General features: G+C 35.9%; 5 protein-coding genes and 1 pseudogene across 5 annotated transcripts; 4 read left to right on the top strand and 2 right to left on the bottom strand.

Moving 5' to 3' along the window:
- The first annotated feature begins 26,855 nt into the window (after positions 1 to 26,855).
- On the top strand, positions 26,856 to 28,495 carry LOC127084763 (cytochrome P450 71D11). The gene is made up of 2 exons (XM_051025266.1): positions 26,856 to 27,767; positions 27,872 to 28,495. The coding sequence occupies exons 1-2, from the start codon at positions 26,856 to 26,858 to the stop codon at positions 28,493 to 28,495; spliced, it is 1,536 nt and encodes a 511-aa protein (XP_050881223.1).
- Positions 28,496 to 42,669: 14,174 nt separating this feature from the next.
- Positions 42,670 to 43,903, top strand: LOC127080748 (uncharacterized). The gene is made up of 2 exons (XM_051021050.1): positions 42,670 to 42,840; positions 43,046 to 43,903. Exons 1-2 carry the CDS (start codon positions 42,670 to 42,672, stop codon positions 43,901 to 43,903), a joined length of 1,029 nt encoding a protein of 342 aa, XP_050877007.1.
- An 8,193-nt stretch (positions 43,904 to 52,096) lies between these two features.
- LOC127084762 (cytochrome P450 71D9-like) lies at positions 52,097 to 54,241 on the top strand (annotated as a pseudogene).
- A 199-nt stretch (positions 54,242 to 54,440) lies between these two features.
- LOC127080747 (uncharacterized) lies at positions 54,441 to 55,758 on the bottom strand. Its single transcript, XM_051021049.1, has one exon. The coding sequence runs from the start codon at positions 55,740 to 55,742 to the stop codon at positions 54,441 to 54,443; it is 1,302 nt and encodes a 433-aa protein (XP_050877006.1). The 5' UTR covers positions 55,743 to 55,758.
- Positions 55,759 to 55,760: 2 nt separating this feature from the next.
- Positions 55,761 to 57,319, bottom strand: LOC127084764 (glutathione S-transferase T3-like). The gene has a single exon (XM_051025267.1). The coding sequence runs from the start codon at positions 56,987 to 56,989 to the stop codon at positions 55,982 to 55,984; it is 1,008 nt and encodes a 335-aa protein (XP_050881224.1). The 5' UTR covers positions 56,990 to 57,319; the 3' UTR covers positions 55,761 to 55,981.
- A 6,319-nt stretch (positions 57,320 to 63,638) lies between these two features.
- Positions 63,639 to 64,977, top strand: LOC127084761 (ATP-dependent Clp protease proteolytic subunit-related protein 2, chloroplastic). The gene is made up of 6 exons (XM_051025265.1): positions 63,639 to 63,726; positions 63,816 to 63,859; positions 63,937 to 64,015; positions 64,148 to 64,268; positions 64,569 to 64,706; positions 64,819 to 64,977. The coding sequence occupies exons 1-6, from the start codon at positions 63,671 to 63,673 to the stop codon at positions 64,960 to 64,962; spliced, it is 582 nt and encodes a 193-aa protein (XP_050881222.1). The 5' UTR covers positions 63,639 to 63,670; the 3' UTR covers positions 64,963 to 64,977.
- The last annotated feature ends 7,112 nt before the right edge of the window (positions 64,978 to 72,089 follow it).

Genomic DNA, 72,089 nt, shown 5'->3' with positions numbered 1-72,089 from the left:
AAGATAACCATTTTAACATTATAGAACCTTTTATTTCTTGTTTTGTTGATCCAACCTCTATTATTCCTACTTGTTACGACATTGGATTAAAACGCCAGAATATTCATCTAATTCACTACATGGTGAATCATGTTCTTTTCTCAAGGAAAAACAACTCTAGCCACATAAATAAATCGGACATAACTCCAATATTTTTTTTTGGATAATAAAGTTGAGAAAAATTGGGCTGATGCAGTGATCTATCATATGGTGTGTAGCAAAAAAGAGAACATGCTTCTACCATATAGTGGACTAGTCACAAAAAACTTGGAGCAAACTATATTTGATTTAGAGAATGAGGAATCAAATATTAGACACTCAGGAATAACAAAAAACACTCCAAGCTTAATGAGTATAATAGTCGAAAAATGGGGTACTAATTCAACTACCTCCAAAAGAACCACAAAGAGCACATGCTCAACAACAAGCATAAAATTTGGAGGACTGTGACACCCATACGACTTCCTCTTACAAAACTATCCTCAACAACCTTCTCCAGAATACAAAAAAATGAGGATTTAAAGGATAACTAATTCAAGGATTCGTCGTCTCACCAACAAACTCGCTGCAACCCGACTCATATCTCCAATCATATCCAGCGATGATGTTGAGGAGCCAAATTAGTTTTTTCTTATTTTTCCTTTCCTATTTTATTCCTCCATATTATTTATTGTTCTCCTTTGTACTCTACATGCTCTTAATTAATGAAAGTTTTTCCGTTTGATTAAACTCATCATTATTACTATATTTATATACCTTTTTCTTCCTTAGCAAAATATGTTTGATATATGTGAACAATGTGCTTAGATATTTACAATATTGTCAAGCATCTTTACCTGCCTTTTTGATTATGACAAAGGAGGATAAGTACACTCTCAATGAAAGTAGAGTATGATATCTACTCATGTGAGAGGGAGTTTAACCACTCTAAATTTTATCTATTTGTTTTCTATTTTATGACCTCCATAAGAGAAGTGTTGTCATTATCAAAAGGGTGGGAGAATGTGGATCTATGTTCTTGAAGGTATAATCAATAATTGATCTAAGATGGCAAAACTTATGGATAGCAAGGATGCAAGTCAACCAGTAGCTACTTAGTTTTGATGAAGACAATACTTGAAGTCAATAATTGCTGAAGTTAGCTCAAGTGCTAAAAGATGAACAAGGTGGTTGATGAAGCTATCCTCCCGAACCAAGAAAGACATTTATTTAAAGTCAACATTATATTCAAACGAATCTCAAGTTAAAACTTAGGTTTATAGACGCTTTTAACCTTTCAAAATATCAGATGATGGTAATCAACAGAGAGATATCTAAAGCCTCATCAAGTAGAATCAAGATTATTGTATGATGTTAAAGTGAAAGATAATGATGCCGAAACTTGAGGCTTTAGAATCTGAAAGAAAGGAAATCTAAAAGCTCGCATGGTCGTTTCAGTTTGAGTGATTAGTGTCTTGTAAAGACACGTGGGGTTTCTATAAACATTATGCATAAATCACACACAAACAAGCGCGCGCTCCCACATGAACACACACGCATGCACACACACTCATACACACATGCACGCGCGTGCACACACACATATACACACAAACAAGTGCACGCACGCGCACATAAATCCACACAAGCATGTGCATGTGCACACGTGTGCCCACACGCACGCATGGACACACGCACACACAAGCGCCTACACACATGCACGCACACACACACACATACACACACACACACGAACACACACACACACACACACACACACACACACACACAAACACAAACACGCATACACAAAACACACACACACACACCATTTAAAAGCCTACCATTTTTTAAATTAAATCAGAAAAAGATATTTTTAAGGCCTAGTCAGTTGATTAGGGGTTTGTCTGTTTGATTATGATACTTTTTATATGTTGCCTAATCGATTAGATCATTTTCCTAATCAATTAGATAATGCTTAATTGATTCTATAATCAATTGTTACAGTCTCTTAAGAATTGGTCGAATTATATCAAAACCTTCCATTTTGGGTCACAGTAATCAATTATTTGAGGTGCATAATTGATTAGGTGAATTAAAAGGCCCTTGGATTGTTTCCAAATTTACACCACCTTTTCACATTAAGAGAGCTTCTATATCACTTTTTCACACCTAGAAAATGTGAAAAATCTGACTTTTCATTTCTCTCACCACCTCTCTAAATTTCTCATATTTTCTCACATAGTTTAACCATAGTGCTTCAAGAGTATTCTTAAGTATATTAGGGAATATTGTTCTAGGTGAGGGAAAAATTGTAAATTCATCAAGAGATAATTCTTCCATATGAAGTTGATATTTTGGTTTATAGTTAAACCAATTAAAATCTCTTATTTGTATTTAAGGACTTGTCTTAGTCTCTGTTCGGTTCGTGAGCTTCACCATTGAAGAAAAAGTTATCTTTTATTTTGTGAAGATCAACAAGGGAAAATATGCACAACGGTTCTTGAGCTCAATCCAATTAAAAACTCTATGTGTTTGAGATCAATCCAGTTAAAATCTCTCTTGGTTTCAGAGTTCAGCCTGGTGTAAAATCTCAGTAGATTCGAGATGAGTCTGGTGAAAATCTCAGTTGTGTTTGTGTTTAGTCTGTGTAAAACCCCAATTCTGTTAGGAGGATAGCTAAATCAAAACTTCATTTTGGTTCAAGATTAGCCTGGACGAAAATTTTGTTTGGTTTGGAGACTAACTGCTCTAAATCCTTGTTTGGTTAGAATTTAGCCTAAAACTTCATTTCCATGTATAAGGGGGTTTGTGGGTACACTACTACAAAAAATACATATTACGTCAGAAGCGAAGGGGATTTTACCTCGGTGATAAAAGCGAGGTAACGAAGGGTGTCATGAAAACTTGCCACTTTACCCCTCGATTTCTGAGTAACCTAGGGGATAATTAAAATTGTTATTGATTCGATCCCCATCAATTTTTTTTATATTTCAAAACTAGTGCACATACCTCTCGGTTTATAACCAAAACCTAAGAGAAAAATAAGTTTTTTTAATACAAATTATATTGTTTACACAGAATATTAAATTAAATTGTTTACACAGAATATTAAAGTAAAAATATATAACAAATTATGAATCTGATTCACCGTCATCACTGTAGGTGAGGAACAAATGTTGAATCTTCATTTTATTTAATCTTGGGGAAGATAAAATGTTGAATATTTTATGCATTTGTTTCTGATATAAAACAAAAAAAAAAGGTAAGATAAATAAAATAAATATTTAGTAATATGATTATTTAAGAACACAAACCTTAAACCCAAATATTTTATCCTTAAACCTAAATATTTTTCTGCTCTTGCAATCCTTCATAGAGAATAATGTTTCAATGTGTTCATGACAAATACTTTCATGATCAATTTTTGATATTCATAATTCTTTTATAATGTGGCATGAGTCTTCTTCTTCAATAGTTGATCAGCTTCCCTCAAATTCTGTTGGCAACCATCCTTTGGTGACACCTTTGGTTATTCTAGCATTTCAGTCCCAGATGACCGATGATGTTGTAATTCGGTATGCCTTAGTGTAGTGGCAGGGCCTGCTACTAGATGACACCTCTTGGTAGCGTTGGGACGATTTCTATCGTACCTACAACCTTCAGGACAAGGTTGATTTTGATGGATGGAGGTATTAATATGATCAAGCCCATGAAGAACCATAATCATAAAATCCCAATAGTAGAAGAATGGGTGCAAAATGTGGAAAGTGTTGAGAGAGTGATGAAAGCTCCGAAGATATTAGAACAATACATCCCACATTTGGAGGTGATCCCGTAAATGTAGGGATTGGGTTAGCATATTAGATAATGTTAGTTATGGATGGGTAAGATGAGAATAATTATTTTATCGTAGTAATGTATGGATTTGTTATAAGTTCAGTTGTATTGCATCCTTTGGGATTATAAATAAAATTATCCTTCTTCCACCTTTTATCCTAGGAGGTTTATGTCCTTCAAAAATAGAGGTAACAGAATCCACAAAAAGCATGCCACTGACAAGCATCATCAAATTTTTCTAATCCAAATCATATTCATTCCCTTCTTTAGATTAATCCAAATACGAATGATGTTTCCTAATTGTTAGTAGATAACACAAGTCCAACATCTATTTCTCAAGAGTCTTTATCCACTTAATACACCAATCCAAAGAAAATTTAGAGCAAAAAATACGAACAACAACTAGCTAATAACAATGACCCTTGTATTTCCTTGTTGTTAATTTTAGTATCAACAAACATTTTCATAGTGATGTAAACATTTAGCAGAACAAAAATTACAAACCACCAACGGGAAGCAACTTAAGGATTAATTCACGACCTTCCCTAGTTTACTAAATTGTTTCTTCTCTAGATTATAGAGAATTTGAACCTCAAGACGCCCCCCCAAAGGAACTAACTCAAGGAATGGATTTTTATTTTATGATTTAGTCGGTGCTTTTTCCTAATAGAACGTGAAACCATTGAGAATGAAACGTGAAACCATTGAGGAATTGTGAAGTTGTGTTGCATCAATGGATGTGGTGATTTATTGATTGAAGGGAAAAAGGTGTCTTTAATGATGCAATGAGAAGTTGAAGAGTGAGAAATGTAGGAGAATTGCCATCCAAGGCGCAGCGGAATTTAAAAATTTCTCCATTTAGTGATCCTTACGAATGGGCATGATCAGTGATAGAATCGTTACCTCTTGTTTCGATTAAAATCTTTGGTGCAGATCTCTGATAATGATCAAAACCTTTGATACAGATCCACGGGGCGATCACGAACGTTGAACGATGACAACGTCTCTACTCAGTCCACACGAACGGATTCCTTCAATCGCAGTGCTAGTTGTTATGAATGAAGGCTTTGAGTGAGAGAAAGAGGGAAACAAAATTCCAAGTCTCTACTTGAATTTCAGTCTGAGTGGAGTGGAGTGACAATGCTTCCACCCAAGGGGTTCTATTTATAGAACCACTTGTGTGGGCTTCAAGCTAAAAAGCCCACTTAAGTGTATTTTGCCCATATCTCATAATATGCCAAAATCACTTAAGTATTTGGTACCTTACCATATTTCGTTTCCACTTAAGTGCACCGTACCTTACGGTGTTCCTTAGTTACTCTATTTCTCATCAATCCGTCCTTTGTGTGTGACCCTATAGGTTTTCGCGGCGTTGGCAATTATATTAAATCACGCATTTAACATAATAAACAGTGAGCGGTATCTAGCAACACATCACTGCTACCCAAGTCACGAAAATGTCATGTGATCTGACAAAACCTCCTGTGATAATAATTATGTGTATAATTACCCCTTTGCCCTTATGTCTATATTGAACACAAGGTATAGATTGTGTCACCCTTGTCCAATTCAATATTGGGCCCATAGACATTTATCCTGTTACGCAGGATTGGCAAATTCCATCTAGGACACTCATGTCCCTCAGCATGCTTCGTGGAGTACCCATCAACTGTCTTTATGGTTATCCATTTACTGACAACGTTGGATCAGCAATAAAGCACTCGACTCTACATCTAGGATCCATAGTGGTTTCAGGTCGAAGAGTGGTATACACTATTATCACCATGAGAATAACTTATGACACTTTGCATAACTTTCTATATAGTATTCTCATAGCGGGTCAATCCGGTATAAATATTACTCCTAATATTCATACCTACGTTTAAGACTTGATAACTCTTTATCCATGATCCATGAGATGTGATCATCAGTCTACAAACATAATAGTCTTAATGCTTTAATGTTATCCCACTTCACACTAAAGCTCGACTACGGATACTTTAAGAATAATGTCCTTATGTTTAATGTGTTCTCATGATTAAGTCACACTTAATACATTAAACGGACTATCTATTCCAGGGACTTTATTAATCAACCATAATAAAGAAAATGCCTTTAAATAATTCGATACAAGTACCAAAAGTATTGGCCTCTAGGGCTTACACCAACAATCTCCCACTAGCACTAGAGCCAATCAGGCATACCCCGTATGCCCATTGATCTAGTATGGCCATCATGCTTCTGCTGCGCAAGAGGCTTTGTCAGTGGGTTAGTAACATTGTCAAGTGTAGGTACTTTACATATTTTCGCACAACGTCTAAGTATGTGTTTGGATCGTTGGTGAGATCTAGGCTCCTTAGCTTGTGCGATAACACCATTGTTATCATAATAGAGACCAATGGGATCCACAATGCTAGGGACTATGCCAAGTTTATTGATCCAAACAGCTTCCTTTACTGCACTTAAGGCAGCAATATACTCGGCCTCAATTGTAGAATCAACAACTGCATCTTGCGTTGAACTTTTCAAGCTCACAGTGCCACCATTTAAGCAAAACACATAACCAGATTGGAATCATTCATATTAAAGCGTCTCAACACTTTGTCTATGTACTCTGACTTAGGCCAAGCATTTCATGATCTATCTCTATAGATTCTGATAGGCTGCTTCACCCAGGTCCTTCATAGAAAAGCATTTCCCCAACCAAGACTTTACTTGTTGCAGGGTAGGGATATCGATTCCAATGAGTAATATGTCATCTACATATAATACCAGGAATACGATCATGCTCCCACTAACCTTCTTGTAGACACAAGTCTCATCTTCGTTCTTGATGAATCCATACAGTTTTACTGTTTCATCAAGGCGAATATTCCATGAGTAGGTCACAGGCTCATCTTGATCCATGAGTAATACATCACCTTAATCAGATATCCATATATCTCAGGTAGGTGACGTATCCTGCCTGACCTACGCTGGTCTTGTTCTACTTGAGCAGGTTGCTCTTACACAACTACTTGTGTTTCCTGCTCTAATTCCTCCATAGGTGTATCGATGCTTTGTGATTCTTGAATTTCTTCAAGCTCTACATTCCTCCCACTGGTTCTTTTGGAATTAAAATCCTTTTCTAGGAAAACTCCAGTTCGAGTGACAAACACTTTGCCCTCCAAAGGATTGTAGAAGTAATATCCTCTTGTTTCTTTAGGATACCCCCACAAATAAGCATTGGTCAGATTTGGGCTTAAGCTTAGTTGAAATTTGTCGTTTCACATAAACTTCGCAACCCCAAATCTTCATGTAAGACATATGTGGTCTCTTACCACTCCATATCTCATATGGTGTCTTTTCAACCTTTTGGATGGAACACGGTTAAGTGTATAAGCTGATGTCAATGGTGTATGTCCTCAAAAGGAGTTTGGAAGATTGGTGTGACTCATCATGGATCGGACCATGTCCAACAGGGTTCGATTTCTTCTCTCAGATACACCCTTCCATTGGGATGTTCCAGGAGGAGTAAGTTGGGATAGGATCCCACACTCTTTCAGATGGTCATCAAACTCTAGGATTAAATACTCATCACTTCGATCTGATCGAAGAGTTTTAATATTCTTACCTAGTTGATTTTAACTTGTTAGGTTTCACCCTTTTGAATTAATGTTATTAATAGGCATTTCAAGATCAAGGACATATAGTCCATTGTTCATTCGTGCAGTAGCATAGAATATATCATTCAAATAAATTGAGCAACAATTGTTCTTTATTATAAATGAAAAACCAAACTTGTCCAAACAAGCAATGGAAATAATATTCCTGCTAATTGCAGGTACATAATAACAGTTCTCTAACTGAATTATTAAACCACTAGGTAAAGTCAATACAGAAGTTCCTACGGCTAAAGCAGCAACCTTTGCTCCATAGCCAACTCGTAGGTCGACTTTACCTTTTGCCAAATCTCTACTCCTTTTTAGTTCCTGCACATTTGTACAAATGTGAGAACTGCATCCAGTATCTAATACCCATGATGCAGAAGTAGATAAATTAATAACAAAAATACCTGAAATTGAAGTCTCTACTCCATTCTTCTTATCTTCCAGGTACTTTGGGCAGTTCCTCTTCCAGTGTCCGGTCTTACCGCAATGGAAGCAGGTGCCTTCTTTTGCTATGCCTCCACTAGGCTTCAAAGCAGCAGTGGGTCTGGGATTGACAACTTCCTTGCCCTTCCCCTTATCACTCTGCTTAGTGGGCCTTTTGTTCTGTCTCTTTCCATTTCCGATCATCAGAATGGACTTCCCTTTTGACTTCAGATTCTGCTCGACAGTTCTTAACATGGCGAGCAGTTCAGGAAGAGATTTGTCCATATCAATCATATTGAAATTTAGGACAAATTGACTGAAACTATCTGGCAACGATTGCAAGATCAAATCAGTTGCAAGTTCCTTTTCGAGGGGAAACCCCAATCTCTCAAGGTTTTCCACATACCCAATCATCTTGAGTACATGGGGACCTACAGGGGCTCCCTCAGCTAACTTGCTTTGAAAAAGGGCTTTTGAAACTTCAAACCTCTCATGCCTTGCTTGCTCTTGATAGAGCAACTTCAGGTGTTCGATCATATCGAACGCTGACATGTTCTCATGTTGCTTTTGCAATTCTGAGTTCATGGTAGCTAGCATGAGACAAGCAGTTTCATTGGCATCATCGACATGCTTCTTATAAGCATCTCTTTCTGCCTTAGGTGCAGAACTAGGAGGTTCCTCTTCAGGAACAGGTGTCTCCAAGACATACAACTTTTTATCATGTTTGAGGACAATCCTCAGGTTTCGGTGCCAATCCAGAAAATTTGTCCCAGACAATTTTTCCTTATCAAGGATTGATCGCAGGATGTTGTTAGAGGTGTTTGCTGTCATGGTAATCTACATAAGGATTAATGAAAATATAAGTATCATTGACATATTCAATTAGGCCTTTAATTAAATATGCTCCCACTATTTTACTCAAAACAAATGACCCTCATCATCTGATTCGGAAAATCCCGTTGGAAGATTTTCTAGTGGATCGAGATCCATATTTCACTTCGTTCTAAGTCCGCGTAGGCGGATTACACAAAACTAGGTTATTTAGGTAGGAACTCCTTCCAATTGTATCTCATACAACTCTCAAAAATTTCAATTGGGTGAATAACTCCTTATTCCAATCCATCATATGGATTATTCCCAACTCTTGCTTCTAAACATATATAAGAAAATTATAATCAAGTTTGACTCATCATTTTAGCAGTTGGATATTACAATTATCCCATCGCACCTTAACTAATACAAAACATGCACCTCGCGTAGGCGAAACCTACATTATTCGATACCAGTCTTGATGAGTGCTAAAACTTGGAAAGCAAACATATATAATATTCTCATAATTTGTTTAGTTAAGTTTGACCCATTGTTTTAACAGTTGGATATTACAATTATCCCATCGCACCTTACTAATATATAGATCATGCACCTCGCGTAGGCGAAACCTACATTATCCATTACTAGTCTTGATGAGTGTTAAAACTTGGAAAACATAAACTTAATATTTAATTTGAGGGAATTGCAATTTTTCTGATCTCACCGGCTTGTTTATCATATAAACCGTCTCTCACATGCATCAACATATATTCACATGCATCAACATACATACATACATAATGAAACAGTTATGGCCCCTAGCGCAATTGTTCTCCCAAGCCAATGAGAGAACCTAAGCTAACCTACAACGATCTAAGCTTCTCCAAGCAAGATCTTCAAGGTTGTCCTCCTTTGGCACTGACTTCTTTGCTTTCTTCATATCATTACATTACATAAAAGAAACTCGTTTTACATACGAGGGAGTGAGATGAGAAAAGAAGTTACATTTGGGAGATTATGAGAGAGGCACGACACGCAGGTCGCATTTTAAAAACCCAAAACAAAACAAAGGAAAACTAATGCCATAACCGATCACCACAAGACAATAATAAACACTTTATTATTATTATTAATTCCTTTAATTAATTAAAATCAAATTAAATTTCGACGACCGATCATCACATTTTAATGAACAATTCATTTAAAATCGATGTCGCTTTTCGTATAAACACTTGACACTTTTAAAGCACTGAGTTAGCCGAACGGGTGAAAATTTCCTTGCGTTAATCGGTTAACCATATGCGTTAACCGGTTAACACTGTTTGAAATCTTTAAAAAAAAAATTCTGCCTTGCGTTAACCAGTTAACCAAATGCGTTAACCGGTTAACACTGTTTGAAAATGTCTTGGAAAACTGTTTTCCGCCTTGCGTTAACCGGTTAACCAAATGCGTTAACCGGTTAACACTGTTTGAAAACTTAAAAAATTTTAATTTCGCATTGCGTTAACCGGTTAACCATATGCGTTAACCGGTTAACATTGTTCCAAAAAGTGTTTAGAAAGCACAACTCTTGTGCAGTCAAACCCCAATCGCATAACTCTCTGACAACACTACCCTTGTGCCGTCACTAACCCTGATGCACCAATTTCAGACCGTCAAACACATCTCGATTGTTAATTCAGTATGATTGATCAACACATCATTGCTTCACCATACTAATGTCGGATCAAGAAGCAAAGGACCATTGATCGCTCAAAGGAAAACAATCATCGAGGGTTTGAATGAACGAAACGAGAACACTATATCATATATAATGTATTTTGCATCAGGATTACATATATCACATATATGTAACTTGATCGATCTCAATTTAACCTTTGATTCATTCTGTCTTTAATCATATTATTACAGAACAAAAAGAGTTATCAGATTCATGGTTTCGTAAGTGGCTCTGATACCACTGTAGGAGAATTGCCATCCAAGGCGCAGCGGAATTTAAAAATTTCTCCATTTAGTGATCCTTACGAATGGGCATGATCAGTCATAGAATCGTTACCTCTTGTTTCGATTCAAACCTTTGGTGCAGATCTCTGATAATGATCAAAACCTTTGATACAGATCCACGGGGAGATCACGAACGTTGAACGATGACAACGTCTCTACTCAGTCCACACGAACGGATTCCTTCAATCGCAGTGCTAACTGTTCTGAATGAAGGCTTTGAGTGAGAGAAAGAGGGAAACAAAATTCCAAGTCTCTACTTGAATTTCAGTCTGAGTGGAGTGGAGTGACAATGCTTCTACCCAAGGGGTTCTATTACAGAACCACTTGTGTGGGCTTCAAGCTAAAAGCCCACTTAAGTGTATTTTGCCCATATCTCATAATATGCCAAAATCACTTAAGTATTTGGTACCTTACCATATTTCGTTTCCACTTAAGTGCACCGTACCTTACGGTGTTCCTTAGTTACTCTATTTCTCATCAATCCGTCCTTTGTGTGTGACCCTATAGGTTTTCGCGGCATTGGCAATTATATTAAATCACGCATTTAACATAATAAACAATGAGCGGTATCTAGCAACACATCACTGCTACCCAAGTCACGAAAATGTCATGTGATCTGACAAAACCTCCTGTGATAATAATTATGTGTATAATTACCCCTTTGCCTTATGTTTATATTGAACACAAGGTATAGACTGTGTCACCCTTGTCCAGTTCAATATTGGGCCCATAGACATTTATCCTGTTACGCAGGATTGGCAAATTCCATCTAGGACACTCATGTCCCTCAGCATGCTTCGTGGAGTACCCATCAACTGTCTTTATGGTTATCCAGTTACGGACAACGTTGGATCAGCAATAAAGCACTCGACTCTACATCTAGGATCCATAGTGGTTTCAGGTTGAAGAGTGGTATACACTATTATCACCATGAGAATAACTTATGACACTTTGCATAACTTTCTATATAGTATTCTCATAGCGGGTCAATCCGGTATAAATATTACTCATAATATTCATACCTACGTTTAAGACTTGATAACTCTTTATCCATGATCCATGAAATGTGATCATCAGTCTACAAACATAATAGTCTTAATGCTTTAATGTTATCCCACTTCACACTAAAGCTCGACTACGGATACTTTAAGAATAGTGTCCTTATGTTTAATGTGTTCTCATGATTAAGTCACACTTAATACATTAAACGGACTATCTATTCCAGAGACTTTATTAATCATTCATAATAAAGAAAATGCCTTTAAATAATTCGATACAAGTACCAAAAGTATTGGCCTCTAGGGCTTACACCAACAAGAAAGTGAAAACCCTAATGCGATTTAAGGATTGGAGTTTGAGGATGAAGTTTGAACAAAGATGAACAAGAGGATTCACAAAGCAATGTTGATTCACAATTTTTTCTTCCACATTGTTCTTCTTCACCATCATCGCCATATATGGTAGCTTTTCGATGAATGATCTTGGGGTTAGGTTAGTTTTACTGAGGACTACAGCGAGTGCAATTATACTCGCAAAAAGTATAATAATGAGAGAGAGTGTCTGCTCACATAGGGATTTTGAGAGACTTTGTGTATTTCTCTCTAGAATTCGTGGATCCTCCCTCATAACTCTGAAATTGAGATATTTATAGGAGTTCCTATGGGTCGGATGAGGGGAAAGAAATGGTATTCCATCACCTCCCTTTGAAATAGTGGGAGTAGTGGAAGAAATGGTATTTCCTTCTTGAATGAAGGAGATGTTTTCATCTTTTCATGCACTACTTGGATTGTTTCCTTTCAAGACACCCCAAATACCATACTTTGGTGAGGTGGGAGAATAACTGGAACATAATCGAGTCGGGAGACCTGGAGAACGCCCAAGCTCAGCGATCGACTCAGTATGTGTCTACCCTGCATTCTAGCACTTCATTGGGATGCTTCATCATGGGTTGTCCACTTATGAGTCTAATAAAATTATTTCAGTACACATTCCAATAAATGGATTTCATTGAGGGGTTGTTGTGTTTACCCGACATTGCTTGGGTGTTAATTCCAATTATAGGATGAGTAAGCTTATGCCTTCATCTACATTTTTTCTAAACCAAAGTAAACTATTTCTGATGTGGCTTAGAAGGCCTGTCTTCATCATCCCAAAGGTTATTATTCTTATCCAAAAGCAAACCATTACAAGGATCTCTCACAAAATTCTTAACACTATTTTTTATAACCACGAGATAAAGATCAACTTGTTCCCTTTGATCATCAGTCATATCTTTCTTAATCACCAAATTCTCATTCAAATCATTAGTAGTCTTTACTACTATTTATTCTTCATTTAGAGAGCTTATTTATGATAAATGTTCCCCATTAGCATTAACTTCATTCTCTGGGCTAAATGGCCACAACAGAGTCATCATTCTCTATGTCATTCTCAAGATTATGATTTCCTCCCTTATTCAAATCTACTGAGTCATCATTCACTAGGGCATCCACTATGACATTTACAGATTCATCATAATCTATGGCCTCCACACTATCATTAACTAGTATAACTTGTTTGGACTTTTTAGGCGTGTAGCTTGTAGATTCTTTAAACAGAGGTTTCTCAATATTCTTGTCTTTTAACTTCCAACATTTATCAATACTATGACCAACACACACACACGCACACACACATGCACACATACACACACATACACACACACACACATATACACACACACCTACACGCGCACACACACGCACACGCGTGCGCACACTCACACACAACACACAAACTCGCACACACATACACACACACACACACACACAAGAACACACACACGAACACACACACATACCCGCACACGCACATACACACACACGCACGTGCGCGCACACGCGCACACACAGACACACATAATGATCACAAAAAAGAGATAAACTATTGTCTTTCAATTCAACAAAGAATGCATAACCCTCTCGTTCCGTCCAAATAAGATCATGAAGAGTATCTGACATGTTAAGGTCTATCTGCACATGCATAAAATGCCGTTAAGTTAATTTTTATAAGCTTACTGATTGATAAAAGATTGTTAATATCATAAGCAATTGCAAATAAAGTTATTGGTTCCCAATACTCAAACCATGCATCCTTAACCACACTTGAGCATGTGTAATCTTCAAATTTTTATGTCTAAAATACGCCTCAAAGAGACAAACGCAAGAGCGAGGGATTAACAATCCATGTTCCTACACTCCAAAATTTATTGAGATTCTCCTTTGATTTGAATGGAAATTCAAAGTAGCCATGTGTCAATGTAGTTCGACCATCAACTTTAATTTTTTTTTTTATTATTATTATGTATTATGTATATTAATTAGTTATAAATATGTATATTATGAATTCTTAATTTTTTTCTATTTTCTAATATATGATGAATGTTTATCTCATAAAACATGTCCATTATATTCTAGTGTTTCACAAAATAATTAAATCAACTGCTTTTTAAAAACACTCGAAATATTGGCAAGTTTAACATACTTTTATATAAAGTGCTGTTAAATTATGTGTAGAGTGATTAAAAAAACTAATAAATAAAATATAGTAATTTATTTAAAAAGTGCTAATATTTTGACCCATAAAAAAAATAACACGTTTGTTTAAAATTATTGTCATCTATATCCCTCCTACAACACTTTAAAGCATTCTTGAAGGCCAAATAAAACGTTATGGAATTCTGAGTATGGCATAGTGGTGAGAGGATTGATTTAACAATATTTTTTCTCATCCGCTACCTTCTCTTTGTTGTTGTTTGCTAGCAAAATCAAGTGAATTAAATCATATTAGAGATAACCAAAAGAATATCACTACTTTTGGAGAGTTTGTTAGGAATTGGTTAAAGTTGTTAGAAGTGTTAGTTAGAATAACTAACTTCAACTTGTATAGAAAATTTTCAACTTGTAAAGAAACTTTCAGAGGAACTGATTGTCATTCATTTAAAACAAAATATACAAAATGTTTTAAAACTAAACTCAAATTTGATATTCCCAATTTTTATCAAATTAACACAGATAATGTCCCACTAATTAAAATAACGATGATTGTAAGCTTCTGTTTTCCAAGAGCAGCATCTTTTGAGTAGTTTGTTTTTCCAAAGGGCAGCATCTTTTTGATGTGCCACTAATAAAACTAAAGATGATCGTAAGCTTTTGTTTTCAAAGGGCAGCATCTTTTGGGTACTATGTTTTTATTCCTTCTGCGGCTTACTATAAAGGGGTTAAAATATATATTGAAATAGATTATTTGTCTGTGATGCAGCCATTTTTGTTTGAAGCCATAACATATTCATTCACCCATAATCCACTAACGCTACTTGCTTTTGTTATTTCCATGCAATAATTCTAGTTTCTATTATCTTAGTTGATGCATTGATGCATATTTTACTACTATGCATATTTCAAACGAGAACGTGATTATGGATATGAACACCACCTTTCAATGTCATGACCGAATCAATGAGTGTGGTATTGAAAAAATTTCCAGCAATAATTGGATTGAACATAGTGTTTACTAATTAATACTTCCACATTTTAATATCAGGAAAAAGAAGGTCCGATACACAAATATGGTTATGAATTTGCAACAAAAGAAGTTATGGAATAAGAGAAGAATTATCTCTAAGCCATTTTTTATTTTGAACTTGAATAATTTTATTGCAACAAGAATTTGAATAGTTCAAAGGACACAAGCGAGTGGATTGTGCCAAGAGGGGCGAGCACCCAACAACTTTCCATAAGTCACCCGAACCAAATGGGTACTTGAGACGCCGGAATCGTCTGCCATGTTTAGCCTAGCCCCATCTTCCCTAACTAAACCATTTATTTTGTCGGTTCCACTAACGAGGTATGTGGCACGTAAAATAAGGGTATCTACCTTTCTCACGATTTTAGGAAGAGTCCAACTTTCTCATTCCCAAGTCTTCGGTCGAAATAGGAGGAAATCAGTCCTCTTGGAATCGGATCTAGGACCAGGGAAATATCCTATATATACCCATCCTTAAAACGGAATAAGGATCTCTGATCTCTCAAGAGAAATTCGAATACAAAGCTTTTCACATCCCTACGTGAGCTAGCCTAAACCAGTCTCTAAATAAATTCCCTTAGAAATACACAATGGAGCTCTCTACAGCCATACATAGGTTGGCTCTTGCCACACTAAAAAATCCCTAAAATCCTGAGAGAACCATACACAATGAGGGGTTATCTCTCATTGTACTTTTTAGCGAGTATAGTTGGCACTCATTGTGGAACCCTCGTAAAACTAAAATGAGCCACCTTTATAATTTGTGGTCAAATCACTATTTTCCTCCTCAATCCTCTCCAATATGGCAAATAGGCCAACAACAATTTCAACCGAAAACAGGCTACGGGGGAGACCATGAGGCTATAGTAGAAATGTACGTTGTTATGGACGACTTGTGTCACCACAACCGGACTTTGGAGGATAATGTTGTTAATCTCCAACAACGCTTGCAGGAGACATATCCTACTCAGGAGATAAAAATCTTGGATCTCCAAAATCTTTTTTTAGGGGGTGGGGGGCTCGTAAAAAAAGTCTCAATCCTTCTTCGCTCATAAAATTTGATGGAAGAAGTGACCCCAAGAGCATGTCACATCCATTAACACTCAGATGGTGATCATCGGAGCCTCATACTTTTTGTAGTGAAAACTCCTATCCAGTTCCTTCAAGGACGCCACACTGAGGTGTATATGAGCTTGTCGCGATTATAAGTCACTAGCTATCAAGACATGGTAAAGAATTATGTCCACCAGTTCTATGTGATAAGACATAGGAAGATGCCAACCACCAATATGTTTAATATTCGCCAGGGCCTTTCAGACCCTTTAAGGGAGTATCTCTCCTAGTTCAATGATGTGATTATCAAGGCCATCCATATGAACCACGAGGTCTTTGTAGGAGCCTTCCCGAACAGATTGAGGGCTAGACATTTTAATGAATTCCTCACCTAGAGACTTGTTGCTTCCATGATGGAGGTAGTAACCCACACTGAATGTTACATAAAGGATGGAGAGAGTAGCACAAAGAAAAAGGCTAGGGACACAAAGGAGAAAATTTCTATAAATCTTGATTTTTCATAGCAGTAACATATAAGCTATTATGTCTCACCTATTAGGGACAAGGAAACCTTCTATCAGAGTGGGAAGCCTACAGAGAACTTCACACCCCTAAACACTCATCATGAATAGAGATTGTGTGAAGTCCTCCATACACATGATATTTCTCCTCCACTTACCCCTAAGTCAGACACCATGAGAGTTGAGCCTAGCAGGTAGTGTAAATTTCATAAGGTCAAAGGAAACCACACCAAAGCTTGTTATCAGCTCAAGAAGGAGATTGAATGCATTATCCAAGAAGGTCACCTAAAAAGTATGTTTGAGGCGGCTTCCGCCAGTCACCGGGTTTCTCCAAATCTCAAGAGCGAGATATCGCTCGTAGCCCCAAATCCTTAAAGGGAAATGAGACAAGTATAGGAGATGAAGATAAACTCGTGCATTATAACCTTGACAATATAATAAGAGGTTTGTTAGACTCGAAGAGACTAGCTTCAGCTCGTAGGAGATATGGCACCAAGTCATGACTGTAGAAGGTTCACCCACCAACCCTGATCTAGGCGCGAAGGAATATCTGGACTCTGGAACAACCTTCTTAGGGAAGGATGATGTTTTAATCCATCTGCATGACAAAAACCCCATGGTCATAACCGTGAGGTATGATGACTGAGAAATTAAGTGTGTGCTAATTGACTATGGAAGTTTTGCAGACATCCTCTACTAGGATGCCTTCGAGGGACTCCACCTAAATTTGGACGACCTCAAATATTTCCAACGCCAACTAGTTAGATTCTCTGGAAAACATGTATAATTAAAGGGTTACGTCACCCTAAAATCTTTGTTTGAGACAAAGGAAAGCGCAAATATTATCAAGGTAAGATAACTCGTGATAGACACCCTTTCATTGTACAAAATTATCATATAACATACTGATTTCAACCTCTTAAGAGTTCCCTTGTCTATGTTATATATTTTTATGAATTACCCATTTCCTAGTGGCGTGTAGTTCGAATCCAAGGTGATTAGAAGATCTCATTAAGATGCTACCAAGACAGCCTGAGGTGGAAAAAGTAAATTATGATTTAGGCACACTCTCAACAGCCATATGTACAAGAAGCGGGCGTCATGAATATGAAGTCAACATCAGAGCCTAGGAGAAGAAGATGATGTCTCTGGGTGGATCCTCCCTAAATCAAGTTGGGCATGCTATGAGAACTAGAGAAAATGAGATGGCGACACTATTCTAGAAGAGTGTGGACTTATCAGGTAAATATGTTGAGTCGAACCCATGAGGCGTGTTATATTTAATGCCAAATTTTCATTAATTATGTTGTTAGTTTGGTTGATTAAAGTTGGATGTCATCTTTTCCAGTTGTATAATTTCTTTAAGAACACAATTTGTTTGTTATAATGGGGTGACACTCTTTCCCCTTGTGCGTGCAGGGGTTTTAAATGAGGTACTTCATCTACTTTAGAAGTTCGTGTATATCTTGGTTTAAATTTTACAGGTTATATGTGTATTTAATGTTGGAACTTCAATGAAGTGTCCTTTCCTCCATAAGGCTATTGAATGTTGGAATTTTAATAAAGCATCCTTACTGTCCATGAGGCTATTGAATACTGAAACTTCAACGAAGTGCCATTGTCACCCACGAGGTTAGTGAATGCAGAAACTTCAATGAAGTGCCCTTTCCATCCGTGAGGGTATTAAATGCTAAAAATGAAATGAAGTGTCCTTTCCACCCGTAAGTTTATCGAATTTTACACCTCTAATAAAGCGTCCTTTCCGCCCATGAATTTCTTAAATGCTGAAACTTCAATGAAGTGTCCTTGCAGCCCATGAGGATATTGAATTTTGGAACTTCAATAAAGTGTCCATGTTTCCCACAAGGATATTGAGTGTTATAACTTCAAAGAAGAAGAATTTATGGCTTGCCACCCACGAGGATATTAAATGTTGGCAATTCAATGAAGCCTCCTTGCCGCATATCAGGCTTTTGAATGTGGGAACTTTGGTGAAGTACCTTCGTGCACTTAGTGTCAGTCAAACGTCAAATTTTCCAAGGGGGGATTTGGGCCGTCCTTCAAGGCCATTGAACAATAGAAAATTTTACCTTGTACCCCTACAGTTAGCCCCATACCCCTACAAAATTTTAAAAATTCCCATTCTACCCTTAATTGGTTTTAACCAATTTACCATTTCATTTTTACCATTCAGTTGAAAATTTCAGAAATTACACTTTCACACCCTCGCACCGGAACAGTTTTTGAAAGAGTTCCGGTGAACAAATGTATACATACCGGAACTCTTTGGAGAAGTGTTCCGGTTTGTACTATATGTGTTCCGGAAGTCTTTCAAAAAGTCTTCCGGTTTGCTTTTTTTTTCTTTTTTTTTTTTTTTTTTTTTTTTGCAGGAATGGAAAATCTTCCCCAAATATGTGTAGATACTACTTATGCGTTTATGACGACGGAAAGATTTGGTACACGAGAAGAGGTTATCAGATGGATTAAAGAGGTTGGAATCGACAATAAAGTAACTGTTATTATCAGTCATTCAGATACTGAAACGGGGAAGAGAGGGAGAAGTAACAAAATAATATTTGGTTGTGATAAAGGTGGGAAACACAAGATTAGTGATAGTGGTACCCAAAGTGCGTCCAAGAAATGTGGATGTCCATTTAAAATCAGGTCGACTCCGGCGAAAGATGGATCTGGTTGGAAGATTGATGTAAAATGTGGGTTACATAATCAAGGTTTACCTGATAGATTAGAAGTTCATTCGTTTATTGGTAGGTTGACCACATATGAGAAGCAACATGTCGTTGATTTGGCAAAGAGACATGTAGCACCTAGACACATATTGCTTTCCTTGCAAGACAATTATCCTGAGAATGTCACTCAGATTACGCAAGTATACAAGCATAAGAGTGTGATACAAAAAGAGATAAGAGGTCCTAGGAGTGAGATACAACATTTGTTTAAGCTTATTGAGGATGCAGGATATGTGTATTGGAGTAGAAAAAGGATGACTCGGAAGTGGTGAGAGAGATATTTTGGGCACATCCTGATTCAGTTAAGTTGTTGAATATATTTCCGATTGTGTTAGTTATGGATAGCACCTACAAGACAAACAAATATAGACAACCTTTGTTTGAAATTGTTGGCATGACATCGACTGAGTTGACTTTTGCTGTTGGATTTGCGTATATGGAGTCTGAGCAAATAGAGAATTTTTGCTGGGTATTGGAGAAATTAAAAGAGTTGTTTGTGAAGAAAGACATGTGTCCACAAGTGATTTTGACAGATAGAGATCTTGCTTTGATGAAAGCAATTGAAGTTGTGTTTCCCAGCTCGATTAATTTGCTATGTTTCACATTAACAAAAACGTTGGTGCCAAATGCAAACAACATGTGGTGAATGACCTGCAAAAGACGATAGACACATTATGGATGGAAGTTGTCTGGGCTAGTGATGAGGTTGAGTATGGTCAGCGGTTGCATCAACTTGAGCAAGCATGTGTTGATTATAGTGGATTTATTAATTATGTGAAGGACACATGGTTGACTCCACATAGGCATAGATTTGTTGGAGCATGGATTAATCGAGTGCTACATTTGGGTAACACAACGACTAATCGGTACGTCTTATAATTTTGTATATGTTATTTTTATATCTGATATTATTTTTATGTATTTTTTATGTGTTATTTTCAATATTTTTAGGGTTGAATCTGCTCATTGGAAGTTAAAGCAGATGTTAGGAAACAGTATAGGTGACATGGTCAAATGTTGGGAAGCCATGAATAACAACTTGAGGTTACAACTGGGAAACATTAGAGCTTCTTTTCAAAAGAGTTTTTACGAAGTTGAGCACGCGCACGTAAGTCCCTTTTATGGTTATTTGCGTGGTTCCGTATCTCGAGCTGCTTTGAGACGTATTGCTGAAGAGTTATTGAGAGTTGATTATGTTGGAACTAACAGGCAAATATGTGGTTGTACTCTTAGAACATCTTATGGGCTACCTTGTGCTTGTGAGTTAGGAAGATACAGAGTAGGTGGTATACCGATACCCATTGATGTTGTTCATGTTCATTGGAGGAAACTAACTATGGAAGTTGAGTTAGAGGTAGGTGAAGATGATGGACCAGAGGTGGATATGACTTCTGCAATGGATGAGTTGCGGAGACGATTTAGGTCATTAGATGTTATTGGGAAAAGGGAATTAAAGAGTAGGGTATGTGAACTAGCATACCCAACAATGACAACATTGTGTCCACCACCTGAGAAAATAAAAACCAAAGGAGGAGTGAAGAAGAAAGGGAAAAAACCAGCAGATTATGATGTTTATAGGGACCCTTCGTATCATGAGTATGTTGATAAGGTATCTCAATCTTCACAAAGGCAATCTCAACCATCACAGACTTCGAAGAAGATCAAATTATCAAAGAAGCAACCACAATTCATTCTTCAATTTCCTAATCATATTAGGTCATACATTGAAGATGTAGTTAATGTTGAATCAGATGGTAATTGTGGATTTAGAGTCATTGCATCATTGCATGGATATGGTGAGGATGGTTGGCCAATGGTTCGCAGAGAGTTGGGGTTGGAAATAATAGACAAGGATAGGTCAACTTTGTATGATAAGTTATTTTCTAATCGGTTGTCAGCAGTGAGAGAATCTTTGATGATAGAATCCTTTGGTTCACAGCCACCTGAAAAATGGATGAGTCTACCAGATATTAGCATGATTATGTAATCAAAACATAAATATGTAATCAAAACATGAATTTTATATTATTATGTCTATTATATTCAAAGCTTAATACATAAAATCAATGTGAACGAGAAATGTGCAAAGCTTCAAATAAATCAGAAAATTGTGGATCTTCGTCTTCGGCATTAACCTGTCTCAAATAGCGATGAATCAATGTAGATACACGAGCCCAATCAGGACCAGATGGTCCGGCGTCATATACAGGAACGGGTACCTCTCTAGGAGCGTCACGATGGGGAGGGACCAACCGTGGATGGGAAACACGATAATACCACTCCAGATAACCGTCTTCTACATCATATGGAGTGGTGGCCACGGTAGATGAACCGATCACAGCGATAACACTCTGATGGTAACTGATCCAATCAACATCAATATCCGTCGCCATCATACAATCCAGAGGTGGGGATGGAACATACTGCCTATACCCGAACTGACGTAAACATCTATCAGGCAAGTATGGAACAACTGTTTCACCCCACTTCAAACAGCCCCTGTAAAGACATATCTCATCAAATACACGCCATGCTCTATGATCCTCAAATGGTCGCCATATGACGTCGGTAGGTGTCAGCTCGTCCAAAATAGGTCGTAAATCATCGACCTTCAGGACTCCCTGCCTATACGACCATCTCATCGCTCGGGGAAGACCACAGTTTTCAGCAGGTTTCCAATTCTCCCCTATTTTTCCAATAGTTGGAAAGTACTCATGAATCCAACACTGTTACAAAATACAAACATAATAAATAAAACAAATTAAGTTAACATATTTTATAAAATGAATCCAACACTTAATTAACAAAATTAAATTATATACCTGTAGGAGAGTAGGATATCCACCGAGCTGTTTGCAACTGTACACGGACGCATCTCCAAGATATCGGTAGAGGGTAACTAGTGCAGCTGCTCCCCAACTATATCCTGAACATCCATCCAAGTCCCTAAACAGGAGGAGGTATCGTGTCTCTACAAGTGTAAAGGTCTTATCAGCAAATATGGTGGAACCCACCAACATCAATAGATATGCTCTAGTCGCATATGCCCAGCTGGAAGCAGCTCTATGATGTACGAATAAATCGTATAACCACTCCAACTTGTAATACGACCCCCTGAAGCTACGAACATGTGACTGTGCCTGACCCTGTGACACTCCTAGGTAGTCAACAGCAAGTTCAACAGCTAGCTCTTTAGTCACATCCTGAGGACTCCAGAAGATACCCCTGATGGGCAAGTGAAGTAGACATGCGACATCATCTAAATAATGCTCATTTCACCAAACGGCATGTGAAATGAAGATGTCTCTAGATGCCATCTTTCCACAAATGCAGAGACAAGATTTGTGTCTATCTTGTTCAGACTGGTTCTCTACAGTGAAGATAAACCGGATCTAGATACCCAACTCTCCATCTGTGGTGGAAGAGCCAATGGAACCCTAGAAGTCAACTTCAGTCCATGTCCGGCAACCTTCAACTCTTTCTTTGGACCTCTTTCCTAAAAACAATTAAAACACATATTAGAAAACAAATTATAAAATATTCAACTATTATTCATTTTCAAATATAGCCTGTTTACTTACCTCACCGAACCATAAATGTCGAGCAACATGATGCTCGTACTTCATCAAAAGAGACGTATCGTACGGCCCTCCTGGATATCCAGTCGGCTCAGCTGCAGATGAACATGCACCCCGGTCTAACGTGCGGACTGGAATCCGGCCATCTGCACCTCGTCTTCGAACCACTGCAAAAAAAATGTTTAAAAAACTTATTAAAATTTATAAAAAAAAAAAAAAAATTACGTACCGGAACACTTCAAAGAAGAGTTCCGGTTAGTAAAAAACAAAAAAAGCCTTCCGGAACACTTTCTTAAAGAGTTCCGGTATACATCATCCAAACCGGAAGTCTTTAAGAAAGACTTCCGGTATACAACTATACAAACCGAAAGACTTTCTAAAAGACTTCCGGTTCAGTGCCCCTTAAAGGCAACAAACCGGAACTCTTTAGAGAAGTGTTCTGGTATACAATTAATAAACCGGAAGACTTACTCTGAGTGTTCCGGTTTACAATGCAAAAAAGCCAAATATTTGTCTTCTCCGGAAGTCTTCAATGAAAATGGTAAAAAAAAATTGAAATGGAAAATATACCCTATTTATATGAGGGTATTTTGGTCAAAAAAAATTAAATGTAGGGGTGTGGGTACAATTGTAGGGGTACAGGGTAAATTTTTTTGAACAATAATCCCTAAATGGATAACTTATACTAAACTTCTTTAAGAGAACATGGTCATCTTAAAGGATCCCTCCGGTAATGCACGTCAAGAAAATAAATAAGCAGACAAGAAATATAAGCAAATCGCTCAAGGGTGTAAAACATTCTATTAATAAAAACCTGAAGGAAGAGGACTACAAAAGCTCAAAGAAAAAGAGTGGTTGCAAAATACCCTAGAGTGTTATTATATAAGTCATTAAGGGCCCAAATACAATACCCTCGAAGGGAAACATTACAAAAACAAAAGGCCTACTTCTTCTCTTCCTTTAGAGCTTGCTCCTCAACATGAACCTGAGTGCATGCATTATCCTTTGGTCTTATGGTAATCTCTTCAAGGACCCCATCCTCCTCATTTACAAGCTGATCGTCTTTACAACTTTGGAAAGATCCAGTGCAGTGAGGTCCAGGTCAGGGTACAAACACACAACTTGAGACTTCACCTTTTCGAATGCCATGTCTTCTAAGGAAACAATCTCGTTTTGAGTATCCTCCAAACTCTCAGTGACCTGTTTCTTGTTGCGGTATTTCGCTTGGATAACTCATTCGAAGTGGCCAGATCAGCGTCACTTGGATCAACCTCTCTTCCATCTTTTTAACTTCACCACCCTTAGCCTTCTTAGACTCCTTTAGCTTTCCATATTCCTTAGTAACGAACATGAAACAATTCTTGGCCCCAGTTTCCTACTATTTTTTAGTACCCAACTAGACTTTCAGCTTGGCAACTTGTTGGTTGTATTGAGAGTAGGCATTGAACATCGCCTGTTCTAGCAGAACTCCCCTCATGATATGGGTCTCCAAGACACTCTCCATTTAAGCAACCCCTATATGCTCCGGCATAAAGTGGTTTTTTCTTGAAAATGTGTGATGTCACATTCAAGTATACATGTATTTTAAAGTAGAAAGTGATAGAATAGTAAGGATGTCGAACCCATAGGTAGTGGAAAATAACTTAGATTGATTTGTAAAACTTTCTTTTGTAAATGAGCATGAGAAAGAATAAATATAGTTGATGGTTGTCAGAGGTTCAGTTTTGGAGTAAACAATGGTAAAACCTGCTTAATAAGAGTAAAATGAATTCAATAATGAAGAGCATGTTGGGCAAATATCCAGTAATATAACTTGTCTATTGTGTGTGCATGATGTGTTATGTTATGCGAGAAGAGGTCGGAAAGTGATCTTGTAGTATATCTCTACAACATCAAAAACATAAACAGTAAAGCAAGTGGACAAATCTCTAAGCCTCATTTGTAACTTTATTGCATGTTTGATTTTATTCTGTGTGTCCTCTATGATTCTAGCTCTTTATGTCTAACATAGCTAATCTAGTGAATATCTCTATCCTACTATTTTCAATCATTTTTATCATGAAATCCACTTGTTGCTAGATCTTTCATAACAACAAACTTGTATCTTTTCCTAAGTTGATCATTCAAAGAAGCAGATTTATGACAGTTTGACACATGATAAAATAAAGTACTAACAACACATCATTTAACACAAACATTCATTTCATATTAATTTTACATTGCTCAACATAAAATGGTTTAGATCATGATGAACTTAGTACATACACTAATACTAGATCTTAGGCTAAACATTCTTAAACACATAATGAAAAAGAAATGAAAATCTAAGAGAAACTTATTCGTCTTCTTACAATTTTCAATCAGAAATAAACAATCTCTGTCATGTCAAATACTAATAGCATACACTTGATATGATGAGAAGAAGAAGTTCTTCACTTTGTTCAGCTCACTCTCGTCACTAATTTTCACTAAGTGTTTCTTTCTCTGAATTTCTGAAATTTTTTGCATTTCCTACAAGAGGCCCTTTTATAGTCACTTCCATACATGGTTTTTTTTTTTGTCTTCGTTCATGAGCTTTTGGATATTCGTGAATTATGGTCCAAAATAATCAACAAGTTTCCTTCAATAAGATTTTTAAAACTCCTAACTCAGTCATTTTTGTGCATTGATAATTTATCCCAAAATAGACAATGTATCCCTTTTGAGCTAGTACCTGATTTTCTCCACGAGAATGAATTCATCATTTTTCAATTTCATCAATTAGAGAGGAATGTAAAAGGAACATGCTCATGAAATGGGTGGGTATATATTGGGTCACTTATTTAATGAGGAAAGATATCCTTGCTCTCAAAAGACATGTGTTTATTCATTAGTTGATATTCTTTCGTACCCTATCTTTGATAAATTTGAAAATTGCCTTCTTACTCTTGCCATTCATAGAGGGCAACCCCAAATACTTATGTGTACCAAGAACAACTGGCACACCAAAAACACTAGCAATAAAATCTCAAACAACATGTGATGTGAAGTATTACGACTTCATAAGAACTCAAATTTTTAAAAATTGACAGGCTTGTCCTCGTGTAGTTTCGTAAGTCACAAGAATGTTTTTCATGGTCGTGGCTTCACGAGCATTGACTCTAAAAAATAAAAAGTAACATCCTGCAAATAAAATGAGAATAATTGGAACACTGCAACAAATCTTGACATCATGTATATGTCTCAACTAGCTTTTGAATAAGAATTGTGAGTCCTTCTACACATATAATAAACAAATAAGAGAAAGAGGATCTCCTTGATGCATACCTATGTTGAGTGTTATAAGACTAACAAAATTGTCATTAATAATGACTCAATAATCAATTGATTCAACACAGAGCATCTTTTGGGTACTTAGTTTTTTTATTCCTTCTGCAGCTACTATTAATGGGTTAAAATATATATTGAAATAGATTATTTGTCCATGATGCAGCCATTTTTGTTCGGAAACGCTACTTGCTGTTGTCATTTCCCTGCATTATGTGTATTTTACTACACAACGTGATTATGGATTTGAACACCACCTTTCAATGCTGCACAATATTACAAGTTATATATAGTGTACCATATTCCAGTGATAGTCAAATCTCATACTACCTTTTCATCTCCATGGCTCTTCAAATTCTCAACTTCTTCATCCTTTTTGCTATTTTTCTGTTCATGATCATTGCATTAAAAATTAAGAAACATTACAAAATATATGATTCAAGTACTAAAAAAATACCCCCAGGGCCATGGAAGCTACCAATTATAGGCAATATTCTCAATCTTGTTACGACAAACCCACCTAGAAAATTAAGAGACTTAGCCAAAATATATGGACCCTTGATGCGTCTCCAACTTGGCGAGATCTTCTTCGTTGTTGTTTCGTCACCCGAAGTTGCTAGGGAGGTCCTGAAAACGCATGATATTACTTTTGCATCAAGGCCTCATCTTCTAGCCACAGAAATAGCAGCTTATAATTCAACCGATATAGCTTTTTCACCTTACGGTGATTACTGGAGACAACTCAGAAAGATTTGTGCTATTGAGATTTTGAGCACAAGAAGGGTCAAAACTCTTTGGCCAGTAAGAGAGAAAGAGATTAACTCTCTCCTAAAAAATATTTCTTCAAATGAAGGATCAGAATTCAATCTTACTCAAGCAATTATTTCAATGATGTATACTTTCACTTCAATGGCTGCGTTTGGTAAGAAGTATTCAGAACAACAAGAGTTCATATCAGTTGTAAAACAACTGATAAAACTTGCTGGAGGGTTCTATATCGGTGACTTGTTTCCATCAGCCAAGTGGATTCAAAATCTCTCTGGAATGAGACCTAAGCTTGAGAAGTTAAGCCAACAAGTAGACAGGATATTAGAATGTATCATCGATGACCATAAAGAAACAAGATCAAGAAGAGATAAACAAGGTTTGGCTGAAGCAGATGAAGATCTGATCGATAGTCTTTTGAAATTTCACGACAATGACAGTGATACGGATTTTCATTTAACTTCTGATAATGTCAAGGCCATAATTTTGGTATGCAATTAATGTTTCGCTAAGTATATTTTGATATTTATATATATAACTATATGTTTTTGAAATTTGAACAAAGTTAAATGACATGTTTTTTATATTTTAAGGATATGTTTACTGGTGGAAGTGACACAGCAGCAACTCTCATTAACTGGACAATGGCTGAGATGTTAAAGGATACTAGAGTTTTGAAGAAAGCACAAGCTGAAGTGAGAGAAGGGATTAACAGGAGAGGAAAGATCGAAGAAGCTACGTTCGAAGAATTCAGCTATTTAAAAGCAGTAATCAAAGAGTCACTAAGATTACACCCTTCTGTTCCTCTTCTTCTTCCAAGGGAGAATAGAGAAGCTGTTGTGATTAATGGTTATGAAATACCTGTAAAAAGTAGGGTCATAGTTAATGCTTGGGCCATTGGAAAGGATCCAAAATATTGGACTGAGCCAGATAAGTTTTATCCTGAAAGGTTTATGGATAGTTTGCTTGATTACAAAGGAAGTAATTTTGAGTACATTCCATTTGGTGCTGGAAAGAGAATTTGTCCAGGTATGAACTATGGTTTGGCTAATACTGAGCAGGTTCTTGCACTTTTATTGTATCATTTTGATTGGAAGCTGCCTAATGGTATGAAAAATGAGGAATTAGAGATGACAGAAGAGTTTGGAATTACTATGTCAAGAAAAGGGGACCTTCACTTGATTCCCATCACTTCTCATCAGTTGGTTGTAATATAAAAAATGAGGTTCATATAAGTTGTACTACATGTAAGAGTGATGAACTTCTAAAGCATTATATATTTGATAATGTGAAATAAAAGAATATTGTAGAATTCTTGTAGCAGCTTGATAATGTGAAATAAAAGAATTCACAACATATTGGCTAAGATGCTGAATAGAGAAGAAAATATCAGGTCTAGTATTTATTAAATATAAAAGTCTTCCAATGAGTCTTCTTTTAGAAGAGGGATCATCCAAAGGAACACCATATATGAAAGATAACTTGTGTTTGGATCAAATGGACTAGAAGGATGAAGGATTAGTACCTAAAAATCCAATATTTTCAAGAAGTTCTAGCACATACTTTCTCTGATCTAAGAACATATTTAGGAATGACAATTTGACCCATCCCCAATGGGCACCCACAAATTTACCCATAACGGGTAGGGTAAAAACCCGTAAAAATGGGTACGGGCATGGGCTCGGGTAATTACCCATAAAAAAACGGGTACGGGTGCGGGTATGGGCACCTTGGTACCCAACCCGCCCCATACCCGCACACTATATATTTATGTATTTTTATTTTTATTTATATATTTTAGTTTATATTGTTATATAAAAATGCATGTCTATCGATTATAAAACGTATATCAATGTTAAGTCATTACATATTTAATAGAAGTGTTCGTTTATTTCAACAATAAATTATTTGAAATTTTTTTAATGTTTTTAAAAACTTAAAATTATATGTTATTTTATAATTGATCTATTTATTTTTAATAGGAATACGGGTCACGGGTCACGGGTCACGGGTATGGGTACTTACATACCCATAGGATACGGGAACGGGTGCTAACTTTGGCACCCAAACGGATATGGGCTCGGGCACGGGGATTTTTTTAAATTGCGGGTATGGGGATGGATAATATAGTACCCTGTCCAAACTCAGCCCATTACCATCCCTAAACATATTAGAAGATGATCTAGCTATTTCCAATCTATGGAAAAATCTAAATTGAGTAAATTCTTTGATACAAAATTTAATATCTAAAAATTGTTTGTCCATGTTGATATTTGTAAATATATAGTGTTAAGAATATTTGTATAAAATAGTCTCACATCGACTATATCATGTAATTAGATGTAATCTCTCTATATAATACAATTTTCATAGTGTTTTTCAAAACACACGGTTTAATCCATATGCTCCTAGTCTCTCTCATCTCAACATGGTATTAGAGCCTATCGATCGGACTTTGAGTTATCCGCCGTTTAATCCACGCATCAAGCCAAAAGAGTGTTGGGCGTGAAAGGGTGTATTTGGAAAATCCCAAGTCCCACATAAGTTAGAGATAGAGCATTGAAAGAGTTTATATAGAGTGGCACCCCTCACCTAACAAGTTGATTTTGTAAGGATGAGTTAGACAAACTCTAATATGGTATTAGTGCGGTTCGCGTCTCAGTTTGAGATAGTTGTTGCTATTTGATGTTTAGCAGTTAGCGGCAGCGGAGCGCTTCTCGATAGCGGTGCTATCTCGAGATAGCAACCCGTAGTGGTGACCCTCCGCTATGGAGGAGCGGTTCACGTCTCAATTTGAGATAGCAATTGTTATTTGATATTTAGCGGGTAGCGGGAGCGGAGCGTTTCTTAGCCCAAATAGATTTGAATTGTTTTAAACGCGAAAACCCAAATTTACCCTTAAAATTGATAAACTTTGGAGTGCTTGTTAGAAATTGTTGTTGTTACTATAATTATTAGATTCTTGTTCTTAAGATAGTAAAGTATGCAAAGCTAATGATGTCTACTATTTAGAGTAGATTTGCTTTGGATTTTATTTTCACTCTAACAAGTAAGCTTATTGTTTGGATCTATATTTTTGTAATGTATTTTTCAGCTTGATGCAACTTAACAACATAACCTTTTCCTAAAAAAAAATTATTAATTTGTGGTTTTTATTCATCTCTTCTCCACCATTTTACCATAACTTTTATTTTTTTTACATGGTATCAGAGTCTTGGTTGATCTTAATGGGTCTGGAAGGAAAAAAACCAACAAGAAAATGTTGGCGTTAGCTGTCAACAAGATTTTAGGAACTATAATAGGAATATAGTTATTAATTGTTAATTACCATGATTTGGCTATAATTATTCTGATTTAGTTATAATTAGAAATAGGTTTTCTGTGTATATAAATATAACCTATTCCCTCCTTGTAATATACGATTGAAATAATATGAAAGTTTTATATCAGTTTAACATGGTTTCAGCCGCCAGGTCTTAATCCTGACCTACGGTAACACTTTTCATCCTTCTTCCATGGCCGACTCGGATTCAAACTCCGATGAGGTTACCTCGTCTTCCATTCTTGCTGAATTGACGACGAAAATGACGGAAGTTCTGAACCGTGCGTCAGCCCCGTCACAAATTGGCTCTGACCATACGGTGGCACCGATTGGCATCATGTTAGATGGCAACAACTTTCCCCTTTGGTCCCAGGTGGTCGAGATGTATATCTCGGGCAAAGACAAACTAGGATATATCAATGGAGATCTCCTGCAACCCCCTCAAACAGATCATACGTTTCGACGTTGGCGGACTGACAACGCGATTGTTAAGGGATGGATAATCAACTCAATGGACTCTTCTCTAATCAGCAACTTTATTCGCTTCTCCACTGCCAAGCTGGTGTGGGATGCAATTGCGACCACGTACTTTGATGGCAGTAACACCTCTCAGGTGTATGACCTTCGGCGACGGGTGACACGTCTTAAACAAGCTGGTGGTTCTCTTGAAAAATATTATAACGATCTCCAAGGACTTTGGCGTGAGATAGATTTTCGTCGTCCAAATCCGATGACATGTCAAGTTGATATCCAACACTACAATACACTTATCCAAGAAGAACGAGTGTATGTGTTTTTGGATGGACTTGATGACCGCTTAGATAATATCAGAAGCGATGTTTTACAAATGAAATTGTTCCCAACAGTGGAGCAAGCATATGCACATGTTAGGAGGGAAGCTCTTCGTCAGGCAGTGATGACAGACAACTCCAATGAATTATCTGGAGCAGTTCTTGCATCTAAGGGTCTCAAATTACATAGCAGTAAGATACTTTCTCAATCCAAACATAAAGAACCATCTAATGGCACTAAGTGCTCTCATTGTGGAGGTAACAAACATACTAGCGAGACCTGTTTTAAGCTTCATGGATATCCAGACTGGTGGACAGATTTTCAGGCTCGAAAGAGTCGCGATACAACTGATAGCAACTCGGGAAAAGCTGTAGTAGCTACTGTCGAACCCCATCTTTCCCTCATTCCAAAATCAAGTCCCACACCACTGAAGGTAATGTTCTGATTTGCTCTAATCGTGATGATGACTCTAATGCATGGATACTTGATTTCGGAGCTACCGATCATATGACGTTCGATGCTGCTGATTTTTCTGAACGTTCAACCCATCGGCGCTCAAGTATTGCCAATGCAAATGGTGGTTTATCGGCGGTAACAGGGGCTGGAACTGTGATGTTATCACCAGCCCTTTCGCTTTCAAATACACTACTTGTTCCCTCTCTATCTCATAAGTTGTTGTCTGTGAGTCAAGTTACAAAAGACTTGAACTGTGTTATGCTAATTTATCCTTTTTTTGTTTCCTTCAGGATATTCTCATGAAGGAGATCAATGGGCGTGGTACTAAGAGAGGGGGACTTTACTATATGGAGGATTTTAGTGTAGGCCGAGGGCATCACATGCATTATCCAAGAAACAATAAAATGGAGCAAGTCTTACTTTAGCATCGCCGATTAGGCCATCCTTCGTTTGGCTACCTGATACATGTGTTCCCAAGCTTATTTTCATATACATCTTTGTTGAACTTCAAATGTGAAGCTTGTATTTTAGCCAAGAGTCATCGAGCTACTTTTCCATCAAGTATGAATAAAAGTAATGCTCTGTTTGCTTTAATCCATTCTGATGTATGGGGTCCATCCCCAAAATCTTCTATCTCTGGTTATCGGTGGTTTGTGATATTTGTTGATGATTGCACTCAAATGACTTGGATTTATTTGTTGAACCAAAAACTTGAAGTGATACACATATTTCAACAATTCCATAAAATGATTCAAACTCAATATTCAAAGAAAATTAAGATCCTTCGCTCTGATAATGGTGGGGAGTTTGTAAATCATCAATTCCATGAGTATTTCAAAAAACACGGACTTATTCACGAAACCACGTGTCCACAAACCCCACAACAAAATGGTGTTGCAGAACGAAAAAATCGCCATATTATTGAAACTTCCCGTGCTCTTTTACATGGAGCACATGTGCCTCACCACCATTGGACTGACGCTATTACTACAGCAGTATATCTCATCAATCGGATGCCATCGAAGGTCCTTGAATTTAAAAGTCCGCTGCAGACCTTGTCCACATTTGTACCGCTTCCTACAATACAAATGCTGCCACCTCGAGTCTTTGGGTGTGTTGCGTTTGTTCACCTACATAAAAACCAGCGTACAAAGCTTGATCCGTGTGCCATTCGCTGCCTATTTTTGGGATATGGTGTACACCAGAAAGGGTATTGGTGCTATGACCCTATTACTCGACGCATTTATGTAACTATGGATGTTACATTCTTGGAATTTGACCATTTCTACTCATCTGTATCACCCAATTCTTCTCTTTAGGGGGAGACACCAGAAGAAGAGTCGAATTGGTCGACATTTGACTGGTTCAAAGATATTGATATACCTTCAACTGAAGTTTTTGGTGATTCTTGTCAAACTCAAACAGACCATATGAGTCCTGAAGTTGAAGTATCGGAATCCCCCCCCCCCTCTCCAGTACTCAACGATCCATCTCCTGAGAATATCATTGAGGTAAACTCTCATATATCTCATAATAATAATAATAATAATAATAATAATAATAATAATGGTGATATCTCTGTTAGCTATGAATTACCTCACAGGCATAATCGGGGAAAACCACCGAAGTGTTACTCTCCTGAAGAAGAGGATCATAGATCAAGGTATCCAATTGCTAATTATGTCTCTATGAAGGACTTGTCTGAACCCCTTAAGAAATTTGCAAATGAGTTGTGAATGAAGAAATGGAGGCATTAAACAAGAATGCGACATGGACTCTTGTCCCTTTACCAAAAGGAAAGAAACCAGTAGGGTGTAAGTGGGTTTTCTCTATCAAGTACAAAGCTGATGGGTCTATTGAAAGGTACAAAGCAAGATTAGTGGCTAAAGGCTTTACACAAACATATGGCGTAGACTATCAAGAAACTTTTTCACTTGTTGCCAAGTTGAGCACTGTCAGATTTCTTTTATCTCTTGCAGTAAATCTGGATTGGCCATTGCATCAGTTAGACGTGAAAAATGCATTTCTCCATGGGCACTTGAAAGAAGAAATATATATGGATATCCCTCCGGGATACATGACAAATTATGAGACTAAGGTGGTGTGTAAATTGCAACGCAGTTTGTACGGCTTGAAGCAATCTCCTAGAGCGTGGTTTGGGAGATTGAACCTGGCAATGAAAAAATATGGCTTCCAACAAAGCAACGCAGATCATACGTTGTTTCTGAAACATCGTCAAGGTAAGGTCACAACTTTGATTGTGTATGTAGATGATATGATTATTACAGAAGATGAGTCTGAGGAAATAGCAAAACTTCAAAAACAACTTGCAACCGAATTTGAGATGAAAAATCTAGGTGGGCTTAAATATTTTCTAGGTATTGAAGTTACTAGGTCGAAGAAAGGCATCTTTTTATCTCAACGAAAATATATCCTAGATCTTTTATCAGAAGTTGGGCTACTAGACTGTAAACCTGTAGATACTCCAATTGTCCAGAACCACCAACTTGGAGAATATCCAGACCAAGTGCCAACAAACAAAGGAAGGTACCAGAGATTGGTTGGCAAACTTATTTACTTATCTCATACACGACCTGATATAGCGTATGCGGTAAGTGTAGTAAGTCAATTTATGCACAACCCGAGTAAAGATCACATGGACGCGGTAATTCGAATCATGCGGTACTTGAAGTCCTCGCCTGGAAAAGGCTTGATGTTCACAAAGAATAATCATGTACAAGTTGAAGGTTATACAGACGCTGACTGGGCAGGAGATATCACCAAGAAAAAATCCACCTCAGGCTATTTTACCTTTGTTGGAGGAAATTTGGTTACATGGAAAAGTAAGAAACAAAAGGTTGTAGCATTATCAAGTGCTGAAGCAGAGTTTCGAGGGATGGCTAAAGGTCTTTGTGAGCTTCTTTGGCTTCGAAGATTGTTAATTGAAATTGGCTTTGCTCCGAACAATGCGATGAACCTTTTTTGTGACAACAAGTCTGCAATTGAAATTGCTCATAATCCGGTTCAACATGATCGGACAAAACACGTGGAAATAGATCGACACTTCATTAAGCAAAATTTGGAGACCAAGATAATTCAATTCCCGTTTGTTAAATCTGAAGATCAATTAGCAGATATACTCACAAAAGTTGTATGTAGCAGAGACTTCTATAACGCACTTGACAAGTTGGCCATTCGAGATCTCTATGCACCAACTTGAGGGGGAGTGTTGGCGTTAGCTGTCAACAAGATTTTAGGAACTATAATAGGAATATAGTTATTAATTGTTAATTACCATGATTTGGCTATAATTATTATGATTTAGTTATAATTAGAAATAGGTTTTCTGTGTATATAAATATAACCTATTCCCTCCTTGTAATATACGATTGAAATAATATGAAAGTTTTATATCAGTTTAACAGAAAGCATTCACAAAAAACCTTTAAACACCGTAAATGACTTCCAACAGTAGTTTTTTACCTCCATCTCGTGTGTTAGTAGGAGAAAACTATCATTTTTGGGCTGCAAAAATGAAAGCTTATTTGAGAAAAACGATTTTCGTAAAAAAATAACTTTATCAAAAATAAAATCGTATTTTGGTATTTTCGAGAAAAACGATTTTTAAATTTTTGGGAAAAATCGATTTTTTTGTATTTTTCAAAATAAATCGAATTTTTTTTTGAAAAAAATAATTTAAAAATTGTTTTTTTTTCGAAAAAAAATAACTTTTTCTAAAATAAAATTTTGGTATTTTCCAAAAAAATGATTTTTTGTATTTTTTTTTAAAAATTGATTTTTTTTCGGAAAAAAAGATAATTTTGTATTTTTCAAAAAAATAATTTTTTAATATTTAAAAAAATCATTTTTTTAAAATTAGATAAAAAAATCCATTGGATCATTAAAATGTGTTGGATGGATTGGATTAATCCATACTTATAAATGGATGGAGTTAATTCAATCCATTAACTTAGTTTTTATGTAGTGAATGGATTATATGGATTTTTTGGTGGATGAATTGGATAGATTTTGTCTTAATGGATTCAATTGTCACCCCTAATTTGAAGCACTAAAAATGAAAGAAACTGAACTGTTAGAGAATTTTCTGACGGAATTTCGAAGGTTGTTTCACAAATCAGATTGTTGGGAGAGAAACTCAGTGATCAAACAGCTGTGAAAAAATTCCGGTGTGTCTTCTAGAGAGGTTTGAAGCAAAAATATCCTCTCTCGAAGAAACTAAGAACTTTTCTCAAACCACACTTGCAGAGCTTGTTAATGCTTTGCATGGTAATGAGTAGGGAATATCTTTAAGGATGGAAGAAAATGTTGAAGGTGCTTTTGTGGCCAACACCAAAGGCAAAAATCAAAGTTACAACAGTTATGGGAAAAAATATTTTAGTGAGAAGAAAGGAAAAGGAAATAGGGAGGAAGTCAACAATAGAGAGAGTTGGAAAAAGAAGTTCCCACTTTGTCAATATTGCAAAAAGGATACTCATTTAGAGAAGTATTGTTGGTACAGTTCAGGAGTTAAATGTAGAGTCAGCAATCAACTTGGTCACGTGGAGAAGGTTTGCACAAACAAAGAAAATCAGCAGGGACAACAAGTCTAAGTTGTTGAACACCATCAACAAGAGGAGAAATTATTCATGGCTTCTTACTATTCAGTCAATAGCAGCAAAGAAACATGGTTAATAGATAGTGGGTGTACTAATCACATAACTCATAATTAGAGTTTTATAAGTCCTTATACTCTAATGTTACAATAGGCAATCGAGAACATGTTGATATCAAAGGAAAAGGTGTTATAGTTGTTGAACTCCCTCATGTATCAAATATATTTTAGATGTTTTATTTGTACATGAAATAAATCAAAGTCTTTTAAGTGTGGGGAAAATGATGGAAAGGAACTATTTATTGCATTTCAAAGACATGAGATGCACTATTTTAGAACCTTCTGGATCTAAGTTAATGATAGTTGAAATGAAAGGTAAAAGTTTTCCAATAAAGTGGAAGCAAACAGTCACGCATGCTTTTCTGAGTAGTGTTAGTGATTCCTCATTGTGGCATAAAAGGTTGGGTCACTTTAGTTACTCAACCTTAAAACAAATGAGTTCTAATGATTTGGTTGAAAATTTACCAATCATTGATGATGTTGTTGACATGTGTGATGTATGTCAATTTGAAAAACAAAGTAGATTATCATTCCGTGTTTTGTCAACCTGGAAAGCTTCTGAAAAGTTATAACTCATACACACTGATATGTTTGGTCTAATGCCAACAACATCTTTAAATGGAAGCAAGTATTTTCTGCTATTTATAGATGATTTTACAAGGATGGATTGGGTATTTTTTCTAAGGCAAAATTCAAATGTGTTTGCTGCATTTTAGAGTTTCAAACTTATGGTTGAAAAAAAGGATGATTGTCAAGTTAAAAAGCTCAGATTGAATGGAACTGAGTATACAACAGGGGAATTTAAATTTTTTTGTGAGTAAAACAATTTATTGTTCCTTACACTCCTCAATAAAATGGAGTGAGTGAAAGGAAGAACAGGACAATCATGGAGATGACTCGATGTTTGCTTTTTGAGAAATATATTCCTAATACCTTTTGGGCTGAGGCTGTAAACACCTCAGTGTACTTGCTGAATTTATTTCCTACCAAAGCCTTGAAGGGAGAAACACCCTTTAAATCATGGTATAAAATAAAGTTGTTTGCTGAACATTTAAAAATATTTGGATGTGTGTTTTATGTCCATGTTCCAAATGTGAAAAGAGATGAATTGGAAATCAACTATGTGCTTGATATATTTTTAGGGTATAACAGTAACTCCAAAGAGTAGCGAAATTATAATTTGGAGACCAAAAAAATTCTAGTTAGCAGATATGTGAAGTTTAATGAGTTCTCTAAATGGAATTGGAAGAAAAGTCAAGCAGAAGGTTCAAGAAAGGTATTGTCTATGGAAGATGGTTTGGAAGATCAAAATTCAGAAGATGAAGGAGAAAATTATGATAGTGATGTTGATTTTCCAACCCGAAGTACTAGAACCTTGGATGATATTTATGCCAGGTGCAATATTGCTACATTAGAGTCTAGCAGTATGTTGAAGCTGCTAATGTTGAGGAGTGGAAAGTTGCCATGCAAGAGGAGATGAAGATGATAGAGAAAAATAAAAAAAATGGCAGCTTGTAGACAAACCAAAAAATCAAAAGATTATGATGTTAAGTGGGTTTATATAACCAAACTCAACCTTGATGGTTCTATAAATAAACTTAAGGCCATATTGGTGGTAAAAGGTTATTTTTAACAACATGGTGTTAATTTCTCAGACACTTATGTACTTGTTGCAAGACATGATACAATTAGGTTGTTGATTGCCTTAGCAGCAAAATTGGGATGAAAATTGTATCATTTTGATGTTAAATCAACTTTTTTGAATGGGTTGCTTGATGAAGACATTTATGAAGACCAGCCTGAAGGTTTTAAGGTTGCAGGAAGTGAAAATAAAGTTTACAAGCTTCACAAAGCCCTCTATGGCATAAAATAAGCACCAAGAGCATGGTACAAAAGAATTGATGGCTATCTTCTACAGAGAGGTTTTAAAAGAAATGAAAATGAGGCTACTTTGTATGTGAAGAGGTCAAAGAATGAAGTGAAACTAATAATGTCATTGTATGTTGATGATTTGTTGGTTATAGGGAATGAATCCACTTCTCAAAGTCAATTCAAGCAAGTTATAGAGAATGAACATGAGAGGACATATTTGAGTGGAATAAAATATTTTCTTAGAATGGAGATCTTTCTGTCAAATACTGGAATCTTCGTTTCATAAAAAAAATTGCTTTGGAGGTGTTAATGAAGTTTTATATGGATAAATGCAAGCATGTTTCCACACCTCTGGTTGTGAATGAAAAATATCAAAGGATGGTGGTGATAATAGTGAAGATACTTCTATTTATAGAAGTATAACTGGAAGTTTGTTGTATCTTTCAGCGTCCAGACCAAATATAATGTTCGCCACTAGCTTACTTTCCAGGTTCATGCATTCTCCAAGTCAAGTTCATCTTGGTGCAGCTAAGAGAGTTTTAAGGTAGATAAAAGGTGCAACTGTTTATGGTTTATGTTTTCTGAAAAATGAAAGTGGAAACCTCCAAGGATATGCAGATAGTGTCTGGACTGGAAGTGTAGATGATGCGAAAAGTACCTCTAGTTATGTTTTCTCATTTCGAAGTGATGTGTTCTCATGGAACTCGAAGAAACAAGAAATTGTCGCCCAATCATTAGTTGAAGTGGAGTATATTTTTGTTGCTGCAACAACAAATCAAATTATTTGGCTAAGGAAGATTTTATCAGATGTAGGACACTTTCAAAACAAAACTAATGTCATATGGGTGGATAACAAATATGCTATTGCAATAGCTAAGAATCCATTCCAACATGGAAGAACCAAACAGATCAAGGTTAAATATCATGTTATTAGAAAAGATGAAAAGTCAAAGGAAATCAGTTTAGAGCATTGCAATTCAGAAAATCAGATTCCAGATATAATGACCAAAGCTCTTTCTAAGAAAAAGTTTAACGAATTGAGATCAATACTTGGAGAATTCGAGAAAAATATTAAGGAGGAGTGTTAGAAATTAATATTTTTCTAATATATTAATTAGTTTACTTGTTGTTGTTACAATAATTATTAGATTTTTGCTTATTAAGATAGTAAAGTAGGCAAAAGCTAATGGTAATTATTAGATTTTAGTTCACAAAACCAATCTTCCTTCAATATCACCTTCTCACTAAAAAATAAACTTCCATCGAAACAATATACAGTAGCACAAAATAACTCAACACTATCTTCATCACTTCTCATGAACTACACCATTATCCTCTATATTGTTTCCATTTTTCATCACTTATAACAACAACTAAAAAACTGAACTCTAAGAGAAAGAAGAAGAAGAAGAAGAAACAAGACAAAATAGAGAAACCAACAACAACAACCACCAAGCTAATCACTGAAAAAGCTTTGCGCGACCACCGACGCAGCAACCACACGCAACCCCAACTTCTTCTTGCCAGAATCGCGTCGGCCAATTTTCAACAGCTCTCACGAACGCCACCGTACCATCAACCACGCCCCTGAACGACATACACCGCTGCCGCCGCTCCACCCCTTTCTCTGATTCGGTAGTTTCTCTTACTTTTGATTCTTCTGTTTGGTGTTGGTTTGTCGTTATGAGAATCGATTGTATATTGTGGTCGCCGTTACGAGAGAGAAAGTGATGGAGACCAAGAGATTTTCGTTTTCCTACTGAGAAAAGAGTGAAGCATGAATGAACAGAGTGAGATTGAGAGAGATCAAGAGGATGCTTTTCTAAAATGTTTGTTGCTTTGTGATCATTCACCATTGTGTTAGTTTTATTGTCGTTTGAATGTTAAAAGCATGTGAATTGCTGTGAGTTTGGGTAGTAGTTTAAGTATATTTTAGTATATTCTTATCTGTTGAGGTTTTATTGATTATGGGCTATTTTAAGGATGGAGAACACAATAATTCGTGGTAGATCAAGGATTTTATGAACTCTAAGTGATTCAAGACTTCTTTTCTTCCATTAATTTGTAATGTCTATATTTTCTATTGTCTTTTTCTTTACTATTATAAGTAGCTAAATCCACCAATGCATCGGGGGTGTCCCTGATTCGGATTTATGCAATAATTTTAGTTGAAACCTTATAATGACATTGATTTGATGATATTTAATTTACTTGCAATTTATTCTTATGTTTTTTGGACAAATTGAGTCTGATTCACGGTTAATATTTAGGTTGGACTGTCATTGTTAACGCTTAATTGTGAGTAATTAATAGTAAATATATCTTAAGACCAAGGATGCCCTGTGGAAACCGGAATATCCTTGATTAAAATAATGTTTAATTTCTTCTGTATTTCTCTATGGACATAGGAGTTAATTTGACTGATTAAATGTTTTCTCACTAAGGACTTATGAGTAAAAACCCTAAAGGGTCGCTAGTCAGAATTGTCAAATTAAGTTATTGCTAGATCAGGTTATTTTTGTTGATGAATCCAATCATACACCTTCTCTAGCATGTTCGCTCATAATTTATTGTAAATTGTTATTCTGCTTTATTTACTTTCAATTGCACTTTATTTTCAATTCGGAAAATAACAATCCAAAACCTACATAGTCTTTTGTTTAACTACTTTAAAACCAGAACTCTGTGTCGTCAAACAGTCCTTGAAATCGATATTTGGGATATATCCTTATTACTATATTGGCAGATTAATACACTTGTTAATTTACCGATCAGGTTTTTGGCGCCGTTGTCGGGGACTGCCAAAGATTATAGAGTTCATAGTTTTATTTTAGTTAAAATTTTGTTGCTCTGCAACTAAAAATTTTATTTCAGTTTTTATTTTATTTCTATTACTATTATTATGTTACTACTAATATTTGTATAATATTTGTATGCGAGGAAAACCCTCAGTTGTTTTTCCTTTTGACGCAGAACCAGAAAGAACATTACACGTTTGACTTAAACAGGTAGATCAAGAGGTAGAAAACTCTAACCATTCAGATACAGAATCGGACAGAGAAGTAAAATATTTGGTTATGGTTGATAATCTTGAAGAAAGACTCCTCCTTGGGGACTATGGGAGAGAAAATACCCCAGGTGGTCATTTGACTATAGTTAACCAACCGGTGAATGTCGCAAATTTTCAGTTGCACCCGACCACTATCCGACATCTTGAGAAGAGACCTTTTACAGGAAAGATTAATGAAGATGCAAATAAACATCTGCAAAGGTTTCTTAACATGAGTATTACACTGAAGATAGATGGCCACAATGAAGAAGTCAAAAAGTTGATAATGTTTCCGTTCACTCTAGCTGGAGATGCCAAAGAATGGTTTTATTCATTTCCTGCCGGAAGTATCACTACTTGGGAAGAAATGGAAACAACTTTTATTAATGAATATTTTCCTGCTTTTATTTTTCTCAGAAAAAGATATGACATCACAAATTTTAAACAGAAAGAGGGAGAATCATTGGGTGAATCGTATAAGAGATTCAAGAGATTAATAGTTGTTTGTCTTACTCACAACTTAGATCAGACTGAACAGATGCAAATGTTTGTTAATGGTCTTAGGTTGAAGACTAAACAACTGATTGATACAATTGTTGGTGGCTCATTTAACTTTACAACAGCCACTGGTATCAAGAAGATAATAGAAGCCATTGTTGCAAATGAACACTTAGAGTTGTATGATTGGAGTATAAACAAGTCAGATGGAGTGGTAGGTTTGAAACTTGCTTCTCAGAGTATAAAGATGGAAGACCAAGGTGTTGCTGAAGTTGAAAGAAGACTCAAGGCAATGAATATAAGTACTCAATAGGTAGCTCAAGTTCAACAGGGTCAAATTGTTAGTTGTGAAATTTATGGTGGTCTTCATTTTTCCATGCATTGTGTTGCAACTGTGCAACAAATTGAAGAAGTGAACTATCTGAAGAGAAGTAACCCCTACTCTAATACTTATAATCCATGTTGGAAGAATCATCCAAACTTCTCCTGGAAAGATCAGCAATGGAATTTTCAAAAACAGGATCCTGTTTAGTATCAGAACCAACAACAATATCGACCTCAGCAAAACTACCAGAATCAATACCAACAATAATATCAACAACAAGCTCCTAAGAATGCAGATTGGTAATTAGCCGTTGAAAAGATGGTCGCTCAAAACTCCCAATTCCAAGAATAGACAAGAAACAATTAAAGAAACATTATAGTTTCTATTAAGAATCTGGAAGTTCAAATGCGTCAGATAGCACAACAAATAACAGGTTCTCAAGCACATGGTTCCCTTCCTAGTGCAATAGTGACAAATCCAAAAGAGCATAATAATGTGAGTGTTATGATGACTAGAACTGGTAAGTCAACTAAGAGCCCTGAAGACAAATTAGGGGAAGAATACCATTTTCTAGAGGTAGATTTTGAAATAAAGGATAGTCTGAAAATTACTAAAGAAGAAGTCACACCAAAAGTGGTTGAGAAGGAAAAATCAAAAGAGTCAAAACCAACCATCTGCCTCCCATATCCCCTAAGAAACAGGAAGAAGGATGAGCATGAAAAAAAAGTCGAGAAGTTATTAGAGATGTTTAAGAAGCTTGAAATTAATATCGCTTTTTTAGGCACTTGAGCAAATGTCAATATATGTCAAGTTCATGAAAGATATCATCTACAAGAAATGCACCATTGACATTGAACCTATACTTTTGACTGAAACATGTAGTGTTATCTTGAATGGTTTGAAGATTCCAATGAAAAAGAAAGATAAGGGCTCTGTGACCATTCCATGTACAATAGGGGATAGAAAATTCAAGAAGGCGCTTATTGATTTTGGAGCTAGTGTGAGTCTTATAGCTTTGTCCATCTATAGAAAGTTAGGAATTGGTACAGTTCATGATACCAGAATGACACTTCAGTTTGTCGATCACTTAGTAAAGCGATCCTATGGTGTAGTGGAAGATGTTCTAGTGAAAATAGACAAGTTGGTGCTTCCTGTTGACTTTGTTATTCTTGAAATGCCTGGAGATGAAGAGATCCCACTGATTTTGGGGAGACCTTTTCTAGAAACAGGAAGATACATGATAGACATTAAGGAAGGAACCATGACCCTCAAGGTTTATAATGAAGAACTAAAAATTGATGTTAGGAATACTATGAAGTACAATGATGGTGTGTGGACCAGTAATACAATTGAAATGTTAGACATAGTGGTAGCTCAGTCTATTCAGAACCAAATCCCGAAATTGCCTTTGGAAAGAGTCCTTAACTTATCAGCTCAGGAAATAGAAGAAAATGAGGATGAAAAAGAGAAAGAAGTGCTAGATATGATGGAAGCAAAACCTCAATGGCCAAGATCTAAACCACACCGGTGGGAAGATTTAAGAGCACCACATGAAACAAAAAGCAACAAGGAATCTGAGAAAGGTACAGAGTTGAAGCAGCTACCTGGAAATTTGAAGTATGTCTTCTTGGACTCTTAAAAAATTGTCTGACAACCATAAGTTTCGGACTACAAGAAAAAGAGGAAGAGAAATTGGTACAGGTACTGAAGAAATACAAAAGTGTTATGGGATGGACAATTGGAGACTTGAAAGGGATTATCCCCACAATATGCATGTACAAAATACTGATGAAGGATGATCACAAACAAGTGGTTTAACCCCAAAGAAGATTGAATCCAACAATGAAAGAGATATTGAGAAGGAAATGGTGAAACTGTTGGATGCAGGTCTGATTTGTTCTATCTCTGACAGTTCATGGGTGAGTCCAGTGCATGTGGTGCCAAAGAAGAGAGGAATAACAATGATACTGAACGAGAAAGATGAATTAATTTCCACTCGCACAATAACTAGATGGAGAGTGTGTGGTGATTACAAAAGGCTCAACACCGCAACAAGGAAAAATCATTTTCCTCTCCCTTTTATTGATCAGATGTTAGATAGACTCGCCGGTCATAAGTACTATTGTTTTCTAGATGGATATTCAAGGTATAATCAGATTCTTGTAGCCCCTGAGGATCAAGAGAAGCCAATGTTCATGTGCCCGTATGAAATTTTTGCCTACCGAAGGATGTCATTTGGATTGTGTAACGTCCCTGCTACTTTCTAGAGATCTATGACATCCATATTCGCCGACATGTTTGAAAAGCACATTGAAGTGTTTATGGATGATTTTTCTGTTTTTGATTCTTCTTTTGATAACTGTTTAACTAACTTGTATTTTGTCTTAGGAAGGTGCCAGCAAACAAACCTGGTCTTGAATTGGGAAAAATGTAATTTTATGGTACAAGAAGGTATCGTGCTAGGTCATAAAATTTCCCACAAGGGAATAGAAATTGACAAAACAAAAGTGGAGGTGATTGCTAATCTCCTACCTCCTGGGAATGAGAAAGGGATAAGGGGTTTCTTAGGACATGCGGGTTTCTATCGCAGGTTCATAAGAGATTTTTCCAAAATTTCTACACCTTTAACTATTTTGCTTGTAAAAGACAAATCATTCACTTTTGACAAAGAATGTATGGTTCCCTTTGAGACTTTAAAGAGTAAGTTGGTTTTTGCACCTATTGTGATTGCCTCAAATTGGTCTCTCCCTTTTAAGATCATGTGTGATACAAGTGAAATTGCAGTAGGGGCAGTGTTAGGACAAAGAAGAGAAAAACGTTTGCATGTGATATATTATGCTAGTCATGTTTTGAATCCTGCTCAGATTATGCAACTACCGAAAATGAGTTATTAGTTATTGTTTATGCTTTTGACAAATTCAGGTCATATTTTCTAGGGTCTAAAATAATTGTATACACTAACCATGTTGCTTTAAAGTATTTGTTTGCTAAACAAAAATCAAAATCAAGGCTCTTGAGATCGACAATATTGCTTCAAGAGTTTGATCTTGAGATCCGAGATAAAAAGAGATCTTGAGATTCTTAAGATCTCGGAGGATATCCAACTCAAAACTCCATATTGGTTCAAGATCAACGCGTGGAAAAGATCTACTTGATTTGGAGGATGATCACTCTAAGCCTTGTTCGTTGTTAGGTTGGAAGTTAGCCTTAAAACTTCATTTTATTGTATAAGGAAGTTCATGGGCATATCCTTCTAAAACCTCTCAAGTTTATTGGATACTCTCAAGAATAGTTCTTAGGGACAAAAATTAAGTCAACTTAGGTCGAACCTGTATAAATATTTGGTGTATTTCTTTATCCCTTATCTCTTTACTTTATTGTATTTTTCGCTAGCTATTCAATCATTTACTTTAAAATGTTTCCAAACTCTAATTTTACAAGTCATTTTATTTAACGATTTTTAAACATCCACAGTCTCTCTCCCTCCATTGGGTATGGATTCACATGTCCAACATGGTGTTTCATAGAATTTCTTAATTTGAAGTAAATGCAAAAAATGAGAAGTGAAGGAAAATCTCAAGACACAAGGAGATTGTTAAGAATAAAAGAAAAAAGAATGGTCACCCGAGCTCATTTAGCTTTTGTACCATGTTGATAACGAAGGAGTCACTAAATTTTAGAAATATATCTTCTATTATGAATCGTTTGTGAATATACAAATAAAAAAGAATATATATATATATATATATATATATATATATATATATATATATATATATATATATATATATATATATATATATATATATATATATATTAATGATTAAAAACAGAATTAAGACTAACTATTTATTACTCCCTTCGTTCTAAAATAAATGTCATTTTAGTAAGAGAATTTCGTTCTAAAAATAAGTGTTTCCTTATCTTTTCAATGAAATTAATTAATTTATTTCAGCTTTACCCTTAATTAATACTCTCTCTATCGCACAATGAAAGACTCGTTTGGAATAGAAAAGTGTCTCAATATGAATGATCCATTTCAATTTATATTGCATATTTTCCAATTTTATCATCTAATTAATATTATTTTCATCATTCTCAATACTTGATAAGGGATACTTTAGTAATAATATCATCCTCACTTTCATTTATTCATTTTTCTTAATATATGTGGAATAGTCAACTAGATCACTCGTTGTGGGACGGAGAGAGCATTTTCTCTATAACTTCCAACTCATTAAATTTTACTATTTATTTATGACAATTTATAATCATCAATAATAAATAGGAATAGTTTTGTAAAATTGTTACATTCAATCATTAATTTTTTACTTTTCTTAATATGTGTGAAACAATTGAGACAAAGATAATATAACAATTACAATCAAATTTTATTTTATTAAATGAAGTCGACTACTTGTATCAATGCTAACTATCTGTTAGTATATAAAAAATTAACTAACTGCTAACTATATTGGTTATGTTGATAGTGTAGCGATAAATTCATGATCATCAAGCTATGGATAAGCTAGACATCAAATAACAAGAGTCATCACCGCGCTTTTATTGTTTTCAAGGGAAAGGGGAAAAAGTACAAACAAAACCCAAAAATAAGAAGTTTTCAAATCAAAACTAATAAAATGTCAGAGATTACAGGTAAGGGGGTTGGTTACACAGAGTGAAGATGTTAGCACCCAAAGTGTCATAGGTACTATAAGGAGCCATTTTTTGTGTGCATATGTATTTTGTACAAAAGTGATGTTTACAAACAAATAGAATGGGGGGATGAGAAAAGAATTCATTAATTATATTTTTTTTTACAAGACCTTCAGACTTGTGCCTACGTACCAACATAAAAATGAGGGATCAAAACTTCGTAGTTCGTGATATAAATTTCAAAGTGGATGCATTGTTTTTTTTAACAAAAATTAAGTTTGAAAGGCACAAAGGCCTAAAAATGGTTTGAATGAGTTAGTTCTTTTTGACTTTTTGAAAGTTTAAGTCAAGTATAATTAAGTCTATTTACAAATTTGATCAAGAAAAGAAGTTTGAAAATGCAATGGCATAAGGACAAAGTTTCTAGTTTGCAAAGTGATCAAAGTTTAGAACAAAAGTAGTTCAAGCAAAGAAGAATTTGTAAAAGGAGAGAGAGATTTTGAAATTAAAGAAGTGGGGAGAAGATGAAGAGATTAATCCTATGCACAAAATTAAAAGTTAAGAATTGAAAAGATTTGACCAATGGGTAGCAATCAAATAGACAAGAATGTCTTATAGAAACCCCAAATTCCCTTGGATATTAGAATCAAGCTACAAACAATGCATACAATATTATCTTGAAGAGCAAGACATCAAATAAAGATAGCCCCATCCAAGTCTTAGCCACTCCATGATCTTCTTCAAATTTACCCATGTAGCAGATGAATTCCACAAGTCACAGATTCAAAATAACAACTTCATAATGATCATGTTGCAGATGAACTCAAAGGGATCTTCAAAGATGTATCAGGTGAAGTTTCAAATTGCAAGCACTTGGTTTCACAAAAGTTGGCACTAGCCAAGTCCTTTAGCATAGGAACATTGCCTAAAACTCTAAGTCCAATTGTCCAAGATCAAGTCAACAGTTCACACAAAAGTTTTTTAGGGTTTTTGTTGTTATTATGTACATTAATGGTCAAAGACCACACAAACAGACAGAATATACACAAGCAAGATATATCACACAATATGGTCCAACTGGACAAAGTGAAAATAGCATTAATATACACAATTAGAATGGTATGGATAATGACAAATGAATATAGACTTGAAATTAAATGGCATTAAAGTAAATGGCTTGAAATTAAATGTTAGTTGTTAATGAGTTAGAAGTTATTATTGTTTTGCTTTTGCTTTTCATTTTTAAGTCATTCTTTGGAGAACACTCAACCCACTTATCACAAGCATGGATCCTTGAGCCAAGACATCTTCCAAAGGAAGGAAAAAAGGTCAAGTTTCCACATAATACTATGAAAGAGGGGAGACTTACAATCTGACTAACTAGAATATTATGTCTTTTATGTCAAAAATTTAGCGTTATGTTAAGCAATCGTAATTAGACTTATGTAGAAGTCACAACTATTTGAGGTCGAGCAATATAATTTTGGTGTTAATGCATGTTAGAGATATAGTATAATGGACTATGCTCATGAAAAATACCACACACAAAAAGAATATGGAAAAGAGGTGGCATAATCTCATCCATACTTATGTTAATTTTTCAATCAACTAGCCTTAGGATTTAGAGACATCATAGACCAAATGAAATGAATGCATAGAGAATGGGAATTAGATGAAGAGGGAGGGGAATGGATCATAACTCAAATTGGTCAAAGGAGGATTTTCACCAAGTTAATATCATTCATTCATTTTTGGAGATGGAATGTACATTCCATCAATCCCCTAAATCCAATGATATTAACCTAACAAAGTCAAATCAACCTTGACCAAGGCCCAACAACACAAGTTAAACTTAAATAAACCATGACAAGAGGTCAATACAATTATTTGCCATTTATTCAATTTAAAAATACTAAAATAATGCATTTAAATTAAATATGGTTTGTCAAATTCCTAAAATCTCATCAAAACACCAAAGAAATGGCCATGAGATATATCATAGGTCAAACAAGGTCAAAGGACCTTGGAGAAAAAACTTCAGAATTTTTAAAGATTTAAAAGTTTTTTTAAACAATTAAAAATAATCACAAAATCAATTAAATCATGAAAAATATTAATAATAATCCAAAAATAATTTTAATTCAAAATATAAAAGAGGAAATTATTTGAAAATTTTTGGTAAAACTCTCATATTTTTTGGATCAATATTAAAATTAATATGAATTAATGAAAATCAAATGAATTAAAATAAAAATCAAAAAATCAAAAAATCAAAAAAACGTGAGCCACTTGATCTCCCTCATTAATTGAGGTGGTAGATCAAATGGACGAAAACGCGCGTTCCATGGTGGAACTTAGTCAGCACGCCACACGCGTGGTAATCAAAACCAGCGCCTAAGATTATAACATTTCAAATGGATCTTGTGGTCTGGAGACGTGCCAACACACAGCCGAAGCCAGAGCTCCGGTCTTCTTCTTCGATGGACCTCACCGGACTGGTTCACCCTCAACCATCACCAAAATAAAAAAGGAGGACATGATATGAAAGAAAAAATGACGTAGAGCACGAATCTGACCTCAATTTCAACTAACTCCAAATATATAAAAAGATATGAGGAGTTGAATTTTGAGGTGTGACAACTGAGTTACTTCGATTTGACCTCAAAGCAACTCAATCTTCTTGCCTACATTGGTAGGACTTCAGACAACCAAAGATCCAAGAGAATTGATGAGAATTGAGTGAGAATCAAAGAGATGAAGTTTTCTGAAATTTACCTTCAATGTTGTGCAAAAATGGATCTTGCTTGCTTCAACCTTGATCTAACCACACTTGAGAAGCGTGCAGGAGAGGTTTGGCAATGGTACAAAGCTTTGGATCCTGGAGTTTCTGAATCTCCAAACAGTGAGATTCAAACTCAATTTTCAAGTTGAAAATTCTCAGCTTTTCCTTTGAATGGTGAGGGTTTCAATTGGGGGGAAAAGTTGGCGCGTAAGGTGTGTTTGAATTGAGCTTCAAGGGCCTGTATTTATAACAATTGGGACTGATATTTGCACACTTGAAAAATTGCTAAATTTGGACATTTCATGCACAAGCTTGCATGGGCGTGTACAGGCCCATGAAGCAATCCAATTTGATCCACTTGCAACTGTTCTGAAGTTCAAATGAGACTTGGGTGTCAAGGCAATGTGAAATGGGTTTTTGGCATTTGATTTTTTCCAATCATGCAGACCTGTTAAAGTCATGCGCAACCCTATCAAACTTTATCCAAAATGCATGAACTTGGGTTCTTTGGAAATCTTAGATCAAGGGGAACAACTTTGATGTGAAACACTTTTTCATTTGGAACTTGGATCATGGTGAATTTTGAGGTGGAAGTTTGGAAATTTCAACATGTTAAAAAAATTTCTAAGTGTCAAGCCATATATCTCAATATTCCACCTTGCTTAACTTTTTATGTGGACTTCAAATGAGAAAAGTGTCTTCATCAAAGTTGTAGCTCTTTCAAAGACCTTCAAAATGGTCACCAATTTCATGTCATTTGGATTTAGAATGATAGAGTTATGCATTTTTGAAGTTGAAGAAAATCATTTGTTCAATGGTATAGGTCAAAAATGACCTATAATGTATCCTCATATCACATGCTCATAAAATTTGAATTAGCTCTTACTCCAAACATCAAAGTTGAAGTAGACATCTTGAATTTGATTGTGCAACTTGGAAATCTTTCATCTCATAAAAATTGAGCAAGTTATGACCTTGGGAAGTTGACTTTCAAATTAGGATTTAGACAAAATGACATATAATGTTTCAACATAGAAAATGATTTTCCAAGCAAAACTAGCTCTAGGTCTCTACATGAAAGTTGTTTGGAATGTCATTTAGAGTAACTTTGCTCTTGGAATCATTTTTATATGGTGAAAATTGTAGGAGATAGGGTCTAGAGAGACCCAGTTTTGATCAGATGAATTCATCTGGCCAACCACCATCAACCAACTTGCTAATCTTCAATTCTCTTGACTTTCTAGGCTCATGGTAGATCATATATGCACAAGATGATGAATTTTGAAGTGTCCCTTGAGAAATTTGATCAATTAATGAGGAAGCTTGTTGTAGAAGTTACTCAACATACCCAAACAAACTAGGGTTTCCAAGGCAAATCACCTCCAAACTCTTGAAGAAAACTTGATCAATATAACATGTAGAGATCATTGGGACTCATATATGGTGCTTTGGGACATTGTGGATCAATCCTTGATTGTGCTTTTAGCCATGAGGGTCTTAAACCCTAGGTGTGAACTTGATGAATTTTGATGATCATGCCCTACCTACAAAAGAGTTAGGCAAATACAAAGGCATATTTTTGGTATTTTGATTAGTGAAATGATAAAATACAAGTATGATACAATCACATGGTGCTTGGTGATCTCTCCCAAAATAAACCCAATGAGAGAGGGGGTAAGGAGGATGCCAAAGTATGATCCCAATGCTAATGCATATGATGAAATTATATGAGGGATCTTAGAGTCAAAATTGGGATCTTACAGCTACATTTACAAAACAATTAGAACAACAATCAATGAACTCAATTATTTGAAATTAATTGACAAAGAAATCAGAAGTGAAGAATTGAACGTGACAAGGAATTTAGAGCCAAGATTAAAAGAAAAGATGATCTTTTATGTAAAACTTACTTCAATGTTGTAAGTCATGATACATATTTAGACATTATTCTGGAAGTTTAAACCAGAAAATGTAGAATCAATTGAATATTCAAAACAATATATTTTATTCCCAATTCCAAGAAATATAAAATCGATCAGACAAGTAGGGTTTTTTTTAGAAGAAAAATGTGTTGCTACAGCAACACGGTTAACAAATAACAACGTGCCCAACAAAATAGAAAGACAAAGACAAATCTCAAGTTGCTCGAAAAACTATTCGCTATTACAAAAATGAAGCATTGCTTACAGCATCACATCAGTAATAATATAATTAATACCAATGAGTCAACCACCTAAATGGGAAGTCGTGTATTTTTCATTTTGTTGAAAATATTAAAAATTATGTACTCCAGTATTTGTTTGCTTGCACATGTACAAACTACCAATTTTGTCAGTATTATTGATGGACAAAGGGGCATCAATTTCTAACTATTCTATAGAGATTAAACAATGATTCCATTGGACACGATGTAACTTTTACATATGTACTAATAATTCAGGTTTAACCTGTTAAAAGGTAGATATACAACCATTTGGAGAAGAAACAAACATGGCTCTGTTAATCCTCTACTTTGCATGTCTTTTCTCCTTTGTCCTCTTAACCCTTATGGTTCAAAAGATAATGAAGAAGAAAAGTTATCCAACTTATAACATACCACCAGGACCTAGAGAGCTACCTATTATAGGAAATATACATAATCTGTTAAGCTCTCAACCCCATCGGAAATTAAGAGACTTGGCAAAAAAATATGGATCCGTAATGCATCTTCAACTTGGAGAGGTTTCTACTATTGTCATTTCATCGCCGGAGTATGCCAAAGAGGTGATGAAAACCCATGATATTAACTTTGCAACAAGGCCTCGACTCCTAGCTACTGAAATATTGGCTTACAATTCCACAAATATAGCTTTTGCTCCATAATTATACTGGAGACAGCTACGAAAAATCTGCACATTGGAGCTTTTAAGCCTAAAAAGGGTCAACTCATTCCAACCAATTCGAGAAGTTGTGCTTTCCGATCTTGTCAAATGGATTTCCTCACAGAATGGATCACCAATCAACCTCAGTGAAGCTTTAATTTCTTCAATATACACTATTGTTTCGAGGTCCGCCTTCGGTGATAAATGCAAAGACCAAGAAGAATTTATATCAGTGATAAAAGAATCAATAAAGGTTGCAGCAGGTTTTGACTTGGGAGAATTGTTTCCTTCTGCTAAATGGCTACAGCATGTTACTGGGTTGAGGCCTAAGCTTGAGAGGTTTCATCGCCAAACTGATCAGATATTAGAAAATATCATCAATGAACATAAAGAGGCAAAGTACACGAAAGACAAAGATGATCAAGGTGAAGTAGAAGAAGATCTGGTAGACGTTCTCTTAAAATATGAAGATGGTAGCAACAAGGATTTTTCCTTAACAAGAAACAATGTCAAGGCCATAATCCAGGTAAGTGTATTAACCTCATCCAAAATACTTCGAAGAAAAAAAACGAGTTTACTTTGTAGCTCCACATGAAATATTTGGCACATGATTTCTCTACTTTGTAGCATTAGATGCTATCTACAAGTTGTCTTGATCTTATTGATAGCTACTTTTCAGGATATGTTTGGTGCTGGAGGTGACACATCATCAAGCACCATAGATTGGGCCATGGCAGAAATGATAAGGGATCCAAGAATAATGAAGAAAGCACAAGCTGAGGTAAGAGAGGTTTTCAAAACGAAAGGAAGGGTTGATGAAAATTGCATGAATGAACTAAATTATTTGAAATCAGTTGTTAAAGAAACACTGAGATTACACCCTCCAGTACCACTTTTGCTACCAAGAGAATGTGGTCAAGCATGTGAGATAAATGGCTATCATATACCGATTAAGAGTAAGGTGATAGTCAATGCTTGGGCAATTGCAAGAGACCCGAACTACTGGACTGAGCCAGAGAGGTTTTATCCGGAGAGATTCATTGGCAGCACTATTGACTATAAAGGGAGTAATTTTGAGTACATTCCTTTTGGTGCTGGAAGAAGAATATGCCCAGGGAGCACATTTGGTTTGAGAAATATTGACCTTACCCTTGCAATGTTGTTGTATCATTTTGACTGGAAGCTACCAATTGGAACCAAAAGTGAAGAACTGGACATGACAGAGCAATTCGGAATTTCGGTGAGAAGAAAAGATGATCTTTTACTGTTGCGTTTTGTTTATCATCCTTTGAATGTCAAGTGAGATTCACATGAGGAAACTGAAAGCCATAAGAGTTCAAATAAATGAAGATTGTGCAACTTAACCATGTTTTCTTGATTGTATTTTTTGAGTTACTTTCTAGATTATATTTAGTCTGTATGGCTTGTAAATCACTTTTCCATCATGATTATCTATATTCTGCACACTCTTACCCCCTCCATCCCAAATTATAAGAAGTTTGACATCTTTTACGCAAATTAAGAAACAACCTCAAATTATAAGAGCGTCTCCAACCGTGAACCCATTTTTGGGTTCTTTGTGGGACCTATTAAGCCACGTCAGCTTGAAGCAACTCAACTATTTTTTCACTCCAATGGTGCAACTCTGAAGAACTCAGATTGGATCTCACAACTTTATTTTATATATTAATATTTTATTCATATTAAATTTTATATTAATTAAAATAATAATTTTAGTGTTTTAAATTAAATTTGATATAAAATAAAAAAAATTTAAATTAAATTTATAATTTAAAATGATAATTAAAATTAATCTCAAATACATGATATATAATTAAAAACAATAAAAATAAATAACATCACATAATTAATCAAACTTAAATTTCATCATCTTCATGTCCTAAACGTTCCCAAATATATTCGACTAGATCTCCTTGAAGTTTACGATGAACTTGTTTTTCTTGAATACTTGCTCTTCTTTGTAGTCTTGTTGCAAGATTCGGATGAGGACCGCTAAATGTTTCAGTTGTTGAGTTATTGATATCCACATTATCATAAGAGTAATCAAAATTACCTCCATATGTATGTCGCTCATCTTCCACAATCATGTTGTGCAATATGATGCAGGCATATATGGTATGCTTGAGAGTGTCCATGTGCCAGGCACGCGCTGGGCCACGTATAATTGCAAATCGAGATTGAAGCACTCCAAATACTCGCTCCACATCTTTTCTAGCCGATTCTTGATGTTGAGCAAATAATTTTTTCTTTTCTCCCTGTGGCATTGAAATAGTCTTGACAAATGTAGCCCACTCGGGATATATACCATCTGCTAAATAATACCCCATATTATATGGTGTCCCATTGATTGTATATTGCGCATTGGGAGCACGTCCTTCCAAAATATCGTTAAACACGTTGGATTGGTTTAGCACATTAATGTCATTGTTTGAACCTGCAATACCAAAAAAAGCATGCCAAATCCATAAGTCTTGTGATGCCACTGCTTCAAGCATGATTATGGGCTTACCATGATCACCTCGACAAAATTGTCCTTTCCATGCAACAGGACAATTTTTCCATACCCAATGCATACAATCGATGGAACCCAACATATCTGGAAAGCCACGTGACTCTCCCATTTGTAAAAGATGTTCAACATCAGTGTTGTTAGGCTTTCTCAAATACTCAGCGCCAAATACAACATTGACACCCTTAACAAATCTTTCTAAGCACTCAATTGAAGTGCTTTCACCGATTCGAACATATTCGTCTACAAGGTCAGCAGGAGACCCATACGCCAGCATACGAATAGCAAATGTACATTTCTGCAATGGTGAAAGACTCATTTTACCAGTTGCATCGACCCTCATTTGGAAATATTCATCATGATTTCCAAGGGCATCTACAATTCGAAGAAATACATGTCTATGCATTCTGAACCTTCTTCGGAATTGAACATCTGTGTATACTGGGTTTTCCGAGAAGTAGTCATTGAATAATCGATTGTGCCCTTCTTCACGACCTCGATCTACCGTTGTTCTTCTCTTTGGCCTAGAGGAACTTCCAGATCGACGTTCATTCTGAAGTTGTTGTTCTTCATCACTGTCGTCCATAAATTCTTCTTCAACCAACTCCCAAAATTCTTGATCGTAATTATCTGAATTGTCTGAATCCATTTAGTGAGTAAAGAATGAGAGAAAAATGAGAAGAATAAGATGAGAATGAGAGAACAATGACATAAGTGGTAGTATATATAATGGTTTGAATAACGGCTAGTTTGAATAACGGCTAGTTTAAATTAAAGTGGTAGTTTGAATAACGGCTAGTTTAAATTAAAGTGGTACTAATGACCATTTTACATAGGTGTTGATAAATTAAAGTGGTACTAATGACCATTTTACATAAGTGATACTAACTACATTCCATATTTTTTTTTCATCTTATTACAATATTTTTCACGAATATCTCGTTGACTATCGTTCATAGTAGAAGTGTCTTTCATCATCATTTGCACTACCCTTAATTCTAGCTCGTCCTCCTTAGCTTGCGCAAGTCTGTCCATTGTTATTGCTCTTTTATTCTTTGCATCTTGCGTTGCATTTGGAATTTCTGATGCCTTACCCTTCCTTTTTGCTGCTTTTTGTCCCATTGGACGCTCCATTGGTGATGATGAGTTAAACTCATAACTTGAAGTTGTATCTGGGTTCTCCGATGATGCCCCACTAGCATAAGTCTTTGTTATTTTTGCAGAACTTCCAATCGATTCTTCGACGATGCGCCATTTAGCTTCATCTTTTAACAATCGCCATGCATACTCAAGATTGAATATTGTACCTTGATCCTGAGCAAAAATAGCATGTGCATCTGCCATGACATCGGTCTCGGATGTCCCACTTTTCTTTTCTTTAAGAGCAATTTTGTAACACCCAACAAATTTTTGAACCATGCCATTTATTCTATGCCGTCGACATTTTAACTGTCCCCCTAACTTTTCCCGCAATTGCCCACGATATTGGTTATAACTAGCAGCAATTCTTAACCAAAAACTCTCAGCCTTTTGATCAACTCCCACAATTGGATCCTTTGAAACATTGAGCCATGATTGGATAAGTAGTATATCCTCTTCCCTTGTAAATTGCTCTCGAGATCTTTTTTTAACGACAACCCTTTCTTCTTTTTCAGTACCAACTTGAGTAGAAAATGGTGGGACTTGAGTAGAAAATGGTGGAACTTGAGTAGAGAATTCCATACTATTAGAATTCATTTGAGGTATAGGATACATATTTGGATTGTTTGGTGACGGAAGAAATATGGCGGGGTTTGTTGGCACCGGTGGAATTTGAGAATTTTGAGGATTAGGATTTTGATAATTTTGCATGTAATTGAAAAAAGCTTGTTGATAATGAAAATGATTAGGATCCATTTGGCCTAAACAATTGTAATTTGAAGTAAAAAGATGAAATTTTGAGTTAAATATTTTGTAAAAAAAATGCTAATGAGAAAAAATTGTTGAAAAAAAATTAAAAGTATAGGAATAAAATGATGAAATTGTGAGAGAGAAATTTCAAATTGAAGAGAAAATAAAAGTGAGAGAAATTTGTGTTGGTAAATTTTTGGAAACCAAAATTATATTTATAATAAAAAATATGTTAAAAATAAATAAATAAATAAGTAGCCGTTGAACGGCTACTTTCTAAATAAAAAAATAAAAATAAAAAAAAAGTAACCGTTGCATGATGAAGGAATAGCAGGCTACTTTCTAAATAAAAAAATAGAAAAAAAGAAAATAACCGTTGCATGCTGAAGCACTGGCATTGCCATGTTGGCGAACTCCAACCATTAAACCCTGAAAAAACTGCCCTCATTGTTGTTCCACCCTGGCAAACTGGGTTGAAAAACTACCGCTGGAGATACTCTAAGAAGTTTGAAATCTTTTACACAAATTAAGAAAAGTGTTCCAAATTATAATATAAGAAGTTTGACATCTTTTACGCAAATTAAGAAACATAGTGATTGTTGTATGGGAAGATAAATTATGCATGACTTTACAATATTGTCCTTCATTTATTATAAATGAAAGAAAAATTTAAAGAATTGAAAAAAGAAATAGTAATAAATGATGGAGGATATATTGGAAAAAAATCATTAATCTTGCATTACAATTGTAAAGTGACTTATAATTTGGGACATATATTTTTGACAAAGTGAATTATAATTTGGGATTGAGGGAGTATTTTCATTTGAATTCCGCTACACAATAGTGCTATAGCACTACTTTAGTGCAATTTGACAACAGTTTGCACTTAATTGTGTATTGCAAAACAATAGCAGTTTCTCTAAATTCCACTATGATGCTATAGTGCCACAATGGTAACCATTTGACTACACTGATTGAAGAAATTAGGACTCACCAGAGCACTAGAAGCCAGAGCATCTCTTGCATAATTTGTTTTACCCCTTTTCTCGAAGCCATCTCAATGTTCTGTTCAGTCTTGCTTGTCATCGTAAGAAAAAAGAGTTCTGAAACAAACATGTGTATCAAATCGTTGTTATCATCTAAGTCAAAAATACACAATACAATCGGTATAACTCAAATCTAAATTAGCAGAATTTCAAATACTTTATAAAATAGTACTCTAAATCAATTATGTTTCATAGGTCATAAATGTGATTTCTCCATGTCATGCAACTAACATATGATCGTTAGCGATTCATTTAACTGCTGCATTTCATCAAACACATCAAAAGCAGCTTTGTGAACTATAAAAATGATCATTGGTAATTACAAAGAATACAAAAACACCAAGAACACATTGAAATTGAACAGAGCAAAAAAGTTACAGGGTGTACTTACAAAAATACATGATCATTAGTGATTCATTTAACTAGTGCATTTCATCGAACACCTCAGAAGCAACTTTGTAAACAACAATTATTTATAGTATAGTCAAGAGTGGAAGGAAAACAAAATAACACCAAGTGAGTACTCTCTTTTGCAACGGAATGAAGTGAAAGAGAGCATAAGTTCTATTGTTTTCGAATTTTATGACGGAGTGGAACATGCTCTTATTCTTTTCTTAAGGAAGTTGCATCAAAAAAAGTTAATTCAAATTTATAACAACACATGTAAAAGATAAATTAATTTAAATTAAACTCATTTTAAACTAAAATCAATTATACATAAACTATTCTTCCTTAAAAAAATTATATAATTGATTTTAGTTTAAAATGAGTTTAATTTAAATTAATTTATCTTTACATGTGTTCTTATAAATTTGAATTAATTTTTTTTGAATTTGAAATTATTGTTCGTTGTAATTTATAGTTTTATATAAAGTTATCATTCGACTGTATTGAAGTAGTTAGTCTAATTAGTATGAGTCAATTGTATTCGACGGAGTCGAATATATCATATAATTATTATGTCGAAGTGTAATTTGTAGTTTTATATTTTGCATTTTGTAAATTTTGGACATGGACTTTAGTTGTCTATATAAAGGGCATGGATGTCAATAACAACTTCACTCAATAAGGATTTTTTTCATTTATCATAAATTTAGCTTATAGTATTTCTCTCATTTCTTTCTACTTCTTCTCTCATCTTTATTTAAAAAACTCTTTTGTTCCAACAAATTAGTATCAAGGAGTCCGGGTTACAATTCAGAGAGAATCTATAATGGCAAACGAAAACACAACATCAACATAATTTCCAACAAATCTATCGATTTTCAAGGGGAGAACTACGAACGATGGGTTGCGCAGATGAAGGTCATCTTCAAATTTCAAAATGTGGCTGAAATCGTGAAAGATGGAGTACCTGCATTAGAAGAGAATGCGAACGATTTTCAGCAAGTTGGGCACAAGAAACGAAAAAAAAAAGATAGAGAAGTTATGTTCTTGATTCATCAATGTGTGGATCCTAACGCGCTTGAGAAGATAATTGAAGAAGAAACGACCAAAGGAGCGTGGAACAGTTAAAGAACTTGTACGACAGAGATGAAAAGCTGAAAAGGGTGAAGTTGCAGACATTGAGAAAGCAATTCGAGATGACTCGGATGAAGGAAGAAGAATCAGTCTCGGAATACTTTTCACATGTGGCGCTATTAATGAACCAAATGAAGGTGTGTGGTGGATCAATCAACGATTTGCAGAAGTTGAGAAAGTGTTGAGATATCTGACTATAAATTTTGATTACATTGTAGTGTCTATTGAAGAGTTCAAGAATCTAGCTGAGATGAAGTTAGAAGAACTTCAAGCTTCATTAGAGGCTCATGAGATGAGGTTGAAGCAAAGAAACTCGGAAAGGAAAAAAGATGGTTGAACAGGCACTACAAGCAAGATTCATCAAGAAATCTGGGGGGAAATGGAGAAGCAGAGAAAGAATCTTATTAATGATGAGAAGTCAAGCAAGAACTCAAATAATCACTCTGATTCAATCAAGAAAGACATGGGCAACAAATATTCGAGGAAGAAAGTTGACATGAAGGAGGTGCAGTGTTACAACTCTCAAGGCTTTGGTCATTATGCTCGAGATTTTTGAAGAAAGAAATAAGAAAGAGCAAAAGATAGTGATAAAGCATGCAAATGAACCTCGTCCGGCTTGTGGTATGTCACGTTGCAACAACATGCTGATAAAGCAAATGAGGAACGTGAGACCACACTAATCCTAGGTGTATACTCGGGCCTGGGTTTTAGCCCCACTCAGAACACCCACCCCAACTCATAAGAACCACCTGTATAGAGGACAGCAACATGATAGTATGATGCATGCAAATATTTATGCAAATATATACACAACAGAATAATAAATGTAATAAATAGCAGCACAAGCAACCTAAACTATCCTAGAACCTAGGAGAGACTCGCTTAGGGAAGATGGACCAGCAACAGGTCAACTTACTAGTCCCCAGCAGAGTCGCCAGCTGTCGCATCCGCGAAAAACAACCGGCGGGCTAAAACAAAAACAAACAGAGCCGCCACCGTGCGTTATTTATCCCAAAAGAGGGAAAGGAAACGCTCGAAGTAAACCTGGAAAAGACATGGTCTTGCGACCAAAGAGAGATGGGATCGGGAGTCGGTTATGCGAAGGGAAGGTATTAGCACCCCTACGCATCCGTCGTACTCGACGGGATCCACGCTCAGAAGGATAGAAGAAAGGTTGCTAAAACTGCTCAACACACCACACACACACACTGGAAACAACACAGGTGGGAGAAGAGGGGAAAGGGCTCGCTAGGATATCGCATCCTATGCCTACGTATCTCATCTGGAATGAGAATCAGAGCTACCGTAGTTCGGCTCACGCACGCCGAAACAAAACACATGCACAGACGCTGAGACGTCAAAACAAACACACAAACAGGCAAACATGGAAACCGAATGCCAATCGCTGGACTTACATCAGACTCCGAACCAACAAACACACACAGGAAACCAACTGCCAATCGCTGGGCTTACGTCGGACTCCACACAACAAACGCCAATAGGATACGGACTGCCAATCGCTGGTCTTACATCCATCTCCTAACACACACGAGAAGGTTATCCAACAAACAAGTTACTAAGGAGTCTGACACTCTAGCCTAGTAACTGTCAAGCAAACACACACAAAAAGAAAAAGGGGTGAACACACAGACTAACAGGGAGTCGGGAACTCGAGCCTGATAGCTGTCAAGCACAACACACTCAAAAAAAGAAAAGGGTGCCCGGAGAGATCTCGCACGACCTCCTGCCTACGTACCTCATCTGGTATGAGGATCAGGGCAACATAGTTCCCCTGAACAGGGGAGAAACTTTCTCCTAACCAGAGACTGGGAAACGACTAACTAGAAGGGAGACTGACTCGAGCCTAATAGTTATCATGTATTCCACAATGGTCCTAGGTTGAGTTTTCTATCTAACTTGCACAGGCAGCAAGCTATCCTAAACAGGCATAAGTGAAGCAAACATACACAATAAACAATCACACAAATAGCACACACTATATACACACAAAGTGGGCTCACACAAGGGTTAGGCTGCAAAAGCAAGCCAACTGGAATCGGGTTAGACTACATGAAGTCAGTGAGTTATACCTCAATTGGTTAAGCAACCATGCAACAGCAAAAGCAAGTTCAAAAGAACTATAGCAACTAATGTACCTGAAAACAATCTAACTCAGTCAGTACACAACCCAAAAAGTCAAACAGACAAACTAAAAGTCAACAGTTAACTGTACACAAGCAAATAGACAAGCAAGCTATGCATCAAGGCAAAGCTCAAGCTCAACTCAAATGAATTAGAAGCCACCTACAAAACAAAATCAAGATTAGTTCAACATTGACTAATTAGTCAACTCAAGCAAGTGAATCATTTCCCTCATAGCCATATGCTCTTTGTCCTGAAAACACAACTCAAACATAAGCAAACCCCTAGGACAAGGCCTAGGGTCAAAGAGGGAGAAATGATTCAAAACAGAACATGAAAATTGGCATAAATCAAGTTCAATCAAATTAGAACATCATCCAATTGGTCCCATGTTCATATCATGCACCAAAATTATTTCACAATCCAAATATGGTAAAGCATGCAAGTTCAAAGCTCATTGAACCAAACAGAATGAATCAATCCAAAGTAACTCAAACATAATTCAATAAATCTCCAGAAAAATCATGGCTAAACAGCACACATCAAATGATCATCATACCAAAGTTCAAGTCATTTGGACAAGTGGAAGCAAGGCAATTAAGTTCTATAAGGCAAGGTAAGCACAAACAAGCTCAATTAGGGCACAATTTCATGCATCAACTTTACACAGGCCTAAAACAGAATCTACACATGATAAATGCCTCAAACCAAAGCCAAGATAAACATCAAAGTGTCTGGAATCAATGTGCAAAATTTCAAGTTCATATGATAAACATCAAGAATTTCACAAATCATCTAAGTTCATGACTATCCAAAAGTCCACAAATGACCAATCAGCAAAGAAAATCTCAAACAAATCCAAATTACATCCAACAATTCCACAAACTTTTACAAGCAATCCTAACATCCATAAGTAGCATCATGCAAAAATTCACATCATTTGGCATTGAATTGGCATGGCAAATAAAATCCACAAGTCAAGCAAGCAAAGGTGTGACACACATTGTCACACCTCCATTAAACAGATCATATCTCACTACGCCAAAAAGTGCTTTTGGCAGCACCAAAAAGAAAGCGCTTTTTAAAAAAAGCGCTGTAATAGCTTGAAAAAAAATTCGCCTATGTAAAGAAAGCGCTTTTAAGGTAAAAGCGCTCTTATAGGTCTCCACTTATGAAAGCGCTTTTAAGGTAAAAGCGCTCTTATAGGTCTCAGTCTCACATCTATGAGTTTCACACTTATGAAAGCGCTTTTAAGGTAAAAGCGCTCTTATAGGTCTCATGGGTTTCACACTTATGAAAGCGCTTTTAAGGTAAAAGCGCTCTTATAGGTCTCAGTCTCACATCTATGAGTTTCACACTTATGAAAGCGCTTTTAAGGTAAAAGCGCTCTTATAGGTCTCATGGGTTTCACACTTATGAAAGCGCTTTTAAGGTAAAAGCGCTCTTATAGGTCTCAGTCTCACATCTATGAGTTTCACACTTATGAAAGCGCTTTTAAGGTAAAAGCGCTCTTATAGGTCTCATGGGTTTCACACTTATGAAAGCGCTTTTAAGGTAAAAGCGCTCTTATAGGTCTCATGGGTTTCAGACTTATGAAAGCGCTTTTAAGGTAAAAGCGCTCTTATAGGTCTCGGTCTCACATCTATGAAAGCGCTTTCATGGTAAAAGCGCTCTCATAGGTCATGGTAAAAAATATGTACCAAAAATTACCAAATATTCTATAAAATAAAAAAATAATTTTAAAATATTAATATGGTATAATAAAATATTATAATTTTATTGATGATATTCTATTATATGATAATATAAAACTAATTTAATTTAATCGACATTATCTTTAATCTCTAATTAAATTATCTTACATGATTAAATTTATTATTATAAAAAACAAATAGGAATACTTTTTACTCCTTGTTGAAGTTTTGAAACACAGCTCAACTTTCATTTCCCTATCCGCTACCTCGTCGTTCACTTCAACATGGCGGTTTCACCTTACGTCGCCGTTTCAACCCCTCGTGTTTGTTCTCCACCTAGGTCAAAATCTCCCTCTTCTATCCCTTCCTGTAAATTATTCAATTCAATTTCAACTAATTCTCACCGTGTTTTCGCTTTTTCCATTGCAGTGTTTCCACTAAAATCTACTCTGGATTGAAACTCCAATCTTCACGTGCGCCCATTTCTTTCTTTTTCTTATTCAATTTTCACCCCTTTCTTTCATTTTTCGCTCACTATTTTCAATTGCAGGTTCTTTTGGAGCGTCTTCCGTTTCATCTAGCGTAAATGCTCAGTTTTTCGGTAAAGTTAACAAAGTTCTCAGTTTCCGGTAATTCTCAGATACCCTAAATCTGAAAACACTGTTTTTACGCCAAAATACACTAGAAGGGTTTTTACAAAAGTTATATTTCATTGTATAAAAAGATTGATGCAAACGGTGTCAAATTTTTCATGTTTTCAGGTATGCTAACCAGAAGCCAGTTAGGGCACAATTTCTAATGATGCCCATTGGAACTCCTAGAGTACGCTATAAAACACCTGGTGAAGATTCTTGGCAATGGATTGATTTATGGAATGCCCTTGTAAGTTGTTATATCTGAATATATTTATCATTAGGCAATAGTCATAGACTATGAAACATGGACACCGAAAATACGTCACCAACACTACACTCAAGCCATGTTGACACAAGTAATAACTTGAAAAATCGGTTTCTGACATGGACACGGACACGGACACAAACACATTTTTTCAAAGATAATAGACTACCTATCTAAGTGATATTGGTTTACTTTGTCATACAGTCATGGATCTCATATAAACATCGAATTCTTTTTCATTAAGTTAATTTCTAAAAAGAACTTGTGCATTATTTGATGCAGTATCGAGAACGTGTTGTCTTCATTGCACAAGAGATAAATGAAGAATTTAGTAATCAAATATTGGCAACTTTGCTGTATCTTGACAGTATAGATAACACCAGGTTTCTCTATTTGTACATTAATGGTCCTGGTGGGGAGGTAAGTAATGATTCTAGTGTTAGGAGATCAATAATTACATCCTTTTGTTTCTTTCTTCATGTTCCTTTTGACTATCAGGTATTTAACTTGCTTAAAATTTCATCATTTGCAGCTTACACCATGCTTGGCTCTCTATGATACCATGCAGAGCTTGGAGACTCCTATAGCCACTCATTGTGTGGGCCAAGCTTATAATATGGCATCATTTCTTCTTGCAGCTGGACAAAAGGTGTTGTATTATCCTACTGTCTTTTAGAAGTTTAGCTTGTCATAGTACGGTGATTTATGGTTAGAGATTTTGCGTTCTTAATATAATTAAAGATTATCTTTGTTAAGGAGTTGTATAGTTAGAGATTTACTTTCTTAATATAATTAGAGATGACATGTTGAATGGACTTGGTACTTACCTACAGAAGTAATCTTTTTGTACTATACACAAATAAAAGTGCAGGTACTTTAATTTTCACAATTTTGCTTATAATAGTGATGCTACTTGATAAGAAAAGATAACTATACATTCTTATTTATTTTTCTATGTAGTGTCCTCTACAGCGCAACGGTATCGATTGCGGATACTTTGTAATGAGGGAAATCATTAATATGAATCAAATAGAGATTCCAATCACGGTATGGATTTATAACTTAGGATTTGTTTTAATATTTATCGAATATTTCATATTATTTATTACTTTTAACTAAATCATGCATATTATGTTTTGTTATGTAGTACTTTGATGAATACAAGTGTGCTCATTACACGAGACTGCAGTTGGAACAAATCAAGGAGGAATTGTGTCAATATTTTATTGAGAAAAGATTAATTAGTATATAATGGTTTCAAAATAACATGAATACTTTGATGAAGAATGGTTTCTGGTTGGCAAGTGTATAGTTCTTTATATTTTTAACAGATTAGTTATGACTCCAAATAGGCCGTATAACATATTAGTTTTGACTTGTGTATAGTTCTTTATAATTTTAGTGATATCTTTAATTTCATGGATAGATTAATGTGTTCATTCTTGTGTTGGTTTGCTTTAAAAAATTACAAATGCTTGAATTATGACTCCAAATGTGTTCAGTGCCTATCTATCCTTGTGTTGGTTTGCTTGAATTATGACTCCAAATGTGTTCATTCTTGTGTTGGTTTGCTTGTGTTGGTTTAAAAAATTACAAATGCTTGAATTATGACTCCAAATGCTTGAATTAGAGAGGCTTGATTTACAGGTTTATGGGATTATTCCCAAAAAATATTACAGGTTGAAATGGTAGGCTTAAACTGAAGGCAGCGTTTTGTTATTTTACTAGAGGAAAAGACAGCGCTTTTTAGTAAAAAGCGCTGCTAAAGGTTGTCAATAGACAACCTTTAAGAGCGCTTTTTACTAAAAAGCGCTGCTAAAGGTTGTCAATAGAGAGCGCTTTTTAGTAAAAAGCGCTCTTAAAGGTTGTCTACATACCACCTTTAGCAGCGCTTTTTACTAAAAAGCGCTCTCTATTGACAACCTTTAGCAGCGCTTTTTAGTAAACAAAAAGCGCTGCTAAAACCTATAGCAGCGCCACCTACGGCAGCGCTTTTAAGCGCTTTTAAAGGCCAAAAAAAGCGCTCTCATAGGTCTTTTTTGGCGTAGTGTCTCCACAACCAGCAATGCTAAAAATACAAACTCTATACCAAAATGTCCATAAGGATGTCTATTTCAAGCACACAAAATTTCAAGAATGTTGGATAAAATCTCATCATTTCACAATTAAAATGGCAAGGCATGTCAAGAAAACACATGTATACACAATCCCTAGCCAAAATAAAAATCCAACAGTGCACAATTTCTGGAAAAAACATCAAAAAATAGTAGAGATCATGAAGAACACAATGAAAAAAATCTCATCTCATTTGGACAATCCATCAATGAGTTATGGAATTTTGAATGAAGGAAAAAAATAAAAAGAGTATGATGAAGCATGGGATGAACATGGATAGCATGATGAAATAAAAATGCACAAGGCCAAGCGAAATGCCCTCAGCTGGAATCGAAGGGAGGGAGTATTTGAAATTGTAGCGCGCTCACTTAATATCCAGGACACGTGGTCCAGTGCATGAGGACAAACACGGAAAGGCATGCAAACACGCTCAAACAAGATCAAACGCCATTCTGGAAAACAAACCCTAATTGTTCTTCGCGTTCATCACAAATTCATCAGCTCAAGAACTTTTTTACCAGAAATGACAAACAATTACATCATTGCACTCATCTCTCAACGCACAACAACAAGCTAAACTTATTTTAACCTAATTCTTCCTAGATTCAAAGATTCGAGCCAAAACATTTTCATGCATCAATCTTCTAATCAATGTAACTACCTCATTTCTCCATGGATTTTAGTGATTCAAATTGCAGATTAACCTACATTCAAAGATCTACCACATGCATCCATTAATTTTATGAATTAAGAGCATCGAAAACTGACCTTCAAGATGCAACAGTAGTGGAATCGTGCGAATTAGGCCTTGGCAAGGTGAAACAGATGTTCTTCCAAGCTTAGATGAGTGAATGAATGAAGAATTAGAGGTTGAACACGCACGATCTAGTTGGAATCTTCACTTGCCATTGATGATGCAAGGTTACAACAGTTCCAAAACCAGCACCAAATCCTTGAAAGCTTGCTTCAAACACACTCCAATATGCTTATGGATCAAGGATAAATCAAGAACTATGCAAAGTTTGTGAAGATTTTTGAAGAAAAGTGAGAGAGAAAAATTGAAGAGTTTTTGGATCTAGATCTAGATTTCAGAATTCTGTTATGCTAATCACAAAAACAGTTAGAATTATGCTTTTATATGTGATGTTAATGAAGTTGCTAATCATGATTAGGCAAATGCAAGTGTATTAAGCAATGACCAAGTGTCATGCCAAATTGGGAATTCACCCCTCATGCATAAAAAGCAATGGAACAGTGCAAGGTTCTGGTTCAATTCACTTCAAAATGTGGTTTGGAGGCAAATGCAAGTGAAATCAAGTGAATACAATGCATAGTTTTCAAATTGGACTTTTCCCTCCAAATTTCAAATGAAATTCAATTTTTTTTGCAATGAAAATTCATGGATTATGATGCTTGAATTGGATAGAGCATGTCAAAACAAGAATGTGGCAAAAAATCCCACTCCATTTGGCCTTTTGGTTCAAAAGTTATGCACTTTTGAAGTTCAAATTTTCTTGACCAAGATTGATCCATAACTTGCCAACCACACATGAGAAATTCATGTTCTTGGACTTTTTAGAAAGGTGAGAGCAAGATCTACAACTTTCATGTTGGAAAAAATTTCATTTGAAGCATTTTTGGACACGTAATCTTAAGGAGAAAACCTTTCCATTTTTGGCAATTTTGAATTACAAGTCACTTTCTATTTTTGGAAAGTTTTCATCTGACTTTATTTTCTTCAATGTTGGCATTTGAAATGTCAAATGAAACTTGTTTGGACATGAATGAAGTGTTTCTAACCCTCTCCCACCTCCAAATCCATCTGTTGACTTGTGGTTGACTTTTTCAGTTGATAGATGAATTTCAGCTTGACTATTGAGCTTGAGCCTCAATCTTCTGATGAAATGGCTCCAAAATGAAACCCTAGTTTCCATAAGCTCATTAAAACCATAGGATGATCCTCATCTCCACAAAGACCCCATCTCCTTGACAAGCCCTGATTGGCACAAGACATATGATTAGGGTTGACCAGAGGTCAAAACCCTAATCCCAAGGAACTGATCAGGAACAATGAACCTCTTGGTGATGACAAGACCATGATGATGATGATGTACCCTTTCAACCAAGATGATGTCAACCCTCCTTGAGGAACCAAGAAACCCTAATTGAAGCACAAACCCTCAGATGGCTAGTGATCAATTCATGAGACCCTCAAGCTTGAATCTCTTAACCTCTTTATCTTCTGAACAAGACCTAGGAGAATTACTTGCCTAATGTTACCACATGATATGCAAAGATGCAATGAATAATGTCCTAAGAAATGAAATGCAATATGTTAAGCTAGTCCCAAGAGAGGAGGGCAAATTTTGAGGTGTTACAGGTACCACATGCATAGAGTCACATGTCTTGCATTGAGTCACATTAGAGTTTTGTGATCATCGCGTGTATGCATTGTTATGATTGTGATGTGTGTATGAAATATGGTGATTGAGTTTGGTGATGTTTGAATACATAATTTGGCAAAATATGTGATTATGTGATAATTGTATTTATGTGTATATTTGGGAATATAGTACTGGATTTTGATATTGTACTCCTTGAGTTTTGATGGATGTTTGAAACATGTGAAATAAATATCGGTTAATATTATTTACAGGGTTATATGAAGTGTGATGGATTCCTTTAATTGTTGATTTAATCATTGTGTTTTATTATACTTCTTCATAATAATTTGAATTCTCACCCTTCTGTTGGAATGATGCTTTACACAGCATCGTGCAGATACTCCAGAGTAGTATTGCTGAAGTAAGTGGACGGTAGCTCGCTCGAGATTAGCCGGAGAGTTTCTGTATTTTAGTTTGAAGACTAGGTAATGAGTCAATGCTCTAGTCATGTAACACTGGGTAGATTAGTAGTATTGAACTCATATCTTATTTGGATATGCATTAGGTTATTAGTTGTTTTATTTTATCTTGAGGTGATTATTGAGAGATGATCATGGTATGGACATGGATCATTTTATGAAATACATGAGTATTCATTATTTTCCGCTGCGAACGCATATACTTGAATATTCATGATAATTGAAATGTGTTATTTTAAATGACCAGGTGTATTGATGATGAATGAGGTTGGTTTTTGAAAGCTTTTAGTTTTTTAAAACGTCGATGTGACGCCCTTTTGTTTATATGCGTTCTTATTTACTCTGATTAATGTTAAGTATTTTGTGGTAGAAAAAGGGGTGTTACATTAGTGGTATCAGAGCAGGTTGGTCCGTCCGGCCAGGTTGTTTAATTATGGTTGTTCCCTAGTATGCGACATGCGTGTGAGAACACTGTCGATGCTTGTTTTATTTTCCATTTACAGGTTGGGAATGAAATAAGTGGGGGAGAAGCGTCTGCTTATTTTGGATGTTCCAATTGTATCGAGCTTGGACATTATATTGTTGCATGCAAGAGTGCAATGTTGGCCAGTTAACCTATTTTGAGAATGTTGTGCTTTTCCTGAACCCGAAGAGAGGTCGGATTCGAGGATGGTATTGGTTAGAATTTAATCGGGTGTATATCAATTGTTTCGAGAAGACGATTATTTTTCCTGAGGTTGGTGCGAAGGAAGATTGGTTTGTGTCTGCTAAGCAAGTTGATGAATTGGTGCAAGATGGTGCCGAGTTATTTATGTTGTTGGCAACTTTGGATATTCGTGAGAGGAGGACGATTGGAGAATTGCCAATAGTTTGTGAGTTTGCGGAGGTATTTCCTGAAGATATAAGTGATTTACCGCCGGAACGTGAGGTTGAGTTTTCGATTGATTTAGTTCCTGGAACTAGTCCTGTATCGATGGCTCCCTATAGAATGTCTGCTTCTGAGCTGAAAGAGTTGAAGAGTCAACTTGAAGACTTGCTCGAGAAGAGGTTTATTTGTCCTAGTGTGTCGCCGTGGGGTGCACCTGTTCTGTTGGTCAAGAAGAAAGAAGGTTCTATGAGATTATGTGTTGATTATAAACAACTGAATAAAGTGACGATTAAGAACAAGTATCCACTTTTGAGGATTGACGATCTGATGGATCAGCTGGTTGGAGCTTGTGTGTTTAGCAAAATTGATTTGAGGTCTGGGCATCATCAGATTCGTGTAAAGGCTGAGGATATTCAAAAGACTGCTTTTCGAACAAGGTACGGTCACTACGAGTACTCCGTGATGCCTTTTGGTGTGACTAATGCACCTGGTGTATTTATGGAGTATATGAATAGAATTTTTCATGATTATCTGGATAAGTTTGTTGTTGTGTTCATCGATGATATATTGATTTATTCCAAGAGTAAAGAGGATCATGCCGAGCATTTGAAGGTTGCGTTATCGGTGTTGAAAGAGAGGAAGTTGGTTGCTAAACTCTCCAAATGTGAGTTTTGGTTGAGTGAAGTAAGTTTTCTTGGACATGTGATTTCGAGTGGTGGTATTTTTGTGGATCTTAAGAAGATTGAAGTTGTATCTCAGTGGGAAGCTCCTAAGTCTGTTGCTGAGATTAGAAGTTTCCTTGGTTTGGCTGGTTATTATAGGAAGTTCATTGAAGGATTTTCTAAGTTGTCGTTACCATTGACGCAGTTGACTAGGAAAGGTCAAGCTTTCATTTGGACTTCGCAGTGTGAAGCGAATTTTCAAGAGCTTAAGAGAATATTGACTACGGCTCCTATTTTGATTTTACCGGATCCGTTAGAAACTTTCGTTGTGTATTGTGATGCTTCTTTGTTGGGTTTGGGAGGTGTTTTGATGCAAAAAGGGAAAGTGGTAGCTTATGCTTCAAGGCAACTTAAAGTTCATGAGAGGAATTACCCGACGCATGATTTAGAGTTGGTCGCCGTTGTGTTTGTGTTGAAGATTTAGACATTATTTGTTTGGATCGAGATTTGATGTGTTTAGTGATCACAAGAGTTTGAAGTACTTGTTCGATCAGAAAGAATTGAATATGAGGCAAAGAAGATGGTTGGAATTCTTGAAAGATTATGATTTTGGTTTGAATTATCATCCTGGAAAGGCAAATGTTATAGCTGATGCATTGAGTAGGAAGTCATTGCACATGTCTATGTTGATGATTCGAGAGTTTGAATTGTTGGAGCAATTTAGAGATTTGAGTTTGGTTTGTGAAGCGACGCCTTCGTGTGTTAAGCTTGGTATGTTGAAGCTTACGTGTGGCATTATTGACGAGATTAGAGAAGGTCAAAAGTCAGATTTGAAATTAGTCGATGTTATGACATTGATTAATCAAGGTAAAGGTGGTGACTTTCGGATTGATGAGAATGGTATCATGAGGTGTCGTGATCGAGTTTGTGTTCCGGATGTTGCGGATTTGAGAAAGAGGATTCTGGAGGAAGGGCATAGAAGTGGTTTGAGTATTCACCCTGGTGCTACTAAGATGTATCAAGACTTGAGGAAGATGTTTTGGTAGCAAGGTATGAAGAAAGATGTAGCGGAATTTGTGTATTCATGTTTGACTTGTCAAAAGTCAAAGATTGAACATCAAAAGTCGTTTGGTTTGATGCAACCGTTATCTATTCCCGAGTGAAAGTGGGATAGTATCTCTATGGATTTTGTTTCGGGCTTGCCGAGGATATTGAGTAATTGTGAGGCGATTTGGATCGTTGTGGACAGGTTGACGAAATATGCTCATTTTATTCCGATGAGGATGGATTATTCG

The sequence above is a fragment of the Lathyrus oleraceus genome, chromosome 5 (assembly GCF_024323335.1).
Source record: "Lathyrus oleraceus cultivar Zhongwan6 chromosome 5, CAAS_Psat_ZW6_1.0, whole genome shotgun sequence".
NCBI lineage: Eukaryota > Viridiplantae > Streptophyta > Magnoliopsida > Fabales > Fabaceae > Lathyrus > Lathyrus oleraceus.
This window is presented reverse-complemented; position numbering and strand designations above follow the sequence as displayed.

What these genes read in the sequence shown, in the direction of transcription:
- LOC127084763 (XM_051025266.1), top strand. Translation starts at nt 26,856, where the DNA reads ATGGCTCTTCAAATTCTCAACTTCTTCATCCTTTTTGCTATTTTTCTG. An exon ending in ATGTCAAGGCCATAATTTTG is followed by an intron (nt 27,768 to 27,871) that starts GTATGCAATTAA and finishes TTATATTTTAAG; the next exon opens with GATATGTTTACTGGTGGAAG.
- LOC127080748 (XM_051021050.1), top strand. Translation starts at nt 42,670, where the DNA reads ATGCGTCAGATAGCACAACAAATAACAGGTTCTCAAGCACATGGTTCC. An exon ending in AAGAATACCATTTTCTAGAG is followed by an intron (nt 42,841 to 43,045) that starts GTAGATTTTGAA and finishes TCGCTTTTTTAG; the next exon opens with GCACTTGAGCAAATGTCAAT.
- LOC127080747 (XM_051021049.1), bottom strand. Translation starts at nt 55,742, where the DNA reads ATGGATTCAGACAATTCAGATAATTACGATCAAGAATTTTGGGAGTTG.
- LOC127084764 (XM_051025267.1), bottom strand. Translation starts at nt 56,989, where the DNA reads ATGGATCCTAATCATTTTCATTATCAACAAGCTTTTTTCAATTACATG.
- LOC127084761 (XM_051025265.1), top strand. Translation starts at nt 63,671, where the DNA reads ATGGCGGTTTCACCTTACGTCGCCGTTTCAACCCCTCGTGTTTGTTCT. An exon ending in CGTGTTTGTTCTCCACCTAG is followed by an intron (nt 63,727 to 63,815) that starts GTCAAAATCTCC and finishes TTTCCATTGCAG; the next exon opens with TGTTTCCACTAAAATCTACT. An exon ending in ATTGAAACTCCAATCTTCAC is followed by an intron (nt 63,860 to 63,936) that starts GTGCGCCCATTT and finishes TTTCAATTGCAG; the next exon opens with GTTCTTTTGGAGCGTCTTCC.